The following is a 72,089-nucleotide window of genomic DNA, read 5'->3' on the forward strand; positions in this document are numbered from 1 at the left end:
ATAATCTTTGTCCAGGTACACAAAGTCATTTCTCTATTTGCAATAGTCTAAAACTCATACAACTTTCTTAGTTGATCATTTGTGATCCACATATGACCTAGTCTCATTACTATGTTGTCTCATTCATTCTATTGTGTTTGTCATACATTGTGTAATGATAGTAAAATATCTTAGTTATTCTAGCCATTTATTTGACTACTTGTACCATGGTATATATCATGCTTACTTACTTTGAGATGATGTTCTAAGTTTAGCCCTTGTTTAAACTTTTCCATAAGTCATTTTCTATGACTGTTACAACTAGAAGTAGAAACATGTTTCCTCTCCATAGACCTAGATGAGGTAGAGATAGAGGTAGGAATCATAGTAGAGGTCATTCCTAGTTATACATACATTCTATGTTAGAAATATAATAGAGAAGTAAACTATGGGGGGGTGAATCAACACTTAAAAAATTTCAACATCTAAAACTATTCAACACACATCCATCTCAAAATCTATGCATATAAATTAAAATACCAAATTAAGCATATACATCCATAGCATGAAAGTAAAATATTCAACACATGTATGACATAAGATATTTGGTTATCCAGAAACCCTCCAAGGAGAAGGTAAAACTGGGGTGGGGATGACACCCACAAATCTTCACTATTGCAGTAATAGAGTGTATCTAATGAAGGTTAAAATGTTTGATCATGAAACATGATCTACCCTGTGAAAATTCTGCCTTGTTAAAGGATTATAAGATTATTTTTGATTGGATAAATAGGTTTGATAGGGACCCTGGAACCCAAGAGTTAAAACATAACAAGGCTGATAATAATCGTTAAAAGCCTAGCCAAAAAAGAACAAGTCTAAAAGCTGATAAAAAGCACTAGGCTCAGTCAAACAAAAAAGGCCATAGGAAAGGCCACACTATTTTTTGAAAAATGAAATAGGAAAAAGTTAGGCCAAAAAAGGAACAACTAGAAACAAAAGGACAGAAAAGAGCTAATCCTTGTTCTTTCTTTCCAACTCTTGCATGACTTGGGTAGCCTCATAGGTCATTTGATTCTCCTCGGCCTCCTACTGATGAGTCCTATGTACATCCTGGTCCAGCCTCGTAGGATTAAAATATTATAAGATCTTACCCTATTAAAGGATTTAAACACCCTGCTAATAGTGTGCCTGGTAAAAGGACTTCAACTTACAATGAATTAAGCACCCTATTAAATGATTTAAAATAGCTTGTCAAGATTACTCTATTAAAAATTTAACTAAGTTACCTATTAGAATGTCTGAAAAATGATCCTTTAGTTAGCACTCTGTTGCTTGATGTCAGATCACCTCCATCCTATTGTATACTTGATCCTTTCTGATTATATGTATCTATGTTGTCCTCAGATTACTTTCCTCTATTCTCCTTTAACTGATTTTGCAATGTAACTCAATTCATAACACCTTAATCACCATGAATGATTTATTTGCACATGCAATCTCTCTTCAGTTCTCCTTAAGAATTCTTCAATAGTTTAGGGTTTGTATTCCTTAAGAAGACCTAGGTGACTTAGGGTTAGGTATGAATCAACGATAGTGATTCACCTATATTTTTTCTTAAACCTTCCCTTTCTAATTGGATACATGCAATGAATAGGGACTCACAATTAGGATTCATCCTTATCATCAAAGATTGTAAAACAATCCTTAAGTCAGCCAGAAAATGTTTAAAATAGAAGTTTGTGCCATTACAAACATCAATGTTAAAATTGTATAACTCAGAACTTGAAGTCCTTGATGCTCAACATCAATTGCAACTTCAATTTTGTAACTGTGCCTTTGAAGGACTGGACATCCACTGATCACTCAGCATCCACAAATTGCTCGACACATACCATCTGCTTAGCACTGACTTGTTACTCGGCTCACACTAAATATCTGAAAAACAATATGAGATTAACAATCTTCGCCTTTGACATGAGTAGCAAAATACTTGATCATGTATAAATAACCTTTATCCTTTCAACCATAACTTACATAATATCCATATACATACAAAATTTCAAAACTTTAAAATTTTGCAAAATAAGGAGTGCAGATAACTGTGTTTTCATCATGACAACTTAGTGAATGATGCAAACTCTTGTGTTTTAGACACCATGTGCATAATTAGAGTTGCATAACTCATGAGAGTACACAAAATTCTAAGTGTCTCACCTAAATAAGTAATAAAATAATGTAAAATAATTAAATAATGTATTAACCTAAGTAAACTTAAGTAAGTGTAAGTAGTAAAATACTTATTTACACCAACACCCCCCCTTAAGTGCAACTTAGGGGAATTCTCTTAAGCTTACAAAATCTAGGATGATATGTAGAATGGGTGCCAGCTACTAGGCCATGTTAGGTACCCATGTACATAATAATATGCAATCTCTCATAAAGTGGGGAAAGAGGAAAAACCTCATGGGAAAAACCTTCCCCCAAAAAGAGAGATAAATAGGGATGCATGGATGGATGGAGTAATCAAGACCCTCCCATTATGAAATACATCTAGTATATACATAAGAGAATGATGAGAAGAGGAAGATAGATAGGATAGGCTCCTCCCCCCAAAGAAGAATGTCGAACAGTGATTGATTCGATGAAGGAGCTGATCTAAGACTACAGAATGGTGTTCCTCCCCTTAGGAAGAAATTATGCCAAAAGTACAAATGAGACACTTCCTCTTTGTGCAGAAAGAATCCCATGGATAAGTGATGTCTCTGAAACCTACTCAATTGGCTGAAGAACCTGTCTTAAAGAACTGTTTGTCGCTGCAACTAATGAAGAACCCTATTGCAACTTCTGATCATAAAGTATCCAAAATCACTTCAACCTGTGATGATTGATCATGTAGAGAATGAACAAGAGAGTTGGATGGAGCCCTTGTGATGACTAAAGAAGGTGATTTTGCATCAAGAAGAAAAGTTAGGTCAGCAATACTGTCCCCCAAATCTATAATTGAACCTATACCTGGAAGATTGAATGTACCCTGCTATTCTGGACCTATCACTGTGGTGATGTATGCATGTGGATTAAACTGATGGAGTGACCTCACACTGCAATTGTCAATAGAACCCCGTGTGTTTGAATATGTTGAAGCACTATTGCTGGTGTCATTATTAGTTTCCACACTGTATGATGTGCGAAGAGTAGAGGACAAGCTGGATAAAGTTTCTTCAAAGTGTACATCCTTCTCCACAAAAATCTAATGTGTCTCTAGATCTAGAAGTCTATATGCCTTCACACTGTCTTCATAACCAATGAAAGTGCAAGGTTGAGATGACTATGGCTTGCGACCCTTGGAAGATTTGTTTGCCCATGTAGGACAATCGAAGACTCTGAAGTGTGTCACAATAGGTAATCTACCACACCATGCCTTAAAAGGAGTTTTTCCATCTAAGTCTAGATGAGGAGAATGATGAAGAATGCGAGTGGCACTAGAGATTGCTTCAACTTCTAATGATGGATATAGAGACTTGGCTTTTATCATGCAACTTTCCATAGACTTAAGAGTTCGAATCCTCAATGCTGCAACATCTGTCTTATATGGGTTGAATGTTGGTGAAGTCTGAAGATCAATTCCTTCGAGTCTACAAAAGTCCATAAGTCTTCTGTTCATATAAATACTTCCATTATCCATTTGGAGTACTTTGATGGCCTTTTTGGATTTCCATTCTACATGATCCTTGAAGTCTAGAAAATTGTCCAACACTTCATCCTTACTATGAAGAAAATAGACCCAACTGAACCTTGATAAGTCATCAACAAAGGTAAGTATGTAGTGACCCTGGCTGAATGTAAAAAGACTTGCCAATACCATGTGAACCATCTATAGAACACCTTGTGCTCTTGAAGACTTCCCTCTTTGTAACTTCCCCTCTGGATGCATTTCCATAGAATCTATTGAACATTCACCCTTAGAAAAGTTGATTTGAGGTAGACCTTTCACCATTCAGTTTGTAAAAAAGTTGCTGAAGGTAGCAGAAGTTGAGATGACCATACTGCTCATGCCATAATTGCATGTTTGAATTGGATTATGATAACAAGTCCTTTGAAGGAGACTTGGGTACAAAATTAGAGAAAGAGTACAAACTCTTATTATGATTCACTTTCCCTACTACAACCAAGGAATCATCTTTAAGATTGTGCACTTTGACTGCATCTGGAAGGAACTCAACTCTATGTCCATCTCCAAGGTGAGTTATTTGGTAGATTGATAGGAGATTTGAACTTAGGTTTGGAACATAGAGAACATCCCAAAACTCTCCATTTTCCATCTCCACATTTCCTTTTTCTTTGCTATCATCTCCCATGAAGATGTGCGGTACCTTTGATTGCTTCATTGAAGAAAAATCCTCTTTTGAAGAACCCATGTGATAAGAGGAACCTGAGTCAAATATCCATTCCTTTGAAGAGTTTGCATTTTCCATGAATGCTTACCCTTTGCCCTTGGAATCAGAAGAAGACCATTTCTCCTTGTAAGTATTAGGCAATGGAACACTATGTTTCTTCATGATGTTGGTTAACTCATCAATCTTTTTGAGATAACACTCATGCTCTTCATGACCCAATTTCTTGCAATAAGTGCACTTCTTCTCCTTATTGTTGTCCCCCTTCTTGTTGGAATTTGAGGACTTGCCTTGTTGATTGGACTGTGGTGTTGTCTTTTCTGCATCCTCAGATTTATCCTTCCATTTCTTCTTAGCCTTTTCTTTATTTGAAGATTGTCCAATTGAATGTTGAGAACCCTCATTGACCACTAATGCTTTAGACTGAAGTGATTTGAGAATCCCCATAGATTTCAACTTCTTTTCTTCATCATCCAATAGTTTAGCATATTCATCAAAAGTGAATTTCTTGTAGGTAGACCCTAAGGTAGTCTTTGAGGTGTTAAAAGAAGATACAAATGTGGAATACTCTGATAGAAGCTTGTTATGTATGAGATAGATCAATCTATCATCTTTGATAGAACTCCCATAATCAGTAAGCTTTGTCCTTAGTTCATTCACCTTGATGATGAGATCTTGTATGGATTCATATGACTTAGGATCTCTAAGGAGACAAGTTCATCTTCAATTTTGAAAATATCCTCTTCAGACACTTTACCATAAAGGTTTTTGAGGGTATCCCAAGCTTCCTTGGATGTAGAACACTTTTTGATTTGATACATGATCTTATCATCTAACCCCAAACATATATCACCTAGGGCTTTCCTAGCTATTGCTACCCAAGTTGAAATATCACTATCTGAAACTTTATCACCTGCTGGTTTAGGAAGAGTACCATCTACATATTGTGAAACTCCATTATGCATTAAGTGATACCACATTTTGATTGACCACATAGCATAGTTATGAGGAGTTAATTTAGAAAACTTAAAGTTTCCCATAATATAGAAAATAAAATAAAAGTGCAAAAAAGAGAGAACACAACACCAAGAACACCCCCCCCCCCCCCTTTCACTAAATCAAGAAACCCCCCCAAAATAGATGCTTTGGGCACTTTATTAGTAGTGCGATTAAAATGGGCCACTTGCCAAATTTTCCCTTCGTGGATTTCTAATTTTTCTTGTTACAACCTCTTAATTGATTAAAAATCAGGAACTTTACAATGTGCTACAATTTTGAAGCATTGCAAAGAAAAGAAAGGCCCTATTGCTGAAAGTGACACTTTTTTACACACAACCCTACAATCTGATACTAGATTTAGAAAGTAGATGAAAAATAATGCACTTTCAAAAAAAATGGAACCTGTTTTCAACTCCAGATATGCCCATATAGAGCGTTTAAAGTTGCAAAATGTAGGATTATGCAGGTACAAATGCCAAAAAATGCAATTTTTGAACAATCTGTGCACCAAAACTAGAAAAGAGCTACACCACTGAAAAATTTAGAAAATTCTACCCAATTTTTAAAAAAATCACACTTGATTTGGAGTCTGGATGTCTGAGCTATGTGTTAGTCAACAAAATAGTCTTGACAATTAAGTGTCAACACACTTAACCATTTTAATCATACATGTCGAGTACACAATAGATGCCAAGCCAAAATTCCAATAGGTGTTGAGCAAGTTAGAATGTAGTATGTGCCGATTGATCCAAGAAATTTTCATATATTGAGTAATCTAGAAATGTTCAGATGCTAAGCAATATAGAATATATAGGTGCTGAGAAATACAATGTTTAATAGGTGCCGAGCAATATAGTGTTTAATAGGTGCAAAGAAAACCAGAAAAGTAATAGATGTCAAGCAATCCAGGAATCAATTCATGTCGAGCATCGGTAATGTAATGAGCGCTCAGTAACTCAGGATCAGCATAAGATTTTGTATTTGCACAAACTAAGATGGGAACCATTTTTGGAGCCAACTTAGAGAAATTTCAAAGGAGAAAAAGGATAAGGATGAATCATTTAGATTCCCTATGCAATCTGCATGCAACCAATTAGAAAAATGGTGAAGGCATGCAACCAATAAGAAAAATGCAAAGTATGAGCAAGAATTTGAGATTCAATATCGATCATAGATCCATACCTAACCCTAAGTCTTCACATTATTTATAAGGAGAAAAAATGCACTATTGCATGTGTGGAAGAAAATAATATAAGGGAAGATTATAGTGAAATTTAAGCATGAAGAAAAGACTTAGAGGAACAGAGATGATGTTTCATATAAAGTTGATTAGAACAACATTGTAGACACTAAAAAATGGTTCGCATCTATGATTTCATCACTTCTTTATACTAATTTGTCCCATTTTCTCATTCTACTAACTTTGATCTTTTGGCCAAATTGATCATACTTTATCATTTGTATCCTCTTTCATATCAATTTCATGTCATTTCAAAATCATATAAAATCAACTCAAAACCATTTCATATCAACTCAAAATCACCCCAAATCAACTCAAAATCACTCTGAATCAATCCTAATCAACCCGGAGCATATCAAACATCCCAAATCAATCATCACTTATCAATTCCTAGGTATTGTTGTGGCTTTTAGTGTCATTTCAAACTATCATCCATGTCATTCAATCTTTTACATTGTTGAGGCTTTCAATGTCAGATCATGGCATCATCAACCATTTTAATAATATTGACAGTGTCCATCGATGTTATTATGATCAAACCTTTTTGATCAATTTCAATCCTGTAGCATTTACAATGTTGGTTAAATTTTACATATCAACCACATGTCATGTGTCCTTGGCATGTTATCAACTTCAATCAATCAATCTAACCATGGCTTTGGTCTAATTGTCATCATCTCATTCGATCTATATCATCATCACATTTTCATCAAAGGATACGATCGCATTCATTTAATCAATTTGGCCAATCATTTATTAATTTTCTCTATAGGATTAAATAACCCATAATTTAATTCTATTATTTCTTCTAATTATTCTTCCTAATTATCATCCTCAATTAATTAATTATATTAATTAATTGATTCATTTTCTGCAAACTATGGAAATTCTTAATTTCCTAGGTTCCATTTTCCATCATTAAATCCATTTTCTACTAATTTTTATTTTGTGGAATAAAAGGATTTTTTATTTGAATATTCCATAAAATATTGCATCATCATGACACTTGGATATGACACCTCATGGATTCTCCTTTGACACTTGGATAAGATGTGTCATAATCATATATTATTATTCCTTATGCATGTCCTTATTTGGCTCATTTGTCATGGATTCTTGGCTTTAAGTGGGTTGAGGTGTCTTATGATGTGTCATAGATTCTCTTCCACATTTAGCCAAGCTTGACTTCCATGCATCATAGAATCTTACAATTGGCATATTTTGTCATATGCATCATGGATTCTCAAAGGAATCTATTGCCACATCGCATATCTATGGGTGAAAAATTCAATGCTCTCACCCTCTATGCCCATTATAAAATGAGCATTCTTCCTCTCATTTTTGGGCTTGGAAGTCCTTGAATCCTTGGAAGTCCTGGGAAGTCCTTAGGTCCTTAGCTTCTTTGAATTTTCACACCATTTTCTCTCAAAGCTTAAATCACAACTTCAAGTATTCTCATGGCATTATCCATATCATAGGCTTTTGCTTCAATTTTGTGTGCACTATAGGCAAGTTGGAGCTACATCATTTGGAGAAGAAAGAAGGACATGGGAGCTACAAATGAAAGAGGGGTTTTTTATTGCTCTCTTTATTAGTTTGGCTTTCATGGTAGACTAGTTGGTGCTAATATATGATTATTGAGTTTTGTGATTTTCTCATAGTATGTTATGCATTTAACCCATTTTTTAGGCTCTACATTTTGGTGAACCCGACGTGAACATGCATATCTAACTTGGGCTTTCTTGTTTTGTGCTTGTAGGTGCGAGGAAGGAGCTCACTTGGAAGGGTATAATGACTATCTACTCTTCCTTTTCACACTTAGATTAATTAGGAGGTCTAGTAACATGCTTGTATACTCTTGTTTAATGCATTTTGTTAGCTTGCTATCCTAGGGTGCACTTTGCTTTGTCAAGGCACACTTGGGACCCCTAGGAGCAGTTTTAGGAGTCCAAAAGCCACCAAAACCTCTTTCTATTATTTCTGACTTACCAACTATGCCCAACTGGGCCCCAACTATATCATTGACATAGTCTACACTATTTAGGTGCACTTGGGAGTGTAGCTTTGAAAATATAAGTTTTTGGGTCTTATCTAGGCACTAATTCCCCATAACTTGCACTTGGGCTCCCAATTGCACACTAAAACTACCAACTGCACCCAACTAGGCCCCAACTGCATCATTGATGTTGTATGCACTATTTGGGCACATTTGGGGATGTTCTAAGCCATTTTTGCCTTTTGGGGTGCCACCTACTTTGTCAGAGCACACCTAGTTCATAGTGAGCACATACATCAATCAGAATCTGCACATAAGGTTTCTATTTCCTTCTAGAACTTAGATTAGATGATTTTTGTGTTACTAATGGTCTAGTTGTAGCATGTGGCAATCATGGGATGAAAAAATGATTATAGGAAACTAATAATGTGTGCTTTGCAGGACGTTGTCAAAGACTTTGTGTGTCTTTCAAAACTATGTGTGTGGATTTCCTAGATTAGATAACACTTCGTTTGGTGCTTAAAATGAACTTTTCCTTTTTTTCCTGGCATGTCTACAGTGTTTAAATCCCTAGGGGTTACATTGGACGTATCCTCTCCCCTCACCATTTGTGGATCTTGGGTGTAAGAGAAATCCATGTAACTTCTATAGGAGGCTTGCCTTGGACCAAGATACTCGATATTGGGTATGCCAGGGGACAACCTCAGAGCGTTAACAGGCCAAATCCAAGTCAATGTTCCAATCGCTATATAAAATTTGATTACGGTGAAAGTTGTTTTGGCAGTAGTGTTGTGTGATAGCTCTCCTCTAGTACCCTTGTGGTGCATCAAACCTCGATTCACAGGGCTGGGAGACGTTCTATGAAAGTTTATCATTCACTTACTGAATGGAATGCCCTTACTAAAAACTATGTTTTAGTGGCCAAAATCCTTTCTATCCACATGCTCAAGGGGTCACCCATGCCTGTGAAGACATCCTACATTCTCTCGGTCCTTAGTAGAGGAAAAAGTCCCTTGGGAAGTCATGCCCTTTGGGAAGAAAATCTTGGTAACCCCAAGAAGTGAGTGTACTGTAAGGGGGAGCGTGTGGTGCCAAGATCCTAGGTTGTCCACTCTAGATAAGTGCAGCTAAACTTTGGTTCAAGTAGGAATTCAGTGGATACAGTCCTAAAATCCTAGGTTTTGGTGTGTTTGTTCACTCTTAACAACAACTACTCTTGTCTTAATGTGTCTTGTGTGTGTGTAAAACATAATCAAGATAATAGCCAACATTCAAATTTACACCTTGGAAAGTTGTACACACTTCTCCAAACATTACACATTGTCAAAGAATTTTATCCCTTGTCCAAACTTTGCAAACTTTGGTTCAACACACTCAAACCTTGGAAAACATGGTGACTTGTGCTCCTAAACGTACTTGGCAAAACGTAGATCTCACACTTGCATAGACTTCATTTGCATTCACCCTAGTATATGCCTCATTTGTACATCATATAGAATTCATATTACACCTTTTAGTCCTCATTTAGAATCTATTACCTTTCATATTACATCCATTTAGGTTTAGTTTACCTCCCTTAGTCTTTTGTGTTCCCATCTCAAAATCAACACTTTGCATTCAACACCTTGCATCTTTGCATACCTATTCATCATCTTGACCACTTTATCCATCATTCTAAGTGTCCTAACCATAATTTTGAGCACTCATACTAGTTTTAACATTGTCCCCTACTATTAACCTCTCTATGATATCAATCTAGAAAACATAGCTCCCAAAATTGCCTTAGTTTTAGCCTAGTTTACCAACTACGCCCTGAAACTACCAACTACATCATAAAACTACCAACTACATCATTGACATAGTTTGCACTATCTGGGTGTACTTGGTGGTCCTCAAACCCAATTTTGGATTCTAGATAACATTTTGGGGCTTCAACTGTGTCTTTAGGTACCTGGTTAGCTCCCTTTGCATTAGCTTCACCAGATCAACATTCTGCATCACCTATTCTTCAGTGCCTTTACTCAGGACATCATTTTGTAGGTGATAACCTTTATTCTACATCTCCCAACCCATCCTAACATCAACCCCAACATCTTAGCTTCTTGGCATATTAGTTTGGAAACCATACCACTCAGAATCAATAAACCTTCATTCTCACTTACCAACTACACCCAGAAACTACCAACTGCACCCAAATTGGCTCCAAGTGCATCAATGATGTAGTTGGTACTATTAGGGCACACTTGGCATTTGTAGGGTGCACTTGGGTACCTGCATGACCATTTTGGGCTATTGAATTGCACTTTAGGACCCCAAAACTACATCTAGGAGCCCCTGCACCTCCTCATCCCGCACTTGACCCAAAACTGCATCTTGCACCCAAAATCCCATTTGGCATGATAGGAATTTTCCATACTGCATATATGCTAAACATCACCACCATTTTGAGTCCCCAAAACATCATTTTGAACCCCCAAAACCTTTGAACTTAGTCAAAAATCTAAACAAAAGTATGAACTTTAGACTATTACATTGTGTCAATGGATGATGGATCTTGACCATGGTCACTTTATCATTTTCTTTGGTCAAACACTACCTATGTCAAGGTAGATTTGGCTTTGTCATTTTGATCTTATCATTTTTTGTCCTTTTTTGGTCAAGATCCAAAATCTATTGTCAGAACGTTAAACTCTTAGGTTAATACCTTCTATAGATTTCACCTAAGTTCAAAACCTTGTGTATACCCCTTGTCAAAGCATAGTCATATCCGTAGCATCCCTTAATGTCATTTTGACTTACCCTAGTGGTATATCCCTTTCATCTTGCATTGATCAAAATCCTTAGCATCATTTTCACTACCAAACCCTATCAAAGTGTCCATCAACCAAATTGCCTTCTTGAGCATTTACCCTCATTTTGCATATCCTAAATGTCATTATCAACCCTTGGAAACCATCCTTTTCATAGTGTACCTTGCATACATCAACCTTTGGCATCCTTACCAAGTCCAAAACATAACCCTAATTCCCATTTTACATACCCTAGAGTCATTTTCATCCCCTCTAGTCAAACTTCAAAATGGTAACTTGCATTCACATTTGCATCATATCCCTAGGATATTTGCACTTTGGATGTCAAAACCCTAGTTCATTTAGGATTTCCTCACATTGCATAACATCCCTAAACACTTAAAAATCCCAAAAACACTCATATCTTGCATACCCACATCTTAATTATCAAGTTTTGACCTCTTTTACCAACCACAACCCTATTTTACCAATCGCAACCCTATTTTACCAATTGCTCACTTCAAAGTGTGCAGTTGGTATTTTAGGTGTGTAATTGGGAGGCAAAAAGTCCATTTATGTTTCCTCCATTGCATCTGCATTCTTAGGTATCATGCCAACACTTACTAGGACACAATCAACTCAAAGACCTGAAGAACTTTACCAACCATTGTTTTCTGAGACATCAATGCAACCAAAACCTCGTCCATGAAAAAAGAAGAGCAAGAAAACCCAATAGACCTTTGATGAAGAACAAATCAAAGCATCACAACCTTTACTAGTAGACCCCTTGAACATGTATCCGCAAGATCCTCATAATCAAGCTATGACACAAAAAACCTTAAACAATGCACCTACTATGAGATTTCCTTCAAACACTTCCCCCACACATGGGATGGTTTATTGGATTCCTGACTTTGAACCTATATTCATGCCGATACCACCTGGAGGTGGAAGTGTACCAACCACACTCGAGAATGAACAATCACATTCCTTCGAATTTAACCAACCTAACAAAAGTACCTGCAACTATAACACATCAACCATACAACAAGGTACTATACACCTAAGTGATGACTCTGACAATGACTATGGCATCACTGATGAAGAAATGGCTAGGGCATGTCAAGAAAAAAGTTTTTGCAAGAGCTTCAAACATTTGGCAGCCCAAGAAATTGTCAAATTTAACCCAAAATTGGAAGGTCCTAAGTCCAAAAATCAAACCAACACAACAATTGAAAATATCCAACCCATGATCAATTTGGACTTAGATAAAGGAAAACAACCTTTGGAGTTTTCAAACACGATAGTGGCACCTATAAGGTCCCATCAAGAATCAACCATCGAAATCCTCCAAAGTACATTTGAACACATCAATGTCAACCCCTTGTTTGATGAAATGCCACCAATTCCTAAACACCCCAAAATGACATTAAGACTTGATTTTAGTCACATGATGCAATAACAAGATGCACCTAAAGGGACTTGTGCTCTAGGGATGCCAGTTATACCTTCTTTAGAGGAAAATCAACAAAGTGCACCTTTGCTCCTAACCCTACCAAGTGGTATGACATCAAACATTATAGAGCCTCCCTCTAGTACACTATGTACAACATCAACTACAACAATCCCTATTGATGCACAAAGGAAAAATCTTATTGACATTAAACCATCCTAATAGAAACACATCTCATAGTCAAGTCAATATGATGTCACAAGGAGGAACCTCTAACACACAAAGGAGAAAAAGCAATAATACCAACATGACAATCACTTTTCAAGGACATAGCCAACTACCCCAACAACATCAACCTACAATAGTCCAAGGACCTAATCTTTCCAACACACATCCAACATATCAACAACAACATCAACCATAATAGCAACAACCTTAAGTGGTGCAAACGTCCAACATCCCTAATATTCAATCCAACGTAAACCCACTTGACCTCCAAGCAATGTATCAACAACAATTCCAACAACAAGTAGCGATGTTTTCTAAACAACAAGAGCAACTCAAGCAATAGTTGGAATACCAAAGGTGCCTTGAGCAGAAAATCGCATACCAACAACATTTATTGCAACAACAATATGTGCCACAAGAACCTCAATAAATACCTCTACAACAACAAGCACATACATGGCCTCACATACAACCAACAGAGGTATCCTAACATAGCACAACCACAACACATGGCACAACAACAACATATGGTACAATAATCACAGTCAATCCCACAACAAGTGCCACATCAAATATCACAACAATTTCCCCCACAACAGGGACCATTCTGTCTTCGAGGTGCCAACATACCTCCACCACCTAGTGACACTTTACCACTCATCAGATATAGAAATGTCAGAGCTAAGTAGACATAGCTCTCGCCATAGCAAATGATCTACTCATAGACACAAAGGACTTCAAGGAAAGGCTATCATACAAAATCCCAATGAAGAGCTATTGCAACAATTCAAAAAACTTTCCAAACAAGTCAAGGCATTGGGAGTCCAAAAGAAACATGCTCTATATATAGAAAGGGACCGACATTCTAACCCATTCGATTAAAGTCTATATATGCCTCCATTTCCAAAACACTTTGAGGCTCCAAGGTTTGAAAAATACTGAGGAAAAGGAAACCCTATTGATCACATCCGAGAATTTTGTGCCTCATGTACCGAGCTCAGTGATGAGCCCACTTACCTCATGAGATTGTTCCCACATTCTCTAGGTGGGCCTACACTTGAATGGTACTCCAAACTTCCTAGTAATATCAAATCTTGGTCGAAACTCGTAGACAAGCGCATATCCCACTTTTCCTTTAACATTAAAAATGAAGTGACACTTTCTAATTTGTGTTCAACTAAACAAAGGATAGGAGAACCATTCATCACATTCTTACTACGTTGGAGAAGCTTAGTTAGTCAATGCTCACTAGACATGCCTGAAGAACAATAAGTAAACTTGTGCATTGAGAACTTAGTCCCGAACTTAATGTATGAACTCAAAATCAAGAGCCCAAGCACTATTTCTAAACTAATGAAAAAAGGGGCTAGTATTGAAGATGCTCTTATCCGTAAGGGAATCCTCAAGACAAATAAGGACAACACCAATACCAACTCATCTAATGACAAGCCAAATTTTTTCTCCAAAAATAAGAATGTGACTAATGATGGCATTGTGGATACCCGAACAATTAGCACAACACAACCTCAATTTACTTTGAGAGGCACAAACCCCACAAATTCACAAACTCCTAATCAAACAACACCTCAACAATAGAAAACTGAGACTTCCACGCAATAAAAACCTTGAAGACATCCTAGAACCAAAGACAGGAAATTCACACCATTGGGAATACCACTTGAGACTGCATTACAACAGTTACTGAGTAATAACTTCTTGCAGCTACCCCCAATCAAAGATGAACCATTAACTAAAGCAGATTGGTGGGATGACAAAAAGTATTGTGATTACCATCGTACCAAAGGACACAAGACTTCCTTGTGCTTCCAATTGAAACATGTAATACAAGACCTTATTAATGATGGTGTAATCACGGTTGATCCATCATTGTTAGCATCCAACTCTGATCACACTATTTTCAAAGATCCTTTGGATAATCATGACAAAGAGAAACCCTCAAGTTCAAACTCAAACTCATAAGCTAATGTGAATTACACATGCATGGGATATGACTACACTGTCAACTATTTCAATGAGTCTGATTCTTGCATATCCACATTCACATTGAAGGCTGAAGACCCTCATTGCACTATCACTACACATCGTGCCAAGATCACCCTACTTGGAGCTCCATCTAGACCTACTACTTCTACTAGACCTGCACCCCCTGGTAGACCTGCTGGCCCTACTTTGTCTAATTATAGCCTCGTTGAACAACTCGGCAAGACCCCTACACAAATATCCAGCTTGGATCTACTGCGTGCATCTCCCCAATACCAAAAGATCTTGGAGCAAGTCCTTAAAGAGTCAGTTGTCCCAGATAACATTGATGTTGCCTAGTTCCAAGCCAAGCTTGGGAACTTATCCACCTCACAACATATCACCTTTTCCCCTCGAGATGTTCCTAAAGACAAAACCAACCACAATGATCCCCACCACCTCGAAGTCTTCATCCATAATGCCAAAGTCATACATGTCTTAATAGATGGAGTAGGACTGAACATCTGTAGTCTTAAGGTTGTCAAAAGTTTGGGTTATTCTAAAGATGATGTGGATCCCTCTTGAAGAATCACAATAAAAGCTTATGATGATGGTGAATGCTTCTCCAAGGGTGTCATTATATTACTTGTCAGAGTTAGCCCAACTACTAAAGACACATTGTTCCATGTCCTAGACATCAAAATGAATTGCAACATGATACTAGGACGTGCTTGGCTTCATGCTATGAAAGCAGTCCCTTCTACATATCATCAATTTCTAAAGTTTTCCTATAATAACATGGAGGTTACCATCCATGGTGATCCAGATCCTTTCCAGTTTTGTGCTAATCTAAGAGATGCTACTACATACCAAATCCCAACAAACAATGAAGCACAACCCACAAATTCCTCTAAGTATGTGGATGCCAATATGCTCCTCAGTAAGGCCAAGGAAAAGATGAAGATTTAAGACAATGGGTGTGGAGAATACTTTTTGTCTCATGTATCCCACATCAGGGAGTCACCACTTTCTCCCATCAGTACACAAAATGCCACTTCTATCAATGAGAATACATCCATATGTATTGAGAAAGCAAAAGCAAAATGAGAACCCACTTTGATATCTCCTAGCAAGTATGGACTTGGGTTTACTATCATGCAAAAACAAGGCTATGATGGCTATAGCGGTCTTGGATCTTAGAAACAATGTATAATTGAACACATCACTACAAAAGGATGACCTCCTAGTTTTGGGCTTGGATTTAAACCATTACGAATTGGTCCTCCTAGTACCACGGTACCTACATGTAAGACTATGGATGTTTTGAATGATGAAAAGGCATTTGAGGATATCCCACCTGAAACCAACAATCCTCTCCCTTTTGATCATAACCCCAATGATACCATGGAATCTAATGCCCATATCCATAGCTATAACAAAATCCCATTCAACATTGATGATGATATCCCCTCAAGTTATCCTGAACTATTGGATTGGGACCAACGTGGACCACCAATTTTTGATTGATTCAAAAATGATGACACTCTTATAAGAGAATTTGAAGGCATTATGACTGAAGATCATAAAGAAGCAATTCCTTCTAAAGAGAACATATTGGCATATTTTGGGGAGCCAACTCCACCTTCTAGTTACAAAGCAAAAAGAGAAAAATATAGCAAGCATATGTCTCTTGGTGAAAATCGAAAGGTGCCATTAGACTATAAAAAGTGAAAAGCTAAAAAGCTCCCAAGGATACAAAATGAAAAAGATGATGCCATGAATATCAGTGTTCTAGTGTTCAACATGCCACAAAGACTTTTGGAGCTTTCTCGATCAGCATTCATGTGGAAGGTCATTGGTCTCAACCCTCCCAACCCTCCCTTATATCCAATTGTTTATCCCCACATCTAGCTACCTAATTTACCCAACACCCAAGATCAAATCTTTATCCAACAAGCCTTTGCATATGTCATCATCAATGATATTCCATACACAACATCCTTTGACCCAATTATCCTCAAATGCCTTGATTTGCAAGAGACAGACATTGTCTTACATATGGTACACGATGGTATATCTCGAGGCCTTTTTGGTGGTTTGATTTTAACTATAGACACAGAACAAATCTGACGTAGTTATGGTCAGTCATGGATCCAAATCTCATCAGCTAGCAGCATCAACAATAGATATCTTCTCAACATTTGTCAGTGACATTCTTGATTCCATCTAAAAGTCTTGAAAAAATATTAAAAAAATAGCAAAAAGTCCTAAAAAAAAGAAAAGAAAAAAGTGAAAAAAGTCATGAAAAAATGGATGCCTTGATGAAAACCTGGCAAATAGGCATCTTGGCACAAAAATTTGAGTCAAGATAATTTTTTTTTCCAAAAGTGAAAACCTGGGAAACAGGTGCTTTGGGCAAGTACCATGGTGAAAACCTGGCAAATAGGTGCCATGTGTAATCAGTGTTGCTCCTCCATCTATCACTATCCCATCTGGTCTTTTCCCCCTCTGTCATTCCTTGATCATATTCTTCCTATTGCAAGACATCCTTGGCTCCTTGACCATGGCTCACAAACTGGTTAGTGTCCTTTGTTACCTTGCCTAGGCATCACTAGTCTGCACACACTCTGTCATTGGCCTTTGTACATAGTCTGTGTCTTGTCTGGGGGCATATTACCTACACGGTGCATGAGTTTGAATTTGAACTGGAGGCATATCCCTAAGGACTTTTTTTCCATTGGACCTATCACCTAATAGATTGGAGCTAACACCTGTATATGCTTTTATGATCCTGAAAACATCCTTAAAAATTCACATACGATCCTAAAAAAATCACTAAAAATCACATAATTTCCTGAAAAAAGCACTAAAAATCACATAATGTCCTGAAAAAACCACTAAAAATCATAAAATGTCTTGGAAAAAAAAACCCTAAAAATCATAAAAATGACTTGAAGAAATCAGTCACAAAAAAAAATCAAATATCCCCAAAAACCCTAAAAATCACAAAACCCATTAAAAATTTGCAATAAACCTTGTACATATTCAATGTGCATAATTATCCCTTTTGTGTACACACTTGCACTTTGTAGACTAAAACTCAAAGCACTACACTTTCAAGATAATCACACTATCTGGGAAATGTGAACCAACAATCAATCCAACATGTCAGTACAAACCTTTCAACTAAATCCACAACCAAAACTATCACATTCTCAACATGACAAACACTATCTACACACCTAAAACATTAACAAGAATGTAATAATGGACAAGAATATTTGTTGGCTCATGCTATTTAGTGAGTGATTTATTTTTGCTTTGTTTTTCTTTGATCATGTCCCTATGCTACTCGATGATATCAACTAATCTATGAGAGTGGCCAGGATGGTTCACGGTCATCTTTTTCTATTTCTATCTGTTACAATGTACCTTTGAGAGTCTAGGGCATGTACATATGCCTTAGGAAAGACAAGGTCATTTTTTGTCTGCATCGTGCTTGTTTACACAAAAGGCTTGCATTTGCGCTTTGGCCCTTTATGCCATGATGCATTGCATTCCATTTGCCATATCAAAATAAAGCTACATTTGACATATAGTGAACTTTACAAAAAAAAAAAGTCTTTCCATCATACTAACATCTCCTCATATCATCTTTCTTCTTCATCTCATTCTCCATCACCATGGTCATGTCTTTCGATTCACCAAATCATCTTCATCTAGCATTCATGCATTCCTGCATCATCCTACTCTGTCAATAAACTTTCTATGGCTTTCCACTTGGTTCAACCTTAGTATGACATTTGTCTCATCATCTTTGACCAAATCTAACCATTTTTTGTTATTTCACTCATGCTGTGATATCTTTTCATCATTTTGGGGATGCATGCAAAGTTTCGTGGCATTCTGAGTCAATCGGGTTGTTTTTGGCTCCCAAAGCCTTTTAGGGTGCAATCTGCACTTTTAGAGTGTAGCTGGGCTTCCCAACTGCATCATTGACACACTTGGTCATACCAACTATGTTATTGACACACTTGGTAGAGTTTTGTGCGCACTTGGGGACCCAAGGTATCCAAAACTACTCCCGAAGCCCCTATGTTGCACTCCGGAGGCCATAACTTTTGCGTTTCAACTCCAATTTATGAATTTTTAGTTGTGTTGGACTCATATATTTCTTGTGAAAATAATGAGCTATCACTTTCATTATTTGGTCACTATATGGAGTGGTAATCCTTGAAACTACTTTTTGGCTCCTGTTTGATCCCCATCATGTTGATTTTGGCCCCCGGAGCCTTCTCAGGCACATTTTGCACCTTCTGAGTCCACTTGGGCTTCCCAAGTGCATCATTGATGCACTTGGTACTATCATGATGCACTTGGGCTTACCAACTACCTCATTGACGCACTTAGTCAAGTTTTGGAAGCAATTGGTGACCTAGGGTATCCAGAACTACCCTCAGAGCCCATAACTTTTGCGTTTTAACTCAAATTTGTAATCTGTCAGTTGCGTTGGATTAATATCTTCATCATGGATAAAATGAACTATAATATTCATCATTTTGTGTTTTTCTTGAGTGATAACCCATGAAATTACTCTTAGGCTCTGAATTGACCCTGTTCTGCACTTTGGGCCTCATAACTTTCACATTTTAGCTCTGATTTTCATTCTGTCAGTTGCTATGGTTTTGTCTTCTTGTTGTTGAAAAATTGAATTATCATATTCTTATCCTATTCAATTTCTCAAAGGGGCACCCATATATATGATCCCTACTGGGGCATCTTGTAGCTTTATCATTAGCATTCTTTGACACAATGCTCTAAATCACATTGTATCAAAGAGGGGCAAAATGTAGACGCTAAAAAATGGTTCGTATCTACGATTTCATCACTTCTTCATACTAATTTATCCCATTTTCTCATTCTACTAACTTCAATCTTATGGCCAAACTGATCATACTTTATCATTTGTATCCTCTTTCACATCAATTTCATGTCATTTCAAAATCATATCAAATCAACTCGAAACCATTTCATATCAACTCAAAATCACCCCAAATCAACTCGAAATCACTCCAAATCAATCCTAATCAACCCGGAGCATATCAAACATCCCAAATCAATCATCACTTATCAATTCCTAGGTATTGTTATGGCTTTTAGTGCCAGGTCAAACTATCATTCATGTCATTCAATCTTTTAAATTGTTGAGGCTTTCAATGTTAGATCATGGCATCATCAACCATTTTAATAATATTGATAGTGTCCGTCGATGTTATTATAATCAAACTTTTTTGATCAATTTCAATCCTGTAGCATTTACAATGTCGGTTAAATGTTACATATCAACCACATGTCATGTGTCCTTGGCATGTTATCAACTTCAATCAATCAATCTAACCATGGCTTTGGTCTACTTGTCATCATCTCATTCGATCTTTATCATCATCACATTTTTATCAAAGGATACAGTCGCATTCATTTAATCAATTTGGCCAATCATCTATTAATTTTCTCTATAGGATTAAATAACCTATAATTTAATTCTATTATTCCTTCTAATTATTCTTCCTAATTATCATCCTCAATTAATTAATTTTATTAATTAATTGATTCATTTTTTGCAAACCATAGAAATTCTTAATTTCCTAAGTTCCATTTTCCATTATTAAATCCATTTTCTACTAATTTTTATTTTGTGGAATAAAAGGATTTTTAATTTGAATATTCCATAAAATATTGCATCATCATGACACTTGGATATGACACCTCATGAATTCTCCTTTGACATTTGGATAAGATGTGTCATAATCATATATTCTTATTCCTTACGCATGTCCTTATTTGGCTCATTTGTCATAGATTCTTGGTTTTAAGTGGGTTGAGGTGTCTTATGACGTGTCATAGATTCTCTTCCACAATTAGCCAAGTTTGACTTCCATGCATCATAGAATCTTACAATTGGCATATTTTTTCATATGCATCATGGATTCTCAAAGGAATCTCTTTCCACTTCGCATATCTATGGGTGACAAATCCAATGCTCTCACCCTCCATGCCATTATAAAATGAGCATTCTTCCTCTCATTTTTAGGCTTGGAAGTCCTTGAATCCTTGGAAGTCCTGGGAAGTCCTTAGATCCTTAGCTTCTTTTAATTTTCACACCATTTTCTCTCAAAGCTTAAATCACACCTTCAAGTATTCTCATGGCATTATCCATATCATAGGCTTTTGCTTCAATTTTGTGTGCACTATAGGAAAGTTGGAGCTACATCATTTGGATAAAAAAGAAGGATATGGGAGCTAAAAACGAAAGACGAGGTTTTTATTGCTTTCTTTATTAGTTTGGCTTTCATGGTAGACTAGTGGGTGCTAATATATGATTATTGAGTTTTGTGGTTTGCTCATAGTATGTTATGCATTTAACCCATTTTCTTGTTGCTACAAACACAAGGGACAAGGAGTACATACAGAGATCAGATCAAGCAATGATTAGAACAAGAAGAGTAGATCTAGTACCTGAACCCATCAATTTGGGATTGCATTCAGTCAGGTCAAATGTTCTAATTCTCTTTCACAATTGTATTAGAGGTTGAAATCCTATGTTGATAGGTTAGCTTAACAGCTAGATAGGAGAACCTTTAGAGAAGGTCATGAAAATCTTATGTATTAGGTGGGTTTAACAACCTATTGTAAATCCTTTAAATGGGTGACACTTCATGTAAGTGTTTGTAAATCCTCTAATTAGGTCACTATTGACATAGTGTAAAGCCTTTAACAGGGTAGCCCTTTCACAGGGCAGACCATCAGAAGTGGTTGAACATTGATTACTGCAGTGATTTTTGTGGGTGTCATCCCCACCCCAGTTTTACCTTCTTATTCCTAGAGGGTTTCTGAGTTATCAAATCTTTGTGTTATGTGTTGATGCATGCTTTCATTTCATGTTTTTTTATATGTTTACATTCATACAATTTTTTTTCTAGATATGTGTTAATAAGGGTTTGAAAGGATAAAAATTGGTTACTTCTAATTCACCCCCCCCAGAAGTACTCTTCCCATTTGAACATTCCAATAGTTTGGCCTCCTGAAGTCAGACTGCAAAATTAAAAATCAATTTGGAGAGGGGTTGCATCAGTGAATTATGGGGTTAAATTTGACGGTCATACGACTATCACAATAGTTCAATTTGGCCCTGTAATGACATCTATATGGTTATCAAATATAGGCCACTAAATTGATGATGTTAGCACACCCAAGCCCTTGAATGATGTTAGCATGTACAAATGATGACATCATTGTATGGTTCCATAGATCTGTATTGTATAGAATGTACAGATAGTAGAGGAAAAAAATAACATGTCCTATCAAGTTGGTTGCTGACTGGACCTGACATCGGATGCTGACTGTGTTCTTAGTTGCAGAGTTGTTGCCACATGTCGCAAGAAATACAGTGTCCATTTTGCCTACAGTGTAACCACATGGGCAAGTCAAATGATGCCGCAAGTCCTTCTAGGTAGACTGTCTACAGAGGGTTACAATAGTTGCCATGTTAGTAGATCATTTTGGGAAAAGAATATTGTTGATGGCGATTTCAACTCCAGTGGCTGCTTTCTACACTACGGATGCTAGAGTTTGTTTTCACCCGCAGGGGCCAGAGATACTTTTTTTTGGAATGGAATATATTGCTAGAGGTGCTTTTTCACTATGCAAAAGGTGCTTGCATCATCATCGGGGTTGAACTTCACGGGCTAGGAAACCATCTACCTTCACCAATTCTTTCAAATGCGTTTGCCAGATTCTGTTATAACAACAGCCAAGTTCCCTCAAGGTTTGTCCCAGATTGATGGGAAAACCTTCTACCAAAGGTTTTAAAAGAAGAAGCCTGCAACTTAATTAACAAAGAAGGTCATGAGTGATTACAGGGCCAGGCCGTTGACTATAGGAATGTGGCTGGAAATTAATGTGCTCAACTAGCTGCTATAATTGTTGTATGAACTATCTATAGATTATTAAAGTAGTACAACCAATAGGCTTGTTGAGGTCAAAATAATGTAGAGGTTTCCCAAAGTACAAATTGGGGCCTTCAGGTTTCGATTTGCAAATTTTTTTGCCTCATGATCAACTTTCACCCAACACAAGAAAATTTATAGTTGATCTTCATCGAATTGATGCTCTAGACATAATGACGAGGTCAGATCTGGCTCTAGATGCTCCCAATTTCTATGGATCTTCTAGATTTGGGTTGAGGTGTTGAAGCATGAACAATCTCAAATGGCTATGTGTGGAGAATTTCCCTCAACTTTGATACCATGTAAGAATATGGCTTAAGCCAGAATTCACCCAAGAACTAAAGAACTCAACACAAGCACACAATAGACCAAAATAGATAGTATGATCAGAATCATGATATTCATTCAATATATTAGCTTGAGAGTACACTAGGAGTGCTTGTATATAAAGGCCTCAAGAGAGCTTCTAGAATGCATAGAAGTTAGCATCATGATAAGTCATACAACCAAGCAAATATCCACTAGATATAGGTTATCCTCCATTAAGCACATAATTAAGTGTGATGATGTGAGGATAAGCCTACAATGGTGTAGTACACAAATCAATGGTGTAGACAACATGTGCTAAATAAGGAGTGCAGATAACTGTGTTGTCATCATAAAAACTCAGTGAGTAATGCAAAATCCTATGTTGTAGTGTAGACACCATGTGCATAATTAGTGTTTCATAACTCATGGGAGTACATAAACTCCTAAGTGTCTCACCTAAATAAGTAATAAAATAATGCAAAATAATTAAATAATGCATTAACCTAAGTAAACTTAAGTAAGTGTAAATAGTAAAATACTTATTTACACCAATAGAATGAATCTCTGCTAAATCGTGCACTCATTAGCTCATTATTTTGATAAGCTTTTCATTATTTAGATTTAAAAATCATATAGCTTTAATATGCATACATATAGTCTATTTTATATGCTATTAGATTAAGTGCATATCTCATCTAGATTACTTGCATCTCATATAGATTTAATTGCATTTAAACCCTTCATACTAGATGGTCTAGTTACCTGCATCTCAACTCTGAGAGCATAAACAAGCAAAATCTTTCTAATTAGAAGGCAACAGGTTGCACTATTAGACCTCTTGGATGAACTATCCCATGTTCATTCTAGGATGAATCCATAGGTAAGGACCACATTGAAGTGTGTGTGAGGTTCAAAGGCCTACAAATTCATGCATACATTTTTGGTGTCCACCGTGGGGCTGAGAAAAATAGTTTTCTGGGCTCATTTATTTAATTTTCTATCATTTTTATTATTTTTTATATACTGTTCCGTGCAATTTTCTGAATTCTTGTGCAAGAAATTTTATTCTCGCATAAAGATTTGAGGGTTTCACCTAAGTCTCTACACTTTCTCGCATGAAAAAAGTGCCCTATTGCACAAGTCTTCATGCAGCACCTCATTTTCTTGCACGGGTCAGTGAAAGATCTCGCACAGTCCTGCATAAGATTTTGCACGAAGTTTTAAAACAACATGGTTAATTTTGTTATTTTTCAGCATGTTGTTCATTATATTTTACTGAAGTGTTTTTCTCTAAAGAATTACTATTTTGTTTTTCTGGTTTTTTGCAGCTTAACGGTTGTTTATAGGATGTTTGATGAAGATTCCTTATACAAACCATTCAAACATGAACTGATTCTTTGTTTGCAAGATGATTGTCAAAGAAAACATTAAAACCCACAAAACAATGTGTCTTCTTTCCTATTTTATAAACATAGTCTAAATAGGGCTGGTGAACTTATTAGGGTGCAAGATAGAAGAATAGGGGATCATGCTCTTCACCACTTGGACGTCATGACCAAGGGTGAAACAGAAATCTAGACACTTCTGAAAGATGACATTCTGAGGTGAGCAAGCAGCTTAGTGGTTCTCTAGTGCTAATCCTTTTCTATGATGAGATGATGGTTTCCTTTCAAGGGGATCAAAATCTTTAGGAAGGATGAGTCTCGATTGATTAAGCTAAGTTGGTAATTAACGTGTTCTGCATGTTTGGGTGAGAAACTAAGGTAGAGGAGTATGCTCTTTCCCCTTGAGGGAAATTAGAAAGTTGGACTCTTATGTTTGAACCACCAATCCAAGTCAATCCTTTAGAGGGCCTTCCAGAGTGATCCAACCTCTAGGAACGACCCAAGTGAACACACTCCTTTTGCCAGAGATTCCAACTCACTATAATCAAGATGCTTTGTAGAGTGAAAGACTCCAGAGATGGATTAATTTCTTTCCCTTAATTCTTGATATCACTTATCAAGGGGAAGCTTTGTTTGTTGCACTGGCCAGTGCTGGCCCTAGTCTTGCTAAGCAAGTGTGTGCACTCTCAAATGCTGGTGTGGGCTGCTAGTCTCAACTCCACTTGTGGAGCCACAAGAAATTAATACGAATAGAAGCCAAGTAAAAACCTTTAGTTAGAAGCTACATAGTTCACTTCCAAAAGGAGACATAATCTTTGTGTAAGGAGGGGGAAGAATCTCTCCTATAGAACTCACCATAAGCATGCTACTGGGTGTTTGAAGGTGGTATATGCACTTGACCCCTACCACAAGTGTGTTCACTCGGTGTATATGTTATTGATCCCTTTGAATACACCAAAAACATGGGTGCCCTCTAGGAGGTGACACGATTGTGTGAGGTGCACACATGTGCATAAGTTATGGGACAAAGGTTTTTCCTTCTCTACCATTTTCTATTTCTAGGGATAAAGCGTGTTTGTTATTGAGTCCTAAACATGTCCAAACCTTCTTAAACAAACTAAAAGTCAAGACTCCCCTATCCCTTTGAGTTGCTTTGCACTTAGTTGGATTGTATTCGACTACTACTTGCTTCATGTGTCCTGTTGAAAATACTTTGTCTTGTTTGAAACCCAACGTCACTTCCACAAAATCTGAAAATCAACCCTCCAATCTACCTATTATTAGTCAAACAAACCTCCACTCTATCCAGAATAGTTCAAAACTATCAAAAATCTCTTCGAAATCCAACTCTATTTTTAGTGTGGTTCTAAATTTTATGCACAATCTCTCAAAATTTCACACAAATAGTTACATTTTCACGTGGGCCTGTCTAGATCTTGGCATGAAAACTTGCATATGCCCACGTGAGATCTTTCTAGGTGTCTTTTGTTGAACTTGTCATTTTTTTGTGTGACCTGGAGCACATTCTTACATGAGTTTACATTGTTGTTCTAGGATTTCATGTCCCCTACTGTACTTTCTCCCATGCCTGCCAGAGGATCTTCGTGCGAGACCTTGTGTTAAAATTGTCAAATCAACTTATTTGAGCAATCTATGATCTGTGTTTAGTCTATTTTTTCCATCAAGTTGTCTCTTCTCTGTCTATAAATAGTCCCAAACAATGGCATTTTTCTTAGCTGAAGATTTGTGATCTATTCTTTGACTAGTTTCATCTTTTAGTTGTCTTGATTCTCATTCTTTAGTGCTTGTCATACTCCATGTTACAATAGTCATAATCTTCAGCTATTCTAGCCTTCAAATCAGACAATTCATGCCTTGGTATACAACACTCTTATCTTGTCCTATTGAGCCTAAGTTTTAGTGTGGTCCTTGTCCAAGTTTTTGCTTCTTGTCCTTGTCTATGACTATCACAACAAGAAGTGGCAACATGTTTTATCTTGTTAGACTTAGGCGAGGTTATGCTAGGGGTCATAATCATGCTAGAGGTCACCTTTTATTTGTTACATAGTCTGCATCCAGTTTGTCTAGAGAGGCATCTTCATGATCTCCCTCTCCCGTCAGGTCACCTCGTGTCCAATGAACATTCTCCATAAACTTGTAACAAACCATAAACCTTTTGTATCAAGAGGATCCTGAGACTAGTAGAGGTCCTATATCTTTTAACAAAATGTCTAACTTCCTTTTCAAAGGACCTTTACAATTGCAACATATTGAAATTAAACACATTCCTACAAGGACTGATCACAAACCTAACATGGTAGTCACAATAGACATCAAGAACCACCTAGGAATGACAAAGAGAAAGACCATGACATAGATGAGGAACAGGAAGAGGTGGAAATATTTCCTGAACACATAGCAAAGTGTCAAAATGATAAAAACTTTCAAAAGGTCATGTAAATTCTACTCAACGAAGAGAAAGAAAAGTACTTTCTCAAGCTTGCCCAAGAGGGAGCTAAGCTACCCTCTCATTTCAATGTGGAAACCATTATCACGCCCAAAGAGAAAACTGAGAGTTTCAAACTCCAAAAACTAGTGAAAATCATGCAAGACCAACTGGCTCAAATGATGTGTGAGAAAGAAAAACTTGCTAATACATACACCTTAGATGCTCTTTGTCCATTTCCATTTGACAAGAGCATAAACAGGCCTCCTTTCCCAAGAGGAGTAGAATTACCTAAGTATGAAAAATACTTTTGAACCACTAATCCCCAAGATCACTTGCGGGAATTTGGTGCCGTGTCTATGGAATTTATGCATAACCAGACATATATCATGCGTTTATTCCCCAAAAGTCTAGGTGGTCAGGCTTTGGAGTGGTTCTCACACCTTCTTCCCAGTATCAAGACGTTTGATGAAATTGCTAACTTATTTGTCCAGCAGTATTCTCATAACATTCAACACCCTGTCAATATTTGATATTTATGTAACCTTAAGCAGAAGGTTGGGGAGCCCTTCCTCACATTCTTCCAGCAGTGGAGACAATTGTACACTAAATATTCTCGTAAGATTCTAGAAGTGAAAAAGCTTGACATCTTCACTAATAATCTCCTACCTGATTTCGGGTATAGAGTCCAACTTCAAGGTCCACATACCTTTGAAGACATGATCACACATGCCATCTACATAAAGGAATTTATGGTCAAGAAGGATGAACTCACTCTTTAGAAAGACACAAAACAAGGCTCCACCTCCAACAAGGAGAAACCCAAGTATGTCAACAAGAACCAAGAAATTGTACATGATGGGGTTGTTGACAATGTCACTCCTAAACCTGATAAGGTAGCCTTTATCCTCACAAATGGTCTTAGTGGACGAAAATGCTGAGAAACCTCCTCCTGACAACAAGAAATCCCAGAAAAAATTGAGAAACTCATGGGCTACATGCCCTAAATGAGAGTATACACCCCTAGGTGAACCTTTGGATGTGGTTTACAAAACCTTGTTGCAAAACAAGCTCATTTCACCATTGGACAACTCTCATCCTTTTGTTTCGCAACCATGTCCACCATGGTGGAGTGAAACTATGTTCTATGAGTACCACCAAAATAAGGGGCACAAAACTAGCAACTACTTAAACTTGCGTCACAAAGTATAGGACATGATTGATATTGGTGACATTGTGGTAGATGGGCATAAAAAGAACTTGGATCACAAGGAATTCAAAGAGCCCTTCCCAGCTTATGAAAAATGAGAGAGCTCAAAACCAAAACCTAAAAACAAGGTCAATTATACATATTCTAACAATGATAATGAGATAATCAATATGGTTGAACTTGTGAATTTTGAATATTGTGACATCATTACCATCAAGGGCAAACAAGATAACAATAAACCCAAGAAACCATTTTTCTTGAGGGGCCCTACTTCCAAAGCAACGAACAACACATGCAACACTATGCTAACATTGTTTCCTTCTCTCATGCCAAGTTGGTGCTCAAAGGCCCTATGCCTTCCACTCCTAATCTTGAACAACATAAAGATAAAATGCTTGTTGGTCCATCTGGAAAAGTTGCAAAACTTGCAATGAATCCAACAACAACTAGCTATAGTGTTCTCAATCAATTGAAACAAACTAATTCTCAAATATCCATCTTTGAGCTGCATAAAATCTCACCTACTCATAGGCAGATTCTGGACAAAGCCCTCTCTGAGGCAAGTGTTCCTTAAGATCTAGATCTTGAGTGATTTCAATCTATGGTAGGTCACCTGACCTTGCCATACTTTATGTCTTTCTCTAAACAGGATGGCAACTCATTGAGTCACCCACACAATCAACCTCTACACATTGAGGTCATGATACATCAGACACATGTTCACTAGGTACTCATCGATAACAACACTGGGTTGAACATTGTCTCTGCCTCTTTGCTTAGACAATTGAATTATTTTGAGGACTCTATTGATCCTTGCTACAAGATGACTATCAAAGTGTATGATGAAGTCAAATGATAGTCTCTAGTTCTTGTGGTCTTATCCCTTCGCATCAGTCCTATAGAAAGGGATGGTACTTGTCAAGTGCTCAACATTCCCTTGGCCTATAACATTCTGCTAGGATGACCATGGATACATGAGATGACCAATGTGTCAAATTCCTATTTCATGGATCTGAAGTCACTATTCCTGCCACTACTAGTTATACTTGCAATATGCTCAAAGTTGATGAGAATTTTGTCCTTGCTAATTGGGAATCTATTGATTATCATGACAACAAGTTGAAAAAAATTGAGCAGTCATTCAAACTAAAAGAAAATAGCATGGGGGAGTACCATATTGAACCTATGCTATCGTTAACATCCCTTCCTAAGTCTCCTCACCATTGTGGGAGACCATCAAAGGAAAAGAAGTTGCTTGTGCTGACACCTCAAACCAAGTATAATGACACTTTTGTTAAGGCTACAGTTCCTTTAGAGGATGAAAGCAAAAATAGAGCCATTGGCTTTACAAAGAGGAGACTCCAGTAGACCTAACAAAGCAAGCTCAAGAGATCATTACTGAGAAATATGGGCCTGGTCTTAGACTCATGAAACATTTTGGCTACAAGGGAACTAACCCTATTGGGTGCAATAACAATGACCTAGTTGATCCTATCAAGGCAATAGCTCAAAGAAACATAGATACATCTAGTCTAGGATTTAAGAAGCTTCCCTTTCATTTGGGAGCTAACAAATTCATATCGAAACTTGAGAGTTCATCTGGAAATGAGTCACAAGCTGAGTTAGATACTTGAGATGACCAATTAGATGATGAGGATCCTTATCCTTATCCTATTCCTCATGATCTTGCTAAATTCTTTGTTGAGCTTGATAACTTTGTGCCACATGTCAACACTGTTGATGGTACTAGTGATTCTTCTACGAACAATACTGATCCACATAGTACTCATTCAGAAAAGGGAGATTCTAGTCAATCATTATGTATTGAGTATTTGTGTGAGAACCTAGATGATGAAGGCAAGTATGTCCCCATCACTGTTAGGGAATTTTATAGCTTGTCGCTATGCAATGTTGATTCTAAGGAATATGAGTTTGACTCTCTTTAAGAAGTGACTATTGATAAAGACATTGACCAAGTTCATGTCTATGAAAACCAACTTGAAGTGGGTGAAACATCTAGGGTTAGGTCAGATGGGTTTGATCCAACTAGTGTCCTCAAGTCATCAATTGTTGACATTAGTACCCAGAGGCATTCAAACACACTTGTGGACTAAGCCACTGTAGGTGTCAAATTGCTGGTCCAAGAATTTAATGACTATACCATGAATGCAATCAAACCTGGCACTATTCTCTCACTCACACATCTGAAGCTTATAGAATAAAACTCTAATGCATCTAGTGAAGTCCCCACATTCCAGAATGACTATGATCTTGCCTGCTACCTAAACGCTATCAAAACTATAATCTCTTCCACCACTAAGTAGACCATTAATATGACTAAAGTTGACATCAAATATCTTAGTCATACAATTAAAAAGAAAAAATGAAAAAGGTCTGATGGTGAAAACCACATTATGGCAATATCGAAACCCAAAAAAGTAAAAACAAAAGACATATCCAAGGGTGAAAACCTCTTTGAGGCACCCTATGGATGAGATATTTGATGCACTTCCGAGGTATTTTCAAGAGAGATCATCAGTGTTGATAGAACTGACATAGCTAATCAACCTGGGCACAGAAGAACATCCTCATATGATACATTTGGCATAATCACTATCTCCTGAAGAAAGGGAGGAATTCATCACCTTCTTCCAAGAAAAGAAGATAAATTTTGCTTGGACATACTCTAACATGCCAGGATTGGATCCTAGTCTCATCATGCATCATTTGTCCATTGCACCAGGCATCAAACCAGTAAAATAGAAACTTCAAAAATGCATCCTCATGTTGCATTGCTCATTAAAGCAGAACTAGAGAAACTTTTAAAAGTAGGACTCATCCATGCAATTGATTATGTTGAATGGATATCCAACATTGTCCCAGTCTCCAAGCATGATAAATCTATCAGAGTTTGTAATGACTTTCGTGATCTTAGCTTAGCATGTCCTAAGAACGATTTTCCACTTTCCAACATTGATATGATAGTGGATATGATAGTAGGATATGAGATGTACTGACTCATGAATGGGTTTTCTAGTTATAATCAAATAAAAATTGTGCCAAAAGATCAAGAGAAGACTACTTTTACATGTGCATGGGGAACTTTCTGCTAGAATGTAATGTCATTTGGCTTGAAAAATACTGGTACGACCTATCAGAGGGTAGTAACTACAATTTTCCATGACATGATGCATAAGACCATGGAGGACTACATGGACGATACCTTGGTCAAAAGTGCAAAACACAATACTCATCTGCAAGATTTGGGACCCATCCTAGATTGCATGGAAAAATTAAGTCTTCGAATCAATCCTAAGAAATGTGCATTTGGTGTCACATTAGGAAAGTTGCTGGGATACATCATGCTTTCAAAAGGAATTGGGGTGGACTTAGAGAAAGTTGAAGAAATTATGGATATGCCTCCACCTTGAAACACCAGCCAGATGAGAGCTCTATAACGAAGATTCCAATCTATTCGCAGGTTCATCTCATAGTTGGCAAATAGATCACAACCCTTCACAAAAACTTTACATAAGGGTATCAAATTCAACTAGAGTTAGGATTGTGAGCAAAGGTTAACATAGATCAAACAATATCTTGCCAATCCACCAATCCTGATGCCTCCTATCTATGGGAAGCCTTTGATTTTGTACATTTTAGCAATTGAAACATCTCTATGAATCCTATTAGCTCAAGAAGATAATGATAACAAAGAGAGAGCTATTTACTACTTGAGTCACACACTGATCTCTTATGAGAGGAACTACAACATCATTGAGAAAGCTTACTTGGTAGTCATCTTTGCTTCTCATAAGTTGAGAAACTACATGCTTGCCCACACTACATGGTTGGTAGCTAAAATAGATCTACTAAAGTACTTGCTTAGTAAGGAAACTCTCATAGAAAGATTGACTAAGTGGGTTATGATACTCAGTGAGTTTGACATTCAATATGTTGAACAAAAAGCTATCAAGGGACATGCAATTGTAGATTAGCTAGCAAATGCACCTATGCAAAGTCTTCTCCTGATGAACATTGATTTCCCCGATGATTCAATTCTGACACTCACACACCAAATGTGGGTCATGTTCTTCGATAGGTCCTTCACACAAGGATCTGGTGTTTGATTACTCTTCATAAAACCACAAAGATATTCTTTACCCAAAGCATACACGATTTTGTTTCCTTTTACAAACAACATTGTTGAATACAAGGCTTTGATTAATGGCATGAAGATCACAGCTAAATGGAGAGTTGATTAGTTAGATATCTTTGGAGACTCACAGCTTATAATCAACTAGGTTAATGATGTATATCAAACAAACGATGAGAAACTGATCGCTTTCAAATGCATGGTTGATGATCTGAAGAAGTACTTTGTGCACATCACCTTCCAACAAATTCCTTGAGTAGGTAATAAAGCGGCTGATGCTATGGCTACTTTGACTTCCTTGCTATAGATGCCTAAAAACAATCTCTGACATGAGTTCCTAGTGGAAGAATTACACTTCCTAGGCTATGACACCCCTGATTCTGGGATGATCTATTCTATTATAGGACAAGACTCATCTCACTACTATCACATTTATTCCTATCTCCATAATGAAACCATTCTGGAAGGTCTTACCTAGAATGAGAAACATTACCTTATCCATAATGTTTCCCAATATGTCATTATTGCTGATGACTTGTATAGGAGAGGTCTTGACATAACACTCCTTATGTGTTTCAAACCTAAAGAGTCCAAACGTGCATTAATTGATGTTCATGAGGGCATTTGCAGATCCCACTCAAATGGCTTGACACTAGCTCACAAACTCATTAGAGCTAGTTACTATTGGCCTAAAATGGAGCAAGAGGCAATCAAGTACACTAAGTCCTGCAAGTAGTACTAGGTCCATAGGAATTTGATTCATGCTCCAACCAGGGAGCTGATCCCATCTACTACCACATGGCCATTTCAACAATGGGCCTTTGACTTGGTGGGTCATATTCACCCAACTTCTTCTAATGGACATAAGTTCATTATCATAGCTATAGACTACTTCACGAAGTGGGTAGAGACAATAGCTCTTGCAATAGCAAATGAAAAAATTGTAGCCCTTTTTATTAAGAACTACATCATCTGCAGGTATGGTGTACTGTCCTCCATCATTACTAACAATGGAGGACAATTCAAAAATAAAGACCTCAAGAAACTATGCAAGTGATTCAAAATCACACAACATTGGTCTTTTATCTATTACCCCCACAGTAATGGCCAGGTCAAGGCATCTAATAAGGTGATCCTCAAGATACTTCATCACATAGTCAACAAATCTAGGAGGGACTGGCACCTCTAGATTAATCTAGCCTTGTGGGCATATAGGACAAGCATTAGGACTCCAAGGGGTACAATGCCCTTCACTTTGGTTTATGGAGTGGATCTTATGCTTCTAATAGAGGTCAAGATTCCTACCTTGTGAATCTTTATGAAAGGCCTTATTACTGATGAAGATTACAAGATAGCATAGCTTCAAGAGCTAGTGCTACTAGATGAATGTCGACAAGTGGTTTGTGATCATCTATGAGCTTATCAACAGTGAATGTCAAGAAGCCACAATCAGAAAGTTAGGCCACATGACTTCCAACTCGGTGATCTTGTCCTTAGAGAGAACCTTAAGAATCAACAACAACGAGTCCAAAAAGGGAAGTTTGAACCAAATTGGCTTGTCCTTACATTATTACTGCAGTGTATGAATCCAGTGCTTACTAGCTTTCCACGGCCGAGGGAGAAGTGCTCAAGGAGCCTGTCAGCACTCTCCACTTGAAGTGGTTTTACAACTGATCTAATTACAAAAGCTCTTTGTACATATCTAAATGTCTTGAAAAAAATTCTAAAAATATGAAAAATTCCTAAAAAATTTGTTACCCTAGTGAAAACCTAGCAATAGGTGCCTTTGTAACACCAAAAATTTCAAAAATTTCAAAAAATACAAAAAAAAAGAAAAAGGAAAAATACAAAAAAATTGAAAAATAGAAAGGTGCCATTGGTGAAAACCTGGAAACAGGCATCATGGTAGCATAAAAATGAAAGCTCTGCCAAGAAGGTGAAAACTTGGTAAATAGGTGCCTCTTGTTCCTAATGCTCCATCTTGTAGCGCATTTCTAGCTTCCTATATAGTTGCTCTCCTACTTTAGTTTTCTTGCTTTTTGCTCATGTACCCATGGATTGAGTCTTCTCACAATTCGAGGGAATTACCCTTTAGTGTCACTCTTTTTGAGATTCTCCTCATAGAATCTCTTGCACGAAAGTCATTAGTGGTCCTCATTGCGTCTTCCTACTCTCACTAGTGTCACACTTTTCAAGATTCTCCTCACATAATCTCTTGTGCAATAGTCACTAGTGGTCCTCATTGTGTCTGCCTACTATTGGTAGTGTCACTCTTTTCAAGATTCTCCTCACAGAATCTCTTGCATGATAGTCACTAGTTGTTCTAGCTATGTCTACCTACTATCACTAGTGTCACTCTTTTCAAGATTTTCCTCATAGAATCTCTTGTGCGATAGTCACCAGTCATTCTGGCTATGTCTGCCTACTGTCGCTAGTGTTACTCCTTTTGAGATTTTCCTCATAGAATCTCTTTCACAACAGTCACCAGTTGTTTCAGCTATGTCTGCCTACTATTGCTTGGGTCACGTTTCGAGATTCTTTTATGAAAGATCTCTCTTGTGTCAGTCACCAGTCATTCTGGCTATGTCTGTCTACTATCACTTGGTTCTCTTAGATTCTTCACCTTGAAGATTCCTCTTTCACCTTAGTCACCAGTCATTCTGACTGCATTTTCCTACTGTGGTCACCATACTCAAGAGATTTCTTTTATCCATGTTCTAGACACTAACACTTGACATCAATCCCAAAGATAGTGAACTCAAAATGACATACTTGTTTGGATATGCTGAGCATTTTATTTGTTTGTTTTGTTTTTTCTTTATCATGTCTCCTTGAGCAACTCAATGATGTCATTTCTGACTAGAGAAGTAATGATTGGGGGCATGATATTTTCTTTGCTTTCTGTTCGTGGTTTAGTTCCAATAAGTTGAAATATTCATATAAAAGTTGTGTCCACTATAAGAGCCTTCATCTTGTATTGGGTGGCCGTGTGTACCTTGACTCCTTCTATATGGATAAATTGATAACATTTTTTCTTCTCCTTGTCTGTTGGAGTGAACTCTCACTCCTCATGCGATAGTATGTACTAATACTCATCCTGCTAAGTGAACATATGGGTCACTACGAGTATATCTAGCACACTTCTGTCTTAGGTTACAAATGCAAGGGTTGTTGTGGACATAATACTTACTGAATACTTAGCATCAGACAGATCTCTTGTGTATTTGGTGTGTCTACCATGCAAGCAACATTCTGGTCATCCTAACATTTATATTTTGATGCTTATGTTAACTTGCTACAATAAAAGGGACAAATGTTCTAGTCATTCTGGCTTCTTCTGCCTCAAATTCTTAAATTTCATCCCGACAAGCCTATAACATATGTCCTATTCATATTCCCATGATTGCAATATCAATGAGAATTTTATAACATATAGGATTTTTTCCTATGCACAGTGATGATAAATTGTTGAGACTTGATAACCAGACCTAGGGTTGCATCTAGTTTAGGGTTTCGTATAGTGTAGGATTGCATTACTTGGTTTGGCCTATGGTTCAATTGTAAATCTTCTTTTGTCTTCTATGATGAGGGATTCTTGGTTTCTTCAATGTATCATGATTCTTCGCACTTGCACAAGCACTTGATCCTTTGGTTCTTCCCCTCAATCTCCTTGCTTAGATACTTGTCCCTGTCAAGCAAAAACATGGAACACTACATGAGATGCCAGTCCATTTATCTGTGCATTTCATTCATAAATCCACAAATCCATCTCATTGCACGATTGAATCAACTCAAACACGTATTCATCACATAATGTTTTGCATCTCATAATTATAACACAAACATCTCATGTACATCAAAGTAAAAACACAAACACTAACAATGACATGAACACAATGCTACTCAGCTCAAAATCTCATATATATCTCAAAGAATATGTCAATACAAAAATGAGTGCTACTCAAGCGCTATCGATCAAAAATGGTACAAAATGGTGTTGGCACACCAAACTTTACATAGCCAAAATCAAAACTAGAGGTAAAAGCATCATATATCTAACTTTGAGCCATGCCATCACCTCGTGGAGGAGGAGGAGGGGGCGGCATGTCTGGTCTGGCTGGTGGATATGCACCTCCAGAGTCTCGTGCATACTGTGAAAAGTGAGGCACCTATTGAGCCTCATTAGGTACAACTGTCAAATAAGCTGCAAAGTAATAGGTTGCTCGGGCCACCTGCAATCTCACCTTGTCCTAAAGCATCTTTGCCCTCTGCTCAGCTTCCTAAACCTACTCTTGTAGCCTCTGGATCTCCTGATCCCTCTCTACAATCCATACATCCCTGACTGCCACCTGTATCTACAACTCTCCCAACTATCAGGAGGCCTGGCTAATCCTCTCCCTCACCCTCCTCATGGCATCTTGAGGCCCTATAGCAGGCTGCTCTTGCATCTCCTCATCTAGCAGCTCAAGCTACTACTCAAGTGCCTACTCCTCCACCCTCAGCCTCTATTACTGGCTTTGCTCCCCATCGCTACAAACTGCACATAGATCAGACCCCATCTAACATGGGGGAATCTACACCTATTTGACCCTCTGTCGCACCTATGGTGGTGGACCCTAGGGTGCTTGGTGTTGGGGTGTCTGCTACTGAGGTGCCTACTACTGTGGTACCTATTGAGGAGCCTATGTTTCTGTCCCTAAGGGATCTATGAAGTGTGGGAAGAGATGGCTAATGAAATATGCCTGATATGCTGCCATCATCCTTGCATCTGATACATTAGCAAGGTAATCCCACTATGTCGCAACTAGGTTGTGCACATCAATCATGGATCACCTAGGATCTACCCTCACCAACCAACCCTGCTCCAAGTGTCGCAACAATCTGGTGTATGTGCAATACTCCTAAGATATATCTTGTTGGTGGCCATACTGTCTCCACACCCATGTGATGCAAAATCACTCAATGATCTTTGATGCTTAGCCTAATAGTGGCTATGAGAAGAACATCCAATTGAGCTCTCTGGGAGTGTCATCCCAATCCTCTGTCTCTCGCTAGGGCCACAATATGGCAGAGACTAGGTCATTGAGATGAGTCCTCCAATGCTCTATCTTACCTAGGCCTACCTGAGTAAGATGCCCTCTATATCTGCAAATGTAGGGCTCCATGGGCTCTCTGGAATCCTCGAAGATAGGTCTGCATACAAGAAGGTGCTCTCAAGCCCATATTTGCAATACATAAACATTGACAGCCATAGTCTTTCGCCCATGGTAAACTATCTCATGCATCTCATAGAACATGTGTGCCAACATGCACTGGCCCCATCCAAATCGCTCGAGAGCATCAACCATCCTTTGTAGCATAACCCCCCACCCACACTCCAATTTGTGTTGTCCCCTATCTGGTACTAGGAAACAACTGATAAAAATAACGAACATTGAAGCCAACCTGTACATCTAGCCGTATGTATGGACTAGCTCATACTAGGTGATGGATCATCCTATCACCAACTCTCTCTGGAATATGGCTCTCAGTGCCTCTGTCCCTACTTGGGGCACTATATCATAAACCACCCATGGTTTGTGAAATGGTATGTAGAGTATCCTGTATATGTCCTTTGGAGTGACTATCATCTCTCCCTGGGGCAAGTGGAATGTGTTCATTTTTGAATGGAAATGCTCCACCAAAGCTGTTAGTAAGCCATGATTCACCAGCACTGCTAGGATTCGACATAAAGAAGATAGGCCCAATCTATCAATGTGGGCCATGTCTGCATCATCGAGGCTCTACAATAGAGTTTCGTACGATGGATACTGAGACCTAAATGTGACATTATCGAAGACATCATGTACACACAAACATCAACAATGTGAAAATAGTTAGAACTCACTCAACAAGTCAAAATGATGATGAAATGAAAGCAAATTCAAGGTTAAAACATAAAAAAAATGCAAGTTTTAATTCACATGTTGTGCCATATTTTCGTGTGAGAATGCATTTCTTTGCACGAGAATTCAATTTTTCACTCAAGAAATCAAGTTATCATGTGAGAAATGAAAAGACCACGAGTGAAGTTTGCCCACAATCTCACGTTTCTCATGTGAGAAGTGGGTATCTCCCATGTGAGATCTCCCACTGACACGTATGAAGAAAGACCAGATTGGTGGATCTTCACATGAGAAAGGATTGGCTTCACACGAGAAAGGATAGTCTCATGCGAGAACCGGTTAACAACCTCCTAAAACATGCTAAAAATGTACTAAAAATACCTCGAAATGCATGAAAAATTAAATGCAAAGTTAGGCTATCGACCACTAACCAAAGGTCCATAGTTCGCTAGCCAACTATGTCGTTGGGAGTGCTCGAAATGGTGAAATCGCATGAAAACTACCATCTTCCTCTCAAAGCTCTCCTATTCACTAAAGATAAAAAGAACAAATGATTTGAAAATGACCCCTTGGGCCGTTATATAGGTTTTGAACTAATTTTTCAAAGTGCTCCGATTTGCACAAAAATCACCCCCTTGGCTAATTTGACCATTCTGAATACATATTTGGGATCAAATTCGAAATCTAACACACTTAAGTGGCTCAAAAATGCATTTAAAATTTTTGGGACCAACACGATCGAGCTCTTCTACAATCCAAATTTTTCTGATAGTTTTTGATTCTTGGAATCTTTCCAACTCAAAATTCATCATGCTTTTAAAATCTATTTAAGAAAAAATTGACTCAAGTCAACTGTGGTCAATTCTAGTCAACTTTTGGTCAAACTTGGTCTTCTGGACCTTGCAATCACGTTGAATTGACTCTAAATCTTCTTCTAATCATTTTGATCTCTTCTACATTCTATTGAATTTCGTATTTCTTCTATATCTCTTAACATAACTACTTTACATCATATTTCTGGTGTGTCATTTTTTAATTTTGCTCCCGAGGGGGCAAGATGATTACATCATTGAACTGGAATTTCAAATCAATCTGAATCTTTATTGTTTAGGGGCATCTTGTTCCCATCTTATGTCCTCATCGCTTGGGGAATATTATTCCCCTCTTTCTAGCATTTTTATCACCTATCACATCTTATAAAGAGTTCGATGGATAGGTATCAGGATAGTCTAAACCCCAACTCCTGAGCATCAAGCCTTATTTTGGGGATGATTCGAGGACTCATAATTTGATCTTGTTTTCTTCTATCAATCTCAGGTATTTAGATTTTCTATCTAGATCCCTAAAGGTTAAGCTTTGTTATGGAGAGAATCTTTAAAATGCTATCAATTTCAGATATCTAGATGTTCTGTATGGATCCTTAAAGGTTAAACTTCATTCTGAAGAAAACCTTTAAAATGTTATCAATCTTGGGTATCTAGATGTTCTATCTAGATCTTTAAAGGTTAAATTTTGTTCTGAAGAAAACTTTTAAAATGCTTATCAATTCAGGTATCTAGGGGCTCTACTTGGATTCCTTAGGATCAAGCTCCGTTTTGGAGATGGTCCTTAAAAGCTTATCAATTGGTCTCTGCGACATCAACTTCGGAACCAATCTTATTTTTTGATCTGTGCATCACACTTTCTAATTTTCTTTGAAATGAACATGCTGCTCACAAATTCATTCAAAGAGGGGTGAAATGTAATACCCCAAAATTGGCTCATTTCCATGATTACCTATTCTGGTCTATTTGATCAATTCTAAAGTCCTATTTCACTAGGCAATTCTTACTCTAATACTCGCTACTTGACTTAAGTATCAAATGCAAAAAACCCTAAATCTACATTGATCATACTCTTTATTTAATTCCTAAAGTATTGGCTCATATTAGTCACATTAAACCTATTGATCAAGATTTAATTTAATTTGAAGTATTTTACTTTAATTAAATTAAATTATCACCTGAGGTTAATGTACTAAGGGATTAAATTTATTTAATTTAATAACTATGCTTATTTTAATTAATTCAATGCAATTATTCAATTAAATAGAAAAAGTATTTATGAGGTCATATCTCATTTTATTAAATTGAATATCTTTCCCAAATTCTATTTCTCAATTCAAAATGAAAATTCTCAATTAACTACTCGAATTAGAAGTGACTTAATCCACTTATTCTCACACTAATGCGAATCAAAGTTAACTATTTCTTGCACTCAGGATTTGAGTTAGTTAGCTGCATCTGTATTGGGAATCTTCCACTTTGACTGAATCTTGGATTCAATTCTGACCATCAATTTGAGTTGATCTCAACTGTTGATGGATTCCAAGAATTCTATTTAAGAGACTTATAATTCCTCATTACAGAGGTTGAAAGGAATTTGTATCAAATCTCTGCTAAATCATGTACTCATTAGCTCATTATTTTCATAAGCTTTTCATTATTTAGATTTAAAGATCATATAGCTTTAATATGCATACATATAGTCTAGTTTATTTTATATGCTATTAGTTTAAGTGTATATCTCATCTAGATTACATGCATCTCATATAGACTTAATTGCATTTAAACCTTTCATACTAGATGGTCTGGTTGCTTACATCTGACTCTAAGAGCATAAATAGGCAAAAGCCTTCTAGTTAGAAGGCAATGGGTCACACTATTGGACCTCTTAGATGAACTATTTCATGTTTATTCCAGGATGAATCTGTAGGTAAGGACCACATTGAAGTATGTGTGAGGCTTAGAGGCCCTCAAATTCATGCATACAAGTTCCAGATCTGATTGCATGATCTGAAGGTGAAGTCCGACATATTGGACAGAGGAAGAAGCAAAGATTGTCTCACATCTATTATTCTCAAAAGAATATTACTGAGGTCAATTGGACAATGGGTTCATTGATATGATTCTAAGATTGTTTGGATAGTGGGTTCAGTTGCCTTCCATAACTCCTAACAAGGTTGGAATCTCCTAACAAGGATTCAAAGTCTCTTAATAGGGACTCTTGTACTAAGTGTTGTAATAGACTCCTAACAAGGTCCATCCTCTAACAAGGAACATTCATATTAGTACATTATTTTGTGGGTATCATTCCCACCAGGGTTTTCCCTCTGATCAAGGGTTTCCCTAGTCAACATATCTGGTGCAATTTTGTATGCATCTCTTTATGGTTTTTATTTACTTTGATTGAATGGTTGAAATCGCTCAAGATGATAAATATTTTAGATTGTTATATAACTGATTCACCCCTCCCCCCCCCCCCCCCGCTCTCAATTATATTGGTGGACTATTATTTCTAACAATTGGTATCAGAGCTGTAGGTCCTTGAAGACAAAGTTAGCAACTTTGGGAGATCCATGGTGAATCTATTCAAAAAGGAAAGTCCAAGATTTGATGGCACTAACTATGACAACTTGAAGGATAAAATGAGGACTCATCTCTAGTGCATGGGTCTAGGATATTGACTCATAACCAAGACCTCTAAAAACATTGTAGAAGAAGAGAATGTTGAAAGTTGTACCGAGGAACAAAGAGAAGCATTCATGTGCAACATAAGGGTAAGAGAAGAAATACTATCTACACTACCTGAAAGTGAGTATAGCCAGGTAAAACAACTTAAAATATCTCATGAAATTTGGAAAACCTTAGAAGCTAACTATGAGGGTGATACACATTTAAAAAGGATTAGACTACGAAATTTGTATTTCACATTCCAAGATGCTAAGATGATGGAAGATGAATATATGAGAACCTATATTGGAAAAATATATGAGATTGTTGCAGGAATCACTTCTCTTGGTGGAAATAAGTCTAATAATGAAGTTATATGGAAGATCTTGAAAAGTATGACACCATCTTTCAAGACAATAACACAAATAATTTGGGTAATGTTACCTTGTACCACTAATTTCACCAAAGAAACATTTCTTGGTAGATTGGAAGATGAAGAATTCAATCTAAAATAATTTGGAGAATTAGCAAAAGTTGAGACAATATTTAGTGCATTTAACATTAAACCTGGTCTAGCAAGGAATAGAAAAGTGCAAGGAGACATTGCTAGCAATAGAAAGTCTATTGAAAAAAAGATCTAGGAAGGAGTGGCTCTTCTTGTGGAAAGAGAAAAGGATGGTAAGAATATCTTTAAATGTTGGATATGTAATGAATATGGTCATTATGCATCTAAGTTTCCTAAGAGAGAAATAAAGAATAAGGGAAAATTCAAATCTAGAAGATCAAAAAATTGTTTATATGCCAATGAAGAAGAAGAGGAAGAATATGATCAAAGCAAAAGTGAAGACGAATTAGGATTCGTAGCTATAAAGATTATGATATTGATAGAGAAATTAGAGAAGAAAGTGCACTGATCTCACAAGTTGAAAGAAAGGATTAGATTATTGATAGTGGTTGTTCATATCACATGACTGGTGTTATGAGAAAATTTGTCAAATTCAGAAGCCATGATGGAGGAATTATTAAAGTAAAAAACAATGATGTCTACCACATCACAGGAATTGGATCTATCACACTAGTTGGTAAAACAAATACTGATAATGTTTTTTTTTTTTATGGACTAAACCATAACTTAACAGTAACAGATTTCCACAATCCATTTGTAAAGTACTGAGTTTTCTGGATTAGATTGTGTTTGTTTATTTCATCCAAACAAACAACAAACTCAATCTAATCCAGAAAACTCAGTACTAAACCATAACTTGTTAAGTGTGAGATAGCTTATGGAGAAAGGTTACCAACTACAGTTTGGTAATGACACGTGCATTATCAAAAATAAGGAAGGAAAAATACTTGGTACTGGCACAAGAACTAGATGCAATGCATCTTTGTTAAACTCCATTGAAACAACATTCTTGGTGGCTAAAGTTGACAACAGTTGGTTATGGCACAAAAAAAATTGTCACATTAATTTTGATAATATTGTGAAAGCCAATAATACACTTCTTGTGAGAGATTTACTTAAGATCACTAAGCCCACTAACATTATTTGTAAGGAATGTATCTTGGCTAAGTAGAAGAAAGTCACATTTCCTAACAAGCAATTTGGTAATACACAAAAGCTAGAATTGGTTCATACAGATCTGAGTGTTTCTACAAGAACATGAGGGTTCTATGAAGAAAGCTATTTTATGATTTGTGTTGATGACTTTACTAGAATGATGTGGGTAGCTTTTCTTAAGGAAAAGTCATAAGCATTTGAGAAATTCAAGAAATTCAAAAAAAAAGTAGAGAATGAATTTGGAATTAAAATCAAAAGCTTAAAATCAAGGAGAAAAGGAGAATTCACTTCCAGAGAATTCAATATCTATTGTAAAGAGCATGGTATGAGGAGATAGTTATCCTCACCCCATACACTTGAGTAGAATGGGATTGTTGAAAGAAGAAACAAATCAATTGCTGAAGCATCAAGAGCTATGTTATTTGAGCACAATGTACCAAAGATATTTTGGAGAGAAGCAATCAATACAACAATATATACACTAATAAGAGTACAAATTAGAAAAGGTATGGAGAAAACACCTTATGAGTTTTGGTTTGGTCACTCACTATCAGTCAAATATTTTAGGATATTTGGAAGTAAATGCTACATCAAAAGAGATGATGATATCAGTAAGTTTGATCCGAGAAGTGATGAAGGTATGTTTCTTGGCTATTCTTTGAAGACTAAAGCTTACAAATATTTCAACTATAGAACAAAAACTATAGTGGAGTGCATAAATGTAGAAATAGATGAAAAGTATGGCACTAAGGAAAAGATGATGGATTATACTTCTGATGGAGATGATTATTCTGGGATGAACAACATATGCAATAAACTATTTCTTAAAACTAACAATGACTTGCAGAATAATGTGAAAATTGAAGTAGTAAGAGAAGAACATAGCACAATACCTAAAATAAGAACTGAAGTAGTAACTCCTATTCCAAATAGAAATTTGATAAGGAATCATCCCGTTGATCAGATAATAGGAAGTAATGAAAAGGGAGTAATGAAAAGAAGTAGGATCAATGAAGAACTATGCCTAATATCTTAAGTAGAACCAAAAAGTACAAATGAAGCAATCAAGTATGATCATTGGCTGAAAGTGATGGAAGAAGAACTTCAATAGATAATTAAGAATGACACATGGGAATTGGTTCCTGGACCCAAGGAAAAAAATGTGATTTGTAGAAAATGGGTATTTAGAAATAAAATGAATGAACAAGGAGAAGTAATAAGAAATGAAGAAAGACTAGTATGCAAAGGTTACTCTCAGCAAGAAGGAATTGATTATGAGGAAACATATGCACCTATAGCAAGAATGGAATTAGTTAGAATGTTATTAGAATATGCAACAAATAAAAAATTTAAAGTATATCAGATGGATGTCAAGTTAGCATTCCTAAATGGAGAACTTGAAGAAGAAGTCTATATTATTAATCAGTAGGATCTCCTTTAATAGAAGAAAAGGATTCAGTTTGCAAATTAAAGAAAACCTTGTATGGATTAAAGCAAGCACATAGAACTTGGTATGCAAGATTGGATAAATACTTAGCAAAGCTTGGATTTGCTAAAGGAACAATAGATAGTAACTTTTACTTGAAAGAAATAGAAGATGGTTTCCTAATTAGTGTATTTGTTGATGATATCGTTTTTGGAGGAAATGATGAAGCTAGTAACAAATTCTTAGAAGACATGAAGAATGAGTTTGAGATGAGCATGATAGGAGAAATGAAATTTTTCTTAGGATTGCGAATTGTTCAAAATAAAGAAGGAATCTTTATTTCTTAGACAAAGTATTTAAAAGATTTATTAAAAAGATTTGGTCTAGAAAACTGTAAACCTATTGGAACTCCCACGGCAACTGGTCACAAGTTATCAAAAAATGATGAGACACCTATTGTTGAACAAAAGAAGTACAAATATATGATTGGATATTGTAGTATTTGACTCATAGTAGACCTAATATAGCTAATGCAGTTGGGATAGTGGCAAGATTTTAGGCTGATCCTAAGGAATATCACTACATTGTAGTAAAAAGGATATTTAGATATCTGAACGGAACATCTAATTATGAATTTTGGTATGATAGAAGTAATGATTTTACTCTTTGTAATTATACTAATGTTGATTGGGCTAGAGATAGACCTGATAGAAAAAGCACCAGTGGAGAAGCATTCTTTCTTGGTGGAAGATTGGTTTCCTAGCTCAACAAGAAGCAAGATTGCACCCCACAAAGTACTATAGAGGCAAAATATGTTGTAGCAACGAACAACTGTAATCAAGTCATATGGATGAAGAAGATGATGAAGGATATTGGAATTAAATTCAAGGAACTTGTTATCATTAACTGTGATAATACAAGTATAGTTAACATGTTTAAGAATCCTATTTTGCATTCTAATACTAAGGACATCTCTATAAAGTATAATGTGTTGAAAGAGAAAGTTGTAGAGAAGGAGATTAAACTAAAGTATATATTGTAAATATTTTTCACAAAGGCCTTACCAAAGGATACATTTGATTACCATAGAGGCATGCTTGGGGTCATGCTTCTGCGTAGGTCAGAATAGAAGATGCAAAAGTGCATCAGTCCAGAGTACATAGTACCATTGTTAGAATGGACTGAATGTTGATGCTTCCTCAATGGGGGAGTATCTTTGATGAACAAATTTAGTCAAGGAATCTTGGTAATTGGTAAGCAATAGTATCTTTAGACATTTGTATTGTTTATAGAGTTATATGTAGAGCTGTAAAGCAACAAACTAGGTTGTGGTAATGTTAACAGATTATTGTATGTTCAAAACAATTGAACCATTTATGTACTATCTTTAACATTGATGTCAATGGGGGAGAGAGTGACATTAAACATTAGAGAAAGTTTGTACTACAAGGGAGAAATGTTGCAATAAATAATTTTCATAAAGCAAAGATTTGATTGATGAAGAGACTTGTTAGTATTCTTGGAACTAGATGTTTTTCATCTATGTCGCCATCAATGCCAAAGGGGGAGATTGTTATCATGAATGTTGATGCTATGGGGGAGTATTGTAGAACATTGTTTTGATGTATCTATGACTATGTTTGTCATTAATGGAAACATAGTAATGAGTTTGTAAAAGACTGACAAAGTAGCGGATTGTGATTTTTTTATTTAGGACAATACATTACTTATCTACTTATGCACAGTTATCTACATATACCATAGTATGTATTGGACACATAGGAAAGTGCATAGAACCTAAACTAATGGTGTACAAAAGTTATGGTTGATATACAAAAGACTACATGGAAATAGAGTATTAGGAAAGTAGTTCTTATTGTATGATTGATACAATGCATTGTATTTCAAATGAAGGGTTGCATAGTTAACTAGAGGTGGTACACTGACCACTGATGATATCAACAAGTGTGTAGGTACAGAAGCCACACATCTGAAAGGTTGGGTATAACTGTGAGCTGACAACATTAATTAAATGCATATTTCATTTAATTAACATAAGGTAAAATGTGAAGTCATCTCAAGGATTTAATATTAAATGTGGTATAAAGGAAAGATGTTTTCTGAGTTTTAGACATCATGAATGAGATTGATGAGTAGAGAATAATTTTGAATAGTGAAGTTGTAGAGAAGAGTGATTTGCTAATGCGTGTAAATGACCTTAAGGGTTATTGTTGGTGGATAAAGAGTTCCAGATCTGATTGCATGATCTAAAGGTGAAGAAGTCTGACATATTAGATAGGGGAAGAAGCAAGAATTGTCTCACATCTATTATTCTCAAAGGAATATTACTGAGGTCACTTGGATAGTGGATTTGTTAATATGATCCAGAGGCTATTTAGATAGGGGGTTCAACTACCTTCCACAACTCCTAAGAGGGTTGGAATCTCCTAACAGGTTTTCAAAGTTTCCTAATAGGGACTCTTGTACTAAGTGTTGTAATAGACTCCTAACAGGGTCCATTCTCTAACAAGGAACATTCATATTAGTACATTATTTTGTGGGCATCATTCCCACTGAGGTTTTCCCTCTAATCAAGGGTTTCCCTAGTCAACATATTTGGTGTAATTATGTATGCATCTCTTTATGGTTGTTATTTACTTTGATTGAATGGTTGAAATTTCTTAAGAGGATAAATGTTTTAGATTGATAAATAACTGATTCACCCCCCCCCCCCCCCCCCCCCCCCCTCTCTTAGTTATATTGGTGGATTATTAATTCTAACATTGGATACCCTATCACCTATGTACAATTTTCTTGGTGATCTTCACTGGTCAATTATCCAACCATATAGAATTATAATGAATTCTACTTAGGACTCTCTTAATCTATTCAGTCTTGAAAACATTTGTAAAACCTAGGGCACGGGTCAACCCTTTCCTCTCCACGATTTTGAAATCACCCTTCAGAGCTTCATTTTCACATAATTTTCCATAGGTTTCTTTGATCTCCATGTCTCCTATTCTACCCACCTTGCATGTGTAAGAACTTCTTATGTCTTGAATCATCAAAACTCAATGTGGTATCATCGTCAATGCACTAGATGGATCCTTCTTGTAAGCAATATCAAGTATGGCTCTAAATTTTGGTTGTCTGATCTCATTACTTATTAATTGCACATTCAAAACTTCTTTACCCTCTTCAACCTTAGTAGCTAAAGAACTAGATGCCATAATGTAAACTAGGGTTTATAAAAATTCAAACTACATAGCTTGGCACATGATAAATACCTTTGTGAATCTACTATGATAGTGTCAAGCGACTGTTGAATTTAGCTTACAAACACTAGTATGATATCTTTCAGTTATCCTTTCACTTTTTGTTCTCTCCTTCAAATTTGAATGATGTCAAATGAGTAGAAATCAATCATATAGACCTTAAAAACCTTGCAATTAATGCTTAGTGCTTACACAACCATAAGCTCAACTTCAATAATTTTTTTGACTCACCTAGCTTCCATTAAGTTTCCTTTCCACTCAAAAACCACTACAAGCTCGATCAACACTAAGAATTTTTATAGCTCAAGATCAACTAAGATTTCACTTGGAAACCATAGTGAAACTTTTCATTCTATGTAGTAACATGATAACTAACAAAACTTAAAAGATTTATTCTTGATTATCAACACTTTGCAATCTTTATTCATGCATAGTAATATTTTTAGGACTATATCCTTGGAACTGATGTATAGTATGTCCTTTTAAATACTAGACCCACATACCTCTTTATTTCTTAATTTAAGGAGGTATGATCACCTAACCCATTGGGTAAAATGATCCCATCTATAGATGTGCTACAATCTTCCCTTCTCTTCCATGTCTTGTTCATTTCATCTCTAACATTCTCAACATCTGCCTTTCCTTTGCCTTTATTGAACTGATTGCTTAGTGCCTTTGACCTTGTTGGACAATTCCTACTTATGTGACCAGTATTCAAACAACTTAAATGTGTGCTTTGATTTCAACCATCTATTGTATTCACTTCTGAAATGTGTTCTTATGAAATTTTCAGCAACATGCCCATACTCTTGATAGTAGTGACAATTATACCTTGTATTATAATCCCAATTATAAGAGTTTCCATTGTGCTTTACCTTTGTTTGCTTGTTTGATGACCATTTAGGGTTGGATTTGCACACATATGCTCTATGTCCATACTTTTGTCATGCTCTATGTCCATACTTTTGTCAGTTATAGTAGTATCCTTCAAATCTTTGTGTGCTTATGGTCTTGGTTCTACATTCAAGTGCATATTGTCCTTGTTTGTTGCATTGTGGCAATGAACCATGAACTTCTACTTAGGATTCTGATTTGTAGTCTTTCTCCTAAATACATTAGCAATATGACCTATCTTACCACAATTATATATGACAAGTAGGTTTGGATTTTTTACCTTTGTTACTTCTTTCTTCACCACTTTTGGATAATTCTCCTTCTTTAGTAGTAGTGTAACCTAATCTAGAAGTGTCACTATTGGATCTAGGGCATCTCATCAATTGCTCAAAGTACTTGATAAATTCATTAGGTTTATTGAAACTATCAACAAACTTCTTTTTCTCTTTTCAAATCATTTCTCAATTTTTCATTTCGTAAATTTAGTATTGTGATCTCAATATCTTTTGCATTCAGTTCATGATTTGTAATTATCATTTGACCCAAAGTTTCCAATTGCATGTTAGCAATAATAGTTACCTCTAATGTTTTCTCTTCCAGTCTATTGGTTAGAATCTTTTTGTCATCTTCAATCATGACTTTGTCCTCTTCAGCTTTCCTTTTCTACTTGGTCACCTCATATAGTAATACTGATTGGACTTCTTGTTCTCTTTGAGATTTTTGACTCTTCAGTTAGGGTTCCATTATTTTCCATCAGATCTACAATTGCTGCATTAAATTCATTTATGTTTTTATCAAAAAGCAATTCCGTTAGTGTCAATCTCTTGTTATTGTGTGTCATTCTATTCAATTACAATTTCCTTCCTTCTCTTCAGTGATATCTTCAAATCATTTCTTGCTTCACTCAATTGATGTAAGGTAAGTTGTATTTCAATCTTCTGGTTCTCAATAGTTTTTTCCAATATGTAGACTTCCATTTCCAAGATCTTTCCTCAAAACTGCAAAGCTCTACTTTTTAGAGTACAAATCTCTGTTACCAATTATTAGAAATACAATAGGGAAGTAAGCTCTAAGGGGGGGGGGGGGGGGGGGGGGGGGGGGGGTGGTGAATCAACACTTAAACTTTTCAAACTACTAAAACTATTTACTACACATCCATCTCACAATCTATGCATATAAACTAAAATATCAAATTAAGCATATACATCTAGAGCATGACAGTAAAATATTCAACACATGTATGACACAAGATATTTGGCTGGCTAGAAACCCTCCAAGGAGAGGTAAAACTTGAATGGGGATGACACCCATAAATCTTCACTACTATAGTAATAAAGTGTATCTAAAGAAGGTTACAATGTTTGATCATGAAACATGATCTACCCTGTAAAAGGTCTATAACAATCTACCCTATTAAAGGATTTAAACACCCTACTAAAAGTGTGCCCTGGTAAAAGGACTTTAACTTACAATGAAGTAAGAACCTTGTTAAAGGATTTACAACAACCCTATCAAGACTATTCTATTAAGAGATTTAACTAATTCACTTGTTAGAATGTCTCAACAATGATCCTTCAGTTATCACTCTATTGCTTGATGATAGATCACCTCTATCTTGATCTATACTTGATCATCTTTGATCAGATGCATCTCTGTTGTCCTCTGAGTCCTTTCCTCTATTCTCCTTTAATTGGTTCTTTAATGTAACTCAATTCATAACACCTTAATCACCATGATTCTTTGTTTCTACATGCAAAATCTCATCAATTCTCCTTAAGCATTCTTCAAAAGTTTAGGGTTTGTCTTCCTTAAGAAGACCTAGGTGACTTAGGGTTAGGTATGAATCAATGGTAGTGATTCACCCATATTTCTGCTTAAACTTTCCCTTTTTTTTATTGGATGCATGTAATGCATAGGGATTCACAATTAAGCTTTGTCCTTATCATCAAAGATTGTAAAACCAATCCTTAAGTTGGGCCAAAAATGGTTTATATAGAAGTTTGTGCCATTACAAACATCTATGTCAAAATTGTGTAACTTGACACTTGAAGTCCCTGATGCGCAACATCAACTGTAACTTCAATGTTGTAACTCAACCTTTGAATGACTTGACATCCACTAATCACTCAGCATATGAATGGCTTAGCACATACCATCTACTCAGTACTTGAGTGACTCGACTCTTACTAGTGACTTGACTTACACTAAATATTTGTTACTTGGCATATACTATCTGACAACTAATGCAAGACATGTATTACTTGTTCGGAAATAACTATGTAAATGACCTAAGTATATTATCACTCATATGTCAAAACCAATTTGAGATTAATAGTCTGAGTACAATAAAGGATCGTCACAGTCTCCTTCACTTGTTAGTCCACCTAGTGTTCAAAGAGTCTTTTCCATAAACTTACAACAAGTTAGGATATATTCATTAAGACTTTCAAATATGAGTTTAACTCATTATAGGTTGATTAATGATTGAACATAGATTGACTTTGACAGTTCGGGAAAAATAGAAAATTAGGTCAACTTTTTTTGAAAAAATTCTAGGAAATAGGTTACTAAGTTAGATTTCTATTGAAAAAAGAAAAATGATTTATGATATACTGATTTCAAGTTATGCTTGTCAAAATGAATGTATGTATGAATTACAATTGATGTCACTTCACAACTTCATAAACTATAAAATATTCAACCAAATTGAATTAACCCAAATTGATTGTCTTGATATTGATGTTACAAATCCAACATTAAAAGAATTACCTCATTATCATTTGTAGAAAAAAAGTAATACTTGTCAAGAGGATTGTCACTCTTCAAAAATATTGATTTTTCATATGTACTACTTTTTGAGGGAGAAGACAAAATTGACTTAATTTTATTTTTATTTTTAATATTAATAAAAAAGCATGCTTAAAAAGTAGGAACAAAGTACTAGAAATTACTAGTTTATGTTATCTTCAAATTATTAATAGTTTTAGAGATATAGTCTGTCAAATGTAAGGTTTATTTCAAAACTGTTGATTTCAGTGTCAAAATTGGTCAAAAAGTGGCGCCCACTATTGTGGGATCACCCTTCGGTCATCCTGCTTTATATTTTATCTCAAAAACTAATATATAAAGAGGATTGGGAATTTCACTTTCATCCATAAATCCACTCAAGCAATCCATCCACCATAAAGAAATCGATAGCAAGTATATACACTCACATGAGACTTCAAGCAATATTTTTTAAGCATTCATCAAGATCAAGCATTTCCTTCTTTCATCAAGCCTTCTTCCTTGAAGGTGGAGGTGAAGTTGGGATTTTATGGAAGAGATCTATCATCCAAATCATTCAAGTTCTTCCACTCTTCATCAAGGATGATCACAAGCATCTCCATTCATAAAGTTTTGACTTTCATGGTTTCCTTTTGGCATCTTTGAGTCAAGAATATTATATTTGCATACTTGATCACATATCAAAATCAATTGCTTCTACAAAGGTAATTATATTTCTCATTGATATATTTAGTCCCACTACATGTTAATATTTTCTTTATCAATATTTTTCATCTCAATTTGAAGATTAATTCCTTATTCCAGGGCTTGACCAAGGCAAGTTCTCCCCCAATAAAAAAACTAAATTTTCTTGTGTGTAGGAGTAGGATATCAATATTGTGACCTTAGATCCAAAAGCTACTTGCTGAAAGATTTCTAGAGAACCTAGGTTCACTTTGCTACAAAGTTGTGGGAACATAACCATCATCACATAAAACTTCTAGACACTTCCCCTTGAGGTTAACATATTCCTGGAGAAGTGGGAAAAATAAGGTTTTATGGATTTTCTCTACTGATCACAGATCCATAGTTAGAATTATAGTCATTGTTTTAGATCCATTAATTTTGGAGTGAAAAGGAATCTTCTCTTATACATTTCAAGTTAACTTCCTCATTCTCTCTTTTGTCTCTTAGCATAGACCTATTTCCATATTTTAATTAGGTCAATTGCTTATATTTAATGTTTAGATCTATCTTGATCTTATCATTAAATAAATTGGTTCAATTTACACATTCACTTTTCACAAGTAAAATAATTTAACATCACATGAAAAGGTACTTTCTTGTGTACTTGACATACTTTGAGTTTAGTATGGACATCACTTCATCCTTTTTGGGTTTTGTTGATTTAAATTGGGTTGTATTGAGAGTTATGTTTGGAATCCCCTCTTTCTCTTGTATTAAATATTAGTGCAAAGTAGAAATCATGTATTTACTCATCTCATTAAGCCTTTCATTTTTCACTAAACAATAACTATAATACATGACTAATGGGATAATCGTGCATTATTATTGACTATTGATGTGGTTGTTGTAGTGCACATTTATTAAAGCATCTTTTAGTAGGTATAGGATGATACTTTGAAATGACCACTTTCCTATCCTTACATGCATAAAATATTCCACATCATATGACATTATTACCCTAAAAGAAGTCAAAGCAATAACTATAAGCAATTAAGGCACATACAAAGATAGCTATTTTTTTTTTGTCAAAATCTAAATTACCATTTAGGATATAAGTCCATGAATTAGCTTTAGCGTCTGTAGGTAAGCTTTTCCTAATAAAATTTGGTGGTGTCAAATAAAAGAAAAAATGTTCAACCTTGTTAACATACATAGACCCATTAAAATCATGGCTCCAAATTGTCTATCATTTTATTCATCAAAGTAACAAAAATATGCAATGATAAATGTTATTGATAGTATGAGAGTTTTTAATTTATTTTTTGCCAAAGTGGCAAGCCACTAAATTATATTAATATAATAATTGGCTCAAGGGATCTGAAAGGAAAGAACTAGAAAGAAAACCTTCATTTCTTGCTTGTACATAAAAATAATAGTATCATCCTACAACACCTAAAAAATCTAGGATCCTATACTTAGAAAAACAATATTAGCCCAATTACATAACATGTTTTTGAAAAGATACCCCCTCCCCAAAATAAATAAATATGGTCGATGATAAATTGTCATTTATAAAATATATCTCCCACATAATACCCAAAATATTGCATATGATTATCATTTACAAAATACAATTCCCATAGTACAATATAATATAGATAATACAATATATAGAGAGGATAATGTTGCTAATGCCTTCCATCTTCAATACCTAATGGTTGTATATCGACATGTTCTGCAACATTTCCATCAACAAGATGGTCAAAAAAAGGAAAAGCAGTGGAGTGCTCACCCACCATAATAGTATAATGGTTGTGATATAGGGGAGCTTTCATAAACTCTTTGAAACTTCTTGAGGAATTACAATCACACATCATAATCCTTTTCATTGACTCAGATAAGATCTGACCAAAGCTATAGATGTTAAAGGATAGGAGGGAGGGGGATTGAGAGCCCAACTAGAAGTAGAGCCCAACTACTTTACTTAGCAAGCGAGGAAAGAAAATTTTCTTGCTTTCTTTGGCTTTGAAACATATAAAATCATTCTTTCTTTATGCAACCTCACAAACTCATAATTATCCTATTTAAAGAATAAAAACTAAAGATGTTGCTAAATATCCAACTCAAATTTCTTTAAAGAAACTCCACCTTCCAAGATAAATAGAAAAATAAAAAATCAACACACCCTCTTAGCGAGGAAGGTGTTTTTCACAAAACTCAACTTATCTCTGAATAATACAAACTTATTCTTCATTGAAGCCTTTGTCAAGATGTTTGCTATCTGTTCTTCTATACCAATGTGTTGAAGTTTTGATATCCCCTTCTTTGCACAATCTCTAATAAAGTGGTACTTGATCTCAATGTGCTTGGACTTGTCATGAAATAGTGGATTCTCAAAAATTTTGATGCAACTTTGATTATCACAGTAAATAAATGTAGGATCTAGCTTCTAATCAAAGAGCCCAACTAGAAGTTTGTGAAACCAAATAGCCTCACATGTAGCCATATTGGCAGCCATATACTCAACCTCTATAGAATTTTGTGCAACTAACTTTTGTTTCTTGATATACCAAGAGAAAAATCCTAATCCCAAACTGAAACTACACCCTAAAGTGCTCTTCCTATCAATTCTATTTCTTGCCCAATCTGTATCAGTAAAACCCTCAAGCTTCACTCCATCCTACTGAACATATTTTAGCCCAAAATCAATTGTGCCTCTGAGATATCTTAAAACATGTACACATTTAGGCTTTAGCATAATTTGACTAAGAGAGTTCACTACAAAACAAATATCTGGCCTAGTGTTAATCAAATACATAAGTGATCCTATCAAATTTATGTATAAAGTAGCTTCCACTACTTTTGATATGGAAGTATCAATCTTCATCCAATTTGTCACAAGTGGTGTTGGCATGGGCTTACAATTCTCCATCCTGAATCACTTCAAGATTTCAATTAAGTATTTCCCCTGTCCAAGGAAATATCTCTCTTTCTACCACAACTCCACTCCCAAAAAGGAGTACATCAACCCCAAACCCTTCATCTCAAACTCTCTTGCAAGATCTAGCTTGCCATGTGATACGGGCTCGTTTAGCCCTGTAAGAAATAAATCATCAACATACAATAACAGTATGAAAAGTTCATTCTTCACCCGAACATAGTAAAAGTTCAAATCTGCCTCACTTTTGATGAAGGCCACACTATGCAAGTAACTGTCAATACATGAATATCATGCCCGAGTAGCTTTCTTGAGTCCATATATTACTCTTTTGAACCTACAAACATGAGAATCCCTCCCATGTGCTTCAATTCCTTCAAGTTTCTCCATGTAAATTTCTTCCTCAATTACTCCATGGAGAAATATTATTTTAACATCCAGTTGGTGAATCTTTCACCCCATCTCTGTGGCCACAAAAAATAAAACTCTTCTGGAAGAGTACGTAGCTATTGGAGCAAATGTCTCATCATAGTCAATTACTTCCTTTTGAGAAAACCCCTTAGCCAAAAAATGAGCTTTGAACTTTTCCACACTACCATTTGTAGCATGCTTAATCTTATACAACCATCTTGAGCCCACCACAAACTTCTCTTTTGTTTGTGGTACTGTCTCCCATATGTTATTCTTCATGATGGAAGAACACTCTTCCACCATAGAATCCTTCAAAACTTGGTGCTTGGATGCCTCTTGAAAACTAGAAGGTTATAATTCAATTAATTCACTCATAAGTGCTAAATAATATGAAATAACCTTTGGGAGCCTTCCTCTATCTGACTGAATCTTGTGTATCATCCACACATTCGTAAGCCTCTCTCAAAGTTTTCTCCACTACCTTATTTTTTCTCTTCTCTGTAATAGGGATATGAGGATGAGGAGTCCTTTGAGCCTCCTGATCATTTTGTTTGGTTTTCTTATCTTACTCTCTAGCTTGAGTGACTAAATTTTGAGTAATTTGTGCTACCTCAATTGTGGATGATTGCTCCTCATCATTCATCAAGTTGCTAGACTTTTGAAGAGCTTTCTCCTCCTCAAACCTTACATCTATGCAAACAATTATTTTACTTTGGGAAAGAATCTAAACTTGATAAGACTTAGAAGTTTCACTATACCCAATAAGGATACCCTTCTCTATAGTTGGTCCTAACTTTGTTCTTTTCTCCACAGGAATGTGATAAAACACAAGGCATCGAAAAATGTGAATATGGCACAAATCTGGTTTCTTACCACCAAATGCCTCTCCTAGAGTCAATTTTCCAAACACTTTGTGAGGACTCCTATTCTAGAAATATACAAAAAAATTGCAAGCTTCTGCCCATAGGAACAAAAGAAAGTCCTAGTCATGAAGCATGGCCTTGGCTGCTCCAACTATTGTCTTGTTCTTCCAATTAAAAGGCCCACTTTGTTGAGGGTTATATGAAACTATCAACTCTTTCATGATACCTTCCTGAGTATAAAAATATTTGAAGGCATTCGAGGTATACTCACCTCCATTAACAAACCTTAGTATCTTGATCTTTCTCCTTTTCCAGTTTTCCACAAGAGCCTTAAACTCTTTGAATTTACCAAAGACCTCATCCTTGTTCTTCATAAAATATGTCCATGTCTTCCTGGAGAAATCATCAATAAAAGTAACATAATACTCATACCCATTTAAGGATCCTGTTAACATAGGCCCACACACATATGAGTGTAAGAGATCCAAAATCCCTTTAGATCTATTGTCACTATGTGGAAAATTGGTCTTGGCATATTTCCCAAGAGCACAATCCTTACACACCTTGTTCTTTTCTGTCTTCATCTCAAACATCCCTATCACTATTTCTTTTAGCTCATTAAGTGATCCATGGTAAATATGAGCCATCCTCCTATGCCATAATTCTCCTTTCCCTTTACAACTACCAACCAATGCTTGTGTAGGCTCAAACTATAATTGAAACAAGCATCCATGTCTAACTCCAATCACTTTTGCAACTTTGGAATCCTTGAAATAAATATAAACTTTTCCCCTTTCAAAGGTTTCAATTTAACCCTTGTCTTCTAAAGTAGAAACTAAAATTAAATTCTTTGTCATGCCATGAACATAGAACACATCCTCCACCAACAAGGGTTTGCTAGACTCCCTCTAAAACTTGATAGTGCCAATTCCAGTTGCATGGTACTTGGCATTGTCACCGAGTTCAACAAAGAAATCCAACTTCTTCTCCTAGAACTTGGTGAAACAATCTCTAATCTCATCATATAGAAAGAAGCCCCACTATCAATATACCAAACCCTATCTTGAGAGATAGCCAATGAGTGACAACTCATTCTCAAATCATGATGTAAACTCCCACACCTTGATTATAGCAACAACATGGTCCTTCGAATTGTCCTTATTTTTCTTATTCCTATTTGGACATCGACTGGCATAGTTGTGACTATTAAATATGGGCCTCTAATTCCACACATACTTCAACATGATCATTATTTTTCAGTAACACCCCAAAATAAATATGGGATTATTCATTCAGTATGTCTGCACAAGCTGAACGGTTTCCTTCTAACTAGACGGGGTTTTACTATACACTCTCAAAATTGAGAGTTTAGTAACTAGACCAAACTAGTAGAAAAGATTTGAATAAATGTAAATGCAATATTAATGTATGTTTTGTGATATTTTTGTATGCAAAGATATGAATTCATTTAGATGATTTCCAAATTAATCTAAGAACAATGAAAAGAAAATTAATGATCTATAAACTCCTTGTTATGAATCACTTACAATTTTAAGATTCACTAGGATATAGATTAAATGTTAAGATCATAACTGATGTTTCTTGTGAACTAAGAAAATAATACTTAGAAATGCAAAAAATAACCAAATAGAAAGAAACATGCATCACAAAGAACAAGAGACAAAGAATTTCATTTCGGAGTTCACCAGATACTAGCTATGTCTCCGAATCTATAAACTACTATGATGCAAAACTCATACATCACCATGGTCTTCCATGGGGTTACAATTTTCTTCGTACTTCCACACTATGATGATAGGATCTTGCTAGCAACATGTTCATGCCTAGCTCCTTCACCACTTTTTACAATACTAAGCAATAAAACTACAACTCTCTCTCAATGGGCATTAAGCCTTTAAAAAAATGTCTTTAAAAGTCATGAAAACTCTCTCAAGAAACTCATCAAGTTTTTATCTCTCAAGGGACTACATAGCTTACTTGTAAGAAAATTTCTCACTTCCCCAAAACTCTTTATGAAGAGTAAAATAATTCTCCAAGAATTTAATAAATAAAATTACTTTCTCTTCTTACAAGAATTTTCTCCTTAGAGTTTTCTCCTCTCTAGGCCTGTCCTTCAAAGGAAAATAATTCCCCTTTTATACTTGATATTGACTATATTTGGCTTGAAACCATATAACCAATATAATTACTATTTTCCTTATTTAAAATAACTAAATAATCCAAATCTCCAAATTTTACTACTATCCTTGAAAACAATGGCCCTTATAATTTTGGACTTACATTATAACCTCCAAAATATATGCTAACCCGTTCAAAATTATATCCAAATAAATAACCTCCATTTTTGGCTTTTATAATTTTAAGCCATACAAAATAAACCAACCCCTTAACAAATAACAATATATATCCTCCTTTTATAAAATAACAATCATAATAATATATGGTTCATATTAACCACATATTATATTTAGGAGTATTCGTTATTTTAAAACTTGTTATATTATTAAGAGCATGAAATGAGGATGATGACATCATGATGATGTTATCAAATCTTGCATTTTTCCTCCAATTTCAAATGACCATAACTTTCACATATGAACTTTATTTTTGACGAAACAAATGTCATCAAAAAGCTCTTAATGAGATGTTTAATTTGAAACCCATTGTTTACCACTTTTGAGATGATCAAATTTCACCTTTTTATTCAATCTATTTGACAAACCTTTGACCAAGCATATCTTGAGAAAAGAAACTCCTTTTCACACACTTCAAATTGTGTTAGGAACATTTCGTCATGCTCTATATATTGATGCCAATTTTGGGAGATTCTAAATGGGCTAAATTTTTGAGGTTTTCAAGATCCACCTAGATCAATTAAGCTAAATGAGTGCATTGTAATTTAGATGATGAGCATGTAAAAGCAATAGAAAATTTGAATGCAAGACACTTGAGTAATCAATCCAACAACGATTCGATACATAGAATAGTAGGGGCCCAACCTCCATGCCTATAAAATTATAGGGCGCCTATAGAATGGTAGGGCTCCACCGATCGAGAAAAAGAAAAAAAATGATATATGATGTAAATATTTCTATAGTTGTAAATTCTCTAGTTATTGACATGGACTGGTGTGAGAATGTTGATTTCCCTTGAAAAATCTTTATCATCATAAGTGTATTTAAAGAAGATTGAAAGAAGGAGAGTTGCATCAATCACCTATAGTGATGGTGATTTGTTACCTACTATAATGATTCTAAAGGTAGATTCTATATGTAACATGCCTACCTGCCGCCCCAAACATATTATTTGCTAGGGTTAATAATAGAAAGGGATGTGTATATGTAGGGTTTCCCTACTATTATATGGCTAGTGGTGTAGGGGGGGCTATATAGATATATAGTTTTATAAAGGGCTAACAAGCTTCGGTTGGGGGTTGGGGTATAGTTATGAACTAAGTAATTATTAGAGAAGGGCCCTAAGAATGGTAGGGCAGTTGCGGGGTTATGCTATGCTAGCAAGCTTATTTACTGGAGAAGGGAACTCGCATGCCCATTATTCTTTAGGCATGCAACTGATCCCTACCATTCTATAGGAAGAACTATCACCCATAGATAGAATAGTAGGGGCATGTATGGGGTTGGAACTAACTAGCCTATAGAATAGTAAGGGCCTATCCACCCATAGTCAGGCAATAGGGCAATGATTTTTTTAATGGAAAATCTTCACCAATTGCTATTCCGTCTCTTTGGGAAATCGCAATTTGGCTAATAAAACCTGCATATGGCGTCAACCATTTCACCAAGATATTAAATAATTTGGGTCAAAATCCAAGGCTAATCACTCATTAGTTTACACATAATTGGTCCAAATCTTGGTCCAATCACCAATATAATCTACATTTATAACACAATTATTTTAAAATTTTCACTAGTGTTTCCCTCATATTTTCCTATCGGACAATGTTATTTTTCCCTTAAAATAAAATAATATTTTCCCTTGAATTGAGCATCGCCTACTATTTTACTAATGTTTGTCTCCTACTATCCCCATTTAGCCAACTACTTTATGTTTTGGTCTTTGGGACACGTGTCCTAGTTTCGGGAAGATTTAGACTTTATGCTATAACGTTTAAAATTAGACTTGAAATAGAGCTGAAGCCATTGATCTATATTACATCAATGGTCCAAATTAATTCCTTTCACCATAAAAATGACAGCATTAAATGTGATGACGACCAAGTTGGCAATAAAAAGGGCACATTTTTAATTGAATCTTAATGGATTGGCATACTACAAGTACATCATACAATGTACACTTCGCATGTGGGCCATGGACCAATTGTGACTCTATAAATTCACCAAAAAATTAAATAATCTCTCTTTGGAAAATGACATATTATCCAACTATATTAATATTTTGTGTTATATGAAATAATTAATTCACCTCTTACATTACGAAAATGTTTATGAATGAAAAATAAATCGCCTACATTTATTTGCATACGAAAAATAAATAAATTTAATTTGCCACAGTTATTATTAAATTTTGATATGAAAAGGAAAATTTCGCCAATAGAAACTAATTTTCTCCCTTACCTCGAATGAAAAAATCGCCCTCGATTAAAGTTTTTTCCTACATATTTAATGGTGAATTCGCCAACATTTTACACATTTTTCTTGGGAGGGGTTTCTTAAAGTTATCATTTCAGTAGGGTGGGATATTTCATTAAGATTAATTAAGAACTATAGGAAAGGGTGTGCATGAGGAAGATAATGGTAGTTGGGTGGGCCCCTAGGTTGAGGCCAAACTAAATGAACAGTACAAATTTGAAGAAGATTTAGTTAGAATAGAAAGTTTCCTTATGAAAGCAAAGTTAACTGATAGCTTTTGAGTTGAATAAGGAGTTAAATGATTTGATTTCTTTTCCGATTTCAGTCAACTCAATGTTTCCGATTCTGAATTGAAGAGAGAATATTGGAGAAGATATTTGATTTAAATAGTTAAATACGACCTCATAATTGAATATTCTAATTAATGGAATAATTAAATTCAATAATTAGAATGAGGATATTTAATTAAATCAAATACATTTAATTCCTCATGTGTATTAGCTAAAGGTGGTGAATTTAATTTAATTAAAGTGCTAGGACTTACAATTAAATTAATTTGATTAGGAGGTTATCTTAGCCATTTTAAGTCAATGTTCGAGAATTAAATTATCTTTGTGATTAATGTAGATTAAGGATTTTCTGCATTTCACACTTAGGTCAATTAAAGATAAGTAGTTAGAAATTCCTAGTACAATGGGACTTTATGATTAAGGGATTGATGTTGTGAGATTGATGCATCAAAATTGGTTTAGAATGCCAATATTATGGGTATTACTTTTGCCCCTCTTTGAATTGATGTGAAAGTAGTGCATTGATTCAAAGGAATTAAAAGTCTAAAATCATGGAACGAGAACTAAGATTGGCTCCATGATTGATGATACAAAGACCAATTGATGAGATTTTTAGGGTTATATCCAAAACAAAGCTTAACCCTCCGAAGTCTAGCTAGAACACCTAGATACTAGTCTAATAAAAATGATAACAAGACTGTTGTCACAAGAGCTTGTGCCCTTGCCTAAAGTATGACCTAAAGGCAACCTTGTGAAATATGGAAATAATATGGGACTTGAACAATGAGATTAAGTCTCCAAAGAAGGTCGGCTTCCTTATTATCAAGGTGCACCTGACTACTTCTTGAGAGGGAAATGGAGAAGGAATGCATAAAAGAAAACTACCTAACCTAATCTAGAGGGATGATACACCAAAATAGTTTGTTCAATCATATCTCTGACTAACAATGCACTATTTATCAATATAACCTCAAAAAATACACTGATTTAACCTTTGCATTAACTCAACAATCACATGTAGTTCAAGGACCAAATGGGATGCTATAAGGAAGGAACTTAACTCTATAACATCTAAGAAGAAAAAATAGATACTGTCATAATCATTGAAGAATACAACAAAACATCAACATAGGCAAGAAGATTTTGCACTAAATATGATGGGAGAATGAGGTACAACAGAGAATTACATTTATCAATAGACAAAAGGGAATTACAGTAATAGAGCATAGAATACTACTACTATAGTATCAGAGAAAAAATGACCAAACCTAGGAAGAGTTACAAAACTTGCTTTACGGTTCAAGCATAACTGAGATAGGTTCTTCCCTAAGGCAAAGCTCAACCACTACCATTAAGGTTGCAGAAAAAAATCACTACAAATCTGAGGGAAAATCTAATCTTGGTATGCATCTAGATGTAGAAAAATTATATCATTCACTAAACAGAGCCTCAAGAAGACAAAAACAATGACCATTATCATTTTGACTTGGTAGATGAATAGCTAGGCAACAAGTGGAATGTCCATTTCATTTACCATGCATAGAGAATGCAAAAAAGGTGGTTGCAGGAGCTCAAAGGTCGATTTTCCATTAAAGAGTCAGTGGCTTATATTCTTGCTTATGCCAAATTAGACATATAAGCAAGTCAATGGATTTCACCCTCATCTTCACCACGTGGCCCATTGATAACCAAACATTCTTCCACACTGTTTATCCTTCTAATCTTATGTTGACTATTGACTGCCCTCTATTTGTGAATTTTCCACTAGGGCCCACTAGGACACATGTCAACTTGTTGTTATGTCGCTGTGTCTAAAAATCTAGCAACTTTCCATAGCAATAAAATGACAACCCTTGATCTATCTTCAATTTGATGGTGGAGAAAATACAAACATCCCATGAACTATGATGGGCCTGTTGAGACACATGTTGCATCATTATCGTCTCACTATGTATATTCATCATGCAACATTCCATAGCAACAAAGTGACATCCATTGATCTTGGAAGATCAAATGACCGTGACAAAATGTCCTTTCTCTCTGTGTTTATATCTGTAGTGAATAGGAATTTGACAACTGGAGCCTCATTCATGATAGAAAACCTTTGGCAACTCCTTGCATGGGTTGGTCCTACCACCTCCACATGTCGAGCTATCATTATGTCACCATGGCTAAAGATCTAGAAACTTTCTATAGTGACAAAATGAAAATCATAGATTTACTTTGAGATCAACAGGGGACAGAGGCACATTAAGAAATTGGCTTGCTTTTGTAAAGCACAAATAAAACTCGAATAACTGTCATTGCGGTTTGACATATCCATTAGCCACAAAAATGAAGTGGCCCACTAGGATGCATGGCACACTATCATTATGTTGCTATGACTAAAGATCTTGCATTTTGATATAGCAAAAAAATGATAGTCATAGATGTATCTTCAATATGTGGTTCTTAATGTTTCACTGTATACTGCATATGACTTGAAGCAAGAGGCCCCACCTAGATGTGTGTCACATTGTTATTATGTCATTGTGAATAAAAATTGACTAGCTCCCCATAATAAAATAATGGCATTCATTGATCTCTTTAAAGCATATGTATAAGAAGATGCGAGCCCTATGAGGTGTTCATAACATAAAACAACTTGAAGAATTAGAATATAATAAATATGGCCTAAGTTCACACATACACACACACACACACACACACACACACACACACACACACACACACACACGCACGCACGCACGCACGCACGCACGCACGCATGCACGCACACACACACACACACACACACATATGCACACGTACACACACGCACACACGCGCACACGCACACACACATCTTTTTCATGTATCCAATATTTGAAGTTTCAAATATCTGACTGTTGGACATGACTGCCTCCCAAAATCTCAAATTTTGGTGGGAGGGACAAAATGGCTAACAAATTTGGGGACTCAAAGGGGATGCTAGCCTTATAAGCATGTACCAATGGCCTTAAGCATTCATTGGGCTATAGAGTAACAAAAAAAACAAGGTCTTGTGCACATTTTCTGAAACCACAAGAATCTTTCTCTTTTGGAAACTCAAAACTTCAAAACTTTACCATCTCCTAGAGAGAAGCTCGTACTCATGCACTTTTTGGAAAACAAGAGAAACTATTCTAACATATATAGAAAAACCTAACCCACTCTAGAAGCAAGGTTTGAGATAGATCCTATTGACTATAATTGTTATAACATCACCATTAGGCCAAGATAATTTAAAAGCATTGGACTCTTTGCAACTAGTGATAACATAAAAGGGCCACTCCACATAGCATCAAATTTGGAGTTCCTGCCTAGTTTGGCTCTGTCTGTATCGCACTTGAGAACAAGGTCTCCTTCTTTGTAAACCCTAGCTTTAGCCTTCTTAAAACTTCATTTGACCTATTATTGATGCATCTCAAGTATCTACATAGCTTGATACCTTTTTTCCTCTAATTCCATTAATTCTACCATCTTGACAGTTATGGGATCATCTTCAATTAGCTCCAATTGATGAGATAGTTCTAGGGAGGGGAACTCAAGTGATATAGGAATTCCTCTCTCTCATAAACCAACATGAAAGGAGAGTTCCCAATAGCCCTCTTAGGTGTAATTCTGTTATCCCAAAGGGTTATTTTCAGTTTTCAATGCCAAGAACTTTGATTGTCTTCAATTGTCCTCTTCATGATTCTAACTAGGTTCTTATTGGAGGGCTCAGCCAAGCCATTTCTTTGGGTATAGTAATTTGAGGAAGTTCTCAAATATATATCATGGTCAACTACCCAAGAGAAAATATGAGTCCCAATAAAGGACTTGGTGTTGTCTGATATTATTGTTGAAGTGGCACCAAACTTGGTAACAATTCCATCAAGGAATTCCACTATTGAGGCCTCTATGGCATCCTTCAAGGCTATTGATTCCATCCACCTTGTAAAATAATTTGTTGCAACCAAGATCTAGTTGTGACCAAAGCTAGAAGGTGGATCTATTGGGCCAATAAAATCTAGCCCCCATTAGGCAAATGGTTGATCAACCTAAATAGGATGGAGAGGAAGAGTTGCTAACCTTTGTTTACTTGAGAAGAAGGCACACTTCTCACATTTCCTTAAATGTTTATAACTGTCATTGAATAGAGTCGGCCAATAATAACTAGCTCTCATGATCTTCATAGTTATTGTTCTAGCAAAGAAGTGGCCACCACTAGGACCATCATGAAGTTCTTTAATCATCCTCACTATCTGATCATGGTTGATAATGCTTAATAAGGCTCCATTGAGATCCTTCTTGAAAAGAATCCCATACACTAGGGAAAAAGGGATAGGCTATAATCTAAATTATCTTCTTTTGGCTCTACTCAACCCTTGTGGATATCCTTATCCCATCAAGAAGGTGGTCACGTCATGCATCCAACTATTCAAGTTTTTATCCTCTATTGATTCTACATTTTCTATAACTAGAGCAACCTCCTCACTTGTCTCTTGGGATGAGACCATATGTTCACATAATCCTTTACCTCTTACAATCTTGATGATCTTGATATCAACATCATACTTCATAACCTTGGTGATCCATCCAACTCATTTTTCATTGATGTCCTCATTTATGAGGAAGTCCTTCACCTTGTTGTGAGACAAAAAATGACTAAACTTCTTTAGAGCTCTTATGATTGCAAGAGCTTTCTTTTCAACATAGTTGTACTTGTCTTCATAATCCTTTAGCCCTACACTAAAAAAGGTTATAGGTTTCTCTTCATTTATTTAGTTGTGTCAAGATAGCTAAGATTTTGACTCGCCCCAAGGTATAGAGAATCAAGTCCTTATTAAAGTTGGGATTGATAAGGGTGGGGGCTAATGCTATTACTACTTTAATTTCTTCAAACTTGTCTATCACCTCCTATGTCCAGATGTACATCATGTTTTTTTTCAACATAGCTGTGAGAGGCTTCACCATGGAGGCAAGGTTAGGAATGAACCTTCTTACAAAGTTGATTCTACGAAGGAATCTCTGCAACCATTTTTTATGAGTAGGAAGAGGGAGAGAAAGGATTTCCTCTACCCTCTTTGGATCTATGGTTAGCCCATCTCTTGACACAATGTGCCCTAAGAGCTTTCCTTGATTAGTGGCTAATACACACTTCTTGGGATTCAAGGACACACCATATTCTCTACATCTAATGAATACCTGCCTTAGATGACCAAATATGATCTACCACATTCTTGGAGTAGACTGTTATGTCATCAATGTAGAGTAGCACTAACTTCTCAATCATGCTCTTGAAAGCCATTTCCATTGCCTTTTGAAATGTCTCACTTGCATTGATTAGTCCAAATGGCATCTTACAATAAGCATAGGTATCCCATTTGGTAGTGAATGTTGTCTTGTATCTATGAGATTCTTGGACCAACACTTGGTTATACCCTAAAAATCCATCTAAGAAATAAAATCTCTTTGAATCACTAACCTTGGACAAAATTTGTTCCATGGAAGGGAGAGGATGGTTATCTTTATGAGAGACCCTATTAAGGTCCCTAAAGTCCACACATAGTCTAATTTCTCTTCTTTTCTTCCTAACAAGAAGAAGATTGGCTACCCAAGAAGAATTTTTGATAGGAAAAAAATGTTAGTCTCTAATAGCTCCGAAAACTCCTTCCTCATCATAGGCTCAATCTTAGGGTGGGTTGGTTTTTTATTTTTCCTAACAAGCTTTGCATCACTATTTAAGTTTATGGTATGCTGAAATAAGCTTGGGTCAAAACCCCTTTAATCATCATATGTCCATGCAAATACATCATTGAACTCTTCACATAAATGAATAAAGTTTTCTTGTTCAACTTTAGAGCATACCTTTCCCAAACTAAGAACTCTTCCATTAGCAATGGCAACTGGTATGTGATAATCTTTACTTACAACCAAGTTTGGGTCTTTGCCCCTTGCTTGATCATTGGGGTTGAAGATACCTTCCAAAGTAATTAGACCTTTGGGAAACTTGTTGGAATTGAGATTCATAATCTAGTCACCATATTGATATTGTAGCCTAGACTGATTTCTCTCAAAGAATTCGACCTCAAATTGTAGGAAGTTGACAATTTATACATTAGAGTCAAACACCTACCAATTGGTGTTGTTATCTAGAATAACGAGTCTTACAACCAATTTTATGTGTTTCTCTTTGTTGTCCTCAACATGCTCTTGTACATCATAATGAGCACCTATTGTTGCAAGTCTATCAACATGTTTGTTTCCTCTTCTAGGGACACTCTGGATGTTAAATGCTAGAAAACCTCCAATAAATCCCAAACTCTATGTTTATATGCTTTGATCAGGATATTTTTAGTGATATTTTTTCTCCTTACTTGATTAACAACTAGTTCACTATATCCAAAGACCCTTAGAGCTTTGATTCCCCTTTTGTGAACAAGTTGGAGGCCTTGAATCAAGGCTTCATACTCGACTATGTTGTTGGTCCAACTAAATTGGAGTCTGTAGGGGAAGTAATATATTTCCAAGCTAGGGGAGACAAGCATCTCACCATCCACTGAGCCATTCTTATTCCTTGAGCCATTAAAGAACATGCTCCACAATCCATTGATATCTTCTTCCTCATTTATGAGATTAGGAATGGGAGCATCTTTTTCTAATATGCAATATGTGCCAAGGCCTGTCTCTAGGGCTTCTTGTATTGGATCAAACTGATAAGCAGTGGCCTATTCATCCAAGAGATAATTGGGCACCTCTGCTAAGGAAGTAGTATGATCATGTGTTATGTATTTCTCATCCTCCTCCCTAATTGTACAATACATATTTATAGGGCCTGGAGTATAAGTCTCTATGTGATTAAGGGCTAGAGGCTCTACCCCTAAGGAAGCTCTTGTCCCATATATTTTTCTAAAGAACATATAGGACCAATCTGTTGCAATATGACCTCTTACTTGTGTAGTGAAATCCCTAAAGAGACAGATGGCAAAGTATGGCTCAACTTTAGCTACCGATATATCTTGAATGATAGTACAACCAGGGCTTGCATGCAAGGCCATTTCCACATCTTAAAGGATCCATATAGTTTTGATAGAGCTACCATCTAACTGAAGGACATCCCTAACTACGGGTTCATACATAATGCCAAGGAGATTAGCTACATTTCTAGGTATTACAGAGCTACTAGCCCCTGAATCAATCATGCAATTATGGACTAGTTTATCTCCTATGATCAAAGAGACATGAAAAAGAGGAGGTTTATTTTTCTTACTTATTTCTACTTCTTTTATTGGTTATATCAAGCTTGTTGCATTATCCTTCCTAGGTGATTGATCTTTCACTTCTATGCTCTCTAGCTCTTGTTGTAGCAGCTTCTTTTGTGATGTTATAGCAACAAAATCATCCCATATGGAAAGATTAACAGTAGCCCTCTTGATTTGATCTATGATTTTAAGAAGATCACCTATTGATTTGACTAGAGCTTTGGGGGAAATAGGATTGATGATTGAAATTGTGTAGTTTGAGGTTTAGTAGACTTCTTGTTGTCCATATCTTACTTCAGTTGAGGAGCAACACTTGGTTGTGCATTCATTGCTGGCACCTAAAGAGTAGCATTTGAAGCTAAAGCTTGATTTGATGGAGGGGGGATGGTATCTATAGTAGCTTTTCTTTTTCTTCTAGTATTATGAGCTATGACATCATGACTAACATGACAATGCTCTTCTGGGTGATGGTTCATGAAAGAATAATCACCTTGTTGATGTAGAATGGAAGCATCAGGAGGCTGGCCAACATCATGTTGTTTCCCTACTGCTTGTTCTTGTGTAGTTAGTGTTAGGAATGATTCTTCCTTCTGACACATACAATATACATAGGAATAGTTACAAGAAGGGCAAAAGTTTTGATCTTGATTAAGATTATTCTAAGGGACTAATGCCCTATTTAGGTTTGTATTTGTAGTATGGGTATTGTCAATAGGTCTATTTTGATTATATGGAACATGACCCTGATTTTGATTTGGAGACCTATTATGCATGGGACTTGATACTAAAGTGGGAGAGGCTTATTGTTTTGAGCTTGTTGCCTTTCTAGGGTCACAACCTTGTTACTTATTTTCTGTATCACTGAGAAGTTATCCTCTAGCTTCTTCTCCTAACCCTACAACTTCTTGTCTATATTTTGCATCATAGACTACATCATATCTTTAATTTCATCTATTCAATTTGAAGATGTGGAGGCTAAAGAGACAACACCAAGGGGCTGACTTGAAGATGTGGTAGTGATAAGGGCTACAGTGGGCTGACGATTAGTCATGTCAGGAAAGAAGGGCATTGGAGGCCTTGGAGCTAGCTTCCCTCCTTATATCAAGATATTTTCTGCCTTTATAGCAATTTTATAGGTAGCTGGTAAGGTGTCTCCTCCCGTGGACTATAAGGCAGTATCAATATCATTATTAAAGGCTCTAAGGTAATACAAGAAGCATTACAAGGGGTGGGCTTTACTACAATAGGTATTCTATTTCATGTCTTCTGAAATCTATAATTAAAATTAGTTGTATATTTATGGGGTGCTCTTTTGATAGTTGTTAGCTGCTCTAAAAGTGATAAATGATCACTTTTATCTTCAAAGTGTTTGCAAATTCCTGCTCCTAACCCGTCCTAATCAGTAATAGAATTGTGTGGTAAACCCCTATACCATTGTAAGGCTTTACCTCTTAGTGATGAAGCTAGCAACCTAACAACAACATCATCCACTGTAATACCATGTATATTACAAACATTTGAAATTTCTTGAATATGTGGTACAAGGGAGATTAAGTCTCACCAATAAAATCAGGTATGCTTTTAAGATCTACAACTAGGATATCATGTCTTTGAGATAGAAGGAGGGGACTTCCACCATTGAAGGTGGCAAAAGCATGGGCTCTAGGAAAGGCCATATGAAAAAGTGATCAATTCAAATGAATAGATGGCACCCTAGGCCACATTCTACCAACAAAAGGAGTAGAGAGGGATCTTATAGGTGTATGCATTTCTTCTATACTCCTAACTAGTGATAGTGATAGTTTACTCTTTTTTCTTCTAGGATTTGAAAATGAAAGCTTAGTCTTTTGAAAGTTACCTCTAGAAGATGCCCTTGTATGAGCTCTAGACATGAATCACAATAACTTTGGTCCAAAAACCAAGATGTATAGAATAGAATAGAGTCACCAAGTACTTGCAAAACTCGAACTCTTGAAGGCCAAAAATACTGAGAGCAACACTATCTTTTGAACATGTATTTGAAGTTCTCTTCTTGATACTGGAAAACTTAGAATGCTTCAATATAAGAGTCCCATTGGGCATGCCAAAAAATGTTCTCACAAAAGCTTGCCCCCTTTCCTATAATATGACCTAAAGGAAACCTTGTGAAACATGGAAACAATCTCCAAGTTGTGCGACTTGAACAATGAGATTAAGTCTCTAGAGAAGGCCAGATTCCTTACTATCACGGTGCACCTAACTACTTCTTGAGAGGGAAAGGGAGAAGGAATGTATGAAAGAAAACTACCTGACTTAATCTAGAGGGGTGATACACCATGTAGACACCTAAATTTGATTACACTATTTTATTAATCCTATTTAGTTATCTAAAAAGGCATTATTAATTAAATTTCTATTTAATTAATCCTTTGTCATCCCCTAGTTGATTAATTTAATTAATCATCTATAGTCCTAATTGATAAATCAAATAATCTATTATTTATCAATTAAATCCTTTTCTCCTATCTAATTCCAAAAATCTCCATTTATTAAATAAATCTATTTGATAAATGAAATCCTCAAATTCAAAAACCCCTAACCTATCTCTAATCCTCCATTTAGCCTAATCCACCCCATCCACCCATACTAACCAAGCTTAGCCACTAACTCACCCACCCTCATTAATGCCATCCACTTGCACATCTCTAACATCTCTAATCTAATCCTAAACCCAAGCCTAATCCACCCCCTAATGTTGTCACATTCTTTAAACAAGTTTAAGACTTTCCTAATCCAAACCAAAGTCTCCCCTCAAAAAAACCCAACCACTAAGTCATGAGTGCTCTTACAAAACATACAAGACTCTTACAAGCCCACTCATGACTCTTACACCCATCTTCCACACTCTTCCCTCTTCCACACTCATTCCTCTTACATCCCTCTTACATACTCAACCCCACTCATCATGCCTTTAACCAACCCTTTACCCTACCCTCTCACACTCATCCTCCTTGTGACAAGTGTCACCTTCCCATTGGTGCTAAACAAGCACAATCCATGTGCTCTCCTTTGAGTGCATCCTAGCTCTCCTTAAGCCTGCATCCATCCTTGCATCTAAGCCCTCCATCCCCCTACCCCTTAGCCTATAAATTGAATCCCA

The sequence above is a fragment of the Cupressus sempervirens genome, chromosome 8 (genome assembly GCF_028749045.1).
Source record: "Cupressus sempervirens isolate cs-2001-9-10 chromosome 8, ASM2874904v1, whole genome shotgun sequence".
Taxonomy (NCBI): domain Eukaryota; kingdom Viridiplantae; phylum Streptophyta; class Pinopsida; order Cupressales; family Cupressaceae; genus Cupressus; species Cupressus sempervirens.